We start from the raw sequence: 72,089 nt of genomic DNA on the forward strand, positions 1-72,089 counted from the left end.
TGGAAGATTAAGCAACTATGGCATAGCTCTGTTGATCACAAGATCACCAGAGAGCAACAGAGCATGAGGAGGAAGAAGAACAGTAGCAAGGGAGGCGCACAGACAAGGAGAAGAGAAGGAGGAAGTGAAGTACTTACACGCGCCTGGAAGCAGAAGCTAGGGCATGGCGAGGTAGTCCTCGCGCGGCCATAGCAGCTGCAAATCCAGGGAAGGCGCCGACGTTACGCCTGCGAACACGAACACCACCGTAGCAGAGCACCTGAGGTGACGGCACGAGTAATGCGAGCAGCACCCGCGCCAGGTCAACCTCAGGGGCGCACCCATCGTCGGCGAGGACGAGAGCTCGCCGGAGTTCATCAATCGCCAGAGGCGATTCTTCACGAGATCCAGAACGGAGGCGATTCGCCAGGAGAGGAAGAGAAGGGGAAAACCACGCGGACAGATCGGTAAATCTGCACGCGGCGGTTCCGATTTGGTAGGTGGCTATGGCGGGGGAGCACGGAGCTGGCCGGAGCGCGGCGGCGGCCATGGCGGCGACGCCATCACCACGGGCGTCGCAGGAGGATTAGGGTTAGAGACGAACGAGTGAGAGAGGGCCGAGTGAGTGAGTGAGGTGGTCCGTTCGGCGCCACCGACCCATAAAGGACAAGCCTTAATGGGTTGTCCCTGGGCTTTAGGTAAATGGGCTGGCCCAATAGGGGCCAGGGGGCATTTTTGTCTTTTAACAATTAAGAAAAGGCCAGAACTTTACCAATTTTTAGTAAATCAAATACAACTCTAAAAATCCATTAAAAATTAGATTAATGAATGAAAAATAAATCTTAACAAGAATAAAATATAAAATAGAATTTATGAAACAAATTCAAAATTATGAATTTTAAGAATTTAAATAATAACTTGGAATTTTAAACTATTATTTCCTTGTATTTAAAATTCAAGGAAAAATCTCAAATAAGTTCAAATACTTATTTTCAAACATTTCAAAATGAAATTTTATTATTCCAAGTCATTTCTATTGAAAAAGGGTATTTTTCCAAGAAAACTATATTCCTTTTATTCCAAAAACTATAGAGATAACTCTATGATTTCAAAGTATTTTTGGAATGATTAAGGGAATCACCAAGTAAAGTAGTTTTACTTTGAAATATGTTACTTTATGTGAATTAAAATGATTTATACTTTTAAATCAATTGCAAGTTACTGTCAAAGACATAAATCTTAAACGCAACCCTAAATTGCTATAACTCAGCGGGGTAAAGGGATTCAACATAAAATAATACATCCATGATTGCATTATTTGGATTTTATAACATTGTCCTTACCGGACAATGATGCTTCTTACAGAACCCGAGGTCCAGGTTCCATCAACTGCATTGAACTGCACTATCTCGCAGTCCACAGGCAAGTTCACCCTTGCTCATGTCAACTTGATTATTTTCTATTACTTTAATGCAAAGCTATATACTTATCATTCCTGCATCGCAAATAAAATGTTACTTTCCAACTATGAATATGACTATGTGGTTGGCAATGGAACCATGGTATGTGTTGATATGGTGGAGGTTCCATTACATGGGTTATATCACCCTAGGATTAATTACCAATGCCGTCCAGTGATTCTAGCGCCGTACAAACCGCGTTGACCATGAGATCTATAATGGCTCTGGGGAAGCCAGCCGTATCTTTTCCCTTCTGCACGCCAACGGATTGGTAGAGCCGGCGGGGTGTTGGAGGCACTGCCGTAGGTTGGGATAGCCTTTTAAATCCCCATCCATTAGTGATGATGGCTCTACGATCTATGAAGGATTGTCCGGAGTACACCGTGAGTAAAGCCGTATTATCGGGGGAAGTCTACTGGGGGTGTACGGTTGGACAAAAGGGTGGGTTTGCAGTCGCGGAGAAGGCGGTGTGGGCTTGGATCTTTATACCTGGCCTCACACCAAAGGAAGTGTGAACGGGGGCAAGTCCCTGCGGATGGCAAAAAGGGTGAGATCTCTTGTGGGAAAAGTAACGCACCTCTGCAGAGTGTATCAAATTGTGGCTGTCACTCCTTGTTCCGGGAAGGGAACTGCGAACGCGGCAGGAAAGGAACTCCACGAAGTTCTAATCAACCTGTGAAGACTGACGGGCATAGTTTTCATAATAAAAGCAACCTTTTAAAGAAATGATTTCAAAACATGCATTGACCTGCGATTTCCTGATCAATGGTCGTAGCTAGTGCATCAAACACCTTTTTACTCTTTTAGAACTTGCTGAGTACCCCTGTACTCACTTTCTTTCGACACCCTTGCTAGACTGTGATCCAGAAGTGGAGGCCATCAACGATGGAGCACCAGAAGGAAGTTACGAGCTGGTCTACGAAGAACCTGATCTTACCGGCGGAGTGGAAGGAGTAGACTATGGGATAGTCTACGGACCAGATGACACGGAGGTGGAGGAGTAGTGACATACCCTAGCATCATAGAGCCGAGCAACGTAGAACTTACCCAAAATAAGTTGTTGAGCTCTTTATATTTGGTTATGAGTTGTAATCGTACTTAAGTAGTATCTTAGGGTGTTCTCATAGGACCTGTGAGAATACTAACTTGTTAAGACAATGTTTGTAATAATGTATGGAGTGTTATGACCTGCAATGTTTCTGTTGTACCACTCTGAGGGATATGGCAATTTGTGAAGAAGTCCCTTCACAAAGATCATATCAACGACTTGTATACTACAACATGCAGTGGTATGCTGGGTCACCGCAATACACGTCCCAACAAAATGGTCACGCCGAGCGTATCCTCCGCACCCTCAACGACTGCCTCCGCACACTCCTATTCCACAGCCATGTTCCCCCCACCTTTTGGCCTGACGCCTTAGCCACCGCCACCCTCTTTGTCAACCTTCGTCCGTGTCGTCCCCGCTGGAACTATGCACCTCATCACCTCCTTTACGGTTCCCCTCCATCCTACGGCGGTCTTCGGATTTTCGGTTGTCGTTGTTATCCTAGTATCGCTGCCACCACTCCTCATAAACTCGCCCCTCGTTCCGTTCCTCGTGTTTTCCTCGTTTACCCGGCTAACACCAAAGGCTACCGCTGCTATGACGGGTTTCTCACCGCGTCATCACTTCCCGGCAGTGTACTTTGATGAGCATTGCTTTCCTTTTGCACAGAGACAGGTGGTCGCCACTCCTCCTTCGACTACTGATGGTCCCCGTGTCGACCCCCTGCAGGTCCGCCGGCTGCAGTGCCCTCGAGCTCGGACTCGGGCACTGCCTCGTCGTTCTCCGCCGCGCCCTTGAGCTCTGGCTCGGGCGCTGCCTCGCCACCCTCTGGGTCACCCTCGAGCCATGTCTCAGGTGAACCCACGCCGACACCCGTGCCGACACCTGCGCCGATGCCCGCCTCGACGCCGCCTACATCGCCCTCGAGCCTCAGGTCGGGCGCCGCGCCATCTTCGCCGGGCGACGCCCCCTCGCCGGGTTCATCTGCCTCGACGCCGCTTGCGTCGCCCTCGAGCCTCAGCTCGGGCGCCGCGCCATCTTCGCCGAGCGACGCCTCGCCTCCGGCTTCACCTCCGGCTCCGTCTCCGCCTCCTCCGCCGCCGGCCACAGGGGCCCTCACGCGCGCCCGTGCAGGGATTCGCGTCCCGAGCACGCGGTACCCCTCGGATGAGTACGTCTGCACCGCGTCAACTTCCGCGCCTTCACCATCCACGCCATCGCCCCTGCCTGCCTCTGCCCCGGTGCCCTCCGCGACCCACAGTGGCTTGCGGCCATGCAGGACGAGTTCGACGCCCTGCAGCGGAACTAGACATGGATGCTTGTTCCCCGACCCCCTCACGCCAACATCATCACCGAGAAGTGAGTCTTCAAGCACAAGTTCCATCCAGACGGTACTCTCGACCGTCACAAGGTGCAGTGGGTGGTTTGTGGCTTTCGCCAGCGTGCCGGCGTCGACTTCACCGACACCTTCACCCCGGTTGTCAAGCCCGGGACGATCTGCACCGTCCTTCAGCTCGCGGTCTCCCGTGCGTGGCTCGTGCACCAGATGGACGTCTCCAACGCCTTCCTTTACGGCCATCTCGAGGAGCAGGTCTTCTGCTAGCAGCCCACGGGTTTCATCGACAGCGCCCACCCCGACCTTGTGTGCCTGCTCTCGCGCTCGTTATACGGGCTCAAGCAGGCCCCACGCGCCTGGTACCAACGCATCGCAACGTTTCTTCACCAACTCGGCTTCCGCTCCACCCGCTCCGATGCCTCGCTGTTTGTGTATAACAATGGTGCCACCACCGCGTACCTGCTGCTCTACGTCGACGACATCATCTTGATGGCCAGCTCGATGGACCTCCTGCGATAGATCACCTAGCGTCTTCGCGCTGAGTTTGCCCTCAAGGACTTGGGGCCCCTGCACTACTTCCTCGGCATCGAGGTCGTACGTCGCACCGACGGCTTCTTCCTTCATCAGCGCAAGTACACCCACGAGCTCCTGGACCGCGCCAGTATGCTTAATTACAAACCCGCGGCCACGTCTGTCGACATGGAGTCCAAGCTCTCCGCCACGGATGGTTCGTTGGCCACGGAAGCGTCATTTTATCGCTCCATCGTCGGTGCCCTGCAGTACCTCACCTTGACCCGCCCCGAGCCGCAGTATGCTATCCAGCAGGTGTGCCTTCACATGCATGCTCCACGGGATACTCATTGGGCTGCGGTCAAGCGGATCCTCCACTACATTCATGGCACCATGGACTTCGGCCTCTCCCTCCACGCCTCCACCGCCACGGACATCGTCGCCTACTCGGACGCCGATTGGGCAGGCTGCCCCGACACGCGTCGCTCCACGTCTGGCTACTGCGTCTACTTCGGACCTTCGCTCATCTCCTGGTCGTCTAAGCGACAACCCATGGTCTCTCGCTCCAGTGCCGAAGCGGAGTACCGGGCTGTTGCTAACGCGGTTGCCGAGGTCTATTGGCTGCGGCAACTCCTCATTGAGCTCTCATGTCCTATTGCCAAAGCCATTGTGGTCTATTGCGACAACGTCTCACTACAAGAAATGTGTTAACTTGTGACATTTTCTCAATGACCCTCAGCAAAATCGTCAAAAATCTATGACAATTTCACAGTGATTGGTCGTAAGCTGTTTAGGGAGGCAAAACTCTAAAAGAATCATGATGATTTGAGGAGAGAACGTCATTATTTCTTGACCTGAAATCGTCATATTCCAAACAACGGTGGGCTAGGACCTTATTTGTAGAAAATTATGACCAATTTAGATCGTCGTAGGTATATGAAGCAATCAACTCATCATTTTTTGCTTACATGGCATGTCCATGTGTCACATCCAACTCATCATTTTTTGCCTATGTGGCATGTCTACGTGTCAATTATACTTACATGTTAAAATAGAATGATATATTCAAAAAATCACTGTAATATGGAAACTCAAAACTTTATACCGGTGGCAGCTTGTTTTTTTTTAAAACCCGGTGGCAACTTGTCGAATAAGCTGAGAGTTACTGCATATGGAAGAAAATCGTCCAAAAATTATACCGCGCCAGCCACTCTCTTTCCCCGCTCAAGAAACGAAATTTTTTGCAAAGTCCCGCCAAGGCCGCATCCGCGAGCCAACCAAATTTTTGTTTAAGTCCGGTCCACCCACCCTTGATGAACGAAACCCTACCTCTCCCACATACACCGCCGCCGCCGCCGCCGCTCCTCGCCCCCCATGAGGAGAGAACCTCGATCGCAGCCGTCCCCGTTGGATTCACCTCGTGAGCCAGGTCCCCTTCTATCCTCCAGCTCCATATCGCTGCGCGCTCACCGTCACTCCCATCGTTGCCCGCGGTGGCGGATCCACCGTGCCCATGCCGAGATGGACGGCCTCGGCGGTGGCGGCGCGCGTCCTGGGGCACATCTATCTTCTCCAGACGGCACCAGATCCCGCATCGCCCTGGCTCCCTGAACTGGTGACTTCACCGAGTCCGCGCGGCCCGAGTCATACGGCATCAGATCGAGGTACCACCGGCTCCACTCGCTTACCCCTCTCCCTCCATCCCCATTTGCTTGGTTTCTCTCAATCTCTCTACAACCCCCATTCAGGTGTGTAGCCCGAGCCAACACTGGAGCATGATCTGGACGGGTCGGAGGTGGATCACAGCATCGATCTGTCGCCTCTGAATTCGCTTACGGCGGGCGGCTACAAAGCCACGACGAAATCGCTTATGCATTCTCCTCTCAGATCCCATCGAACCTCTTTCCCTCGATTTCTCTCTCGTGGATCCCAGCAGATGACGACGTCGACGGTACGTCGCCTCCGTAGAGGAGGACCTGCCGATTGCCTTTCGAGTCTTCGGCTGGACCTTCCTCACCGACGCCGGTGTAGGCACCGACCGGACTTCACCGACAAGTACAACTCTACGCGGACAAGGTACCCTCCTTACTTTGCTGCTTCTTTCTCTCTCGATCCAGCGATCCCCTGTCGACTTTCCCCTGTGGGTTCTCGAATCTGACGGTTGCGAGAGCTCTGAGTGAATTGGGATTTGATTGGGTTTGCAGAAGAACCCCAAGGAGAATCTCTGGGATGTGATATAGCGCCCGGTGGAGGTTGTCATGGCGGACCAGAGGCTGGCCAGTAGCGGCGTGCTTGACGAGGAGTGTTGGTGCATCAGGGTCGTCTCCAAGGGCAGAGGCAAGGCCTCCAACCGGGTCAGTCACTGCTCCACCTCTTCCTTGCTAACTGACTGCAATTTGCTACTCCTTGCTTGTGACGTGAAATTAAATTATGTTGACTATGTTCTGTCTACTGGAATATGCATCTGATTATTATAGTTCTGCTAAAATTAGCATTCTTTTTGTTGCAAAGAAAATGTAAATTAAGACCAATTATTTGATGCATCGTGTTTTTGCATACCTCTTTTTGAGTACCATGCGAACTGTTTTATTTGCACTACTGAGAATATTTCCACTGGTATTGATCAGAACATCTCTAGTCACAGTAAGAAGTAGCAGAATTTGGTTACAGTAAGTGATGTTTTTAATTTGGTTATTATACTAGAATAATGCAGTGACATTAGATGAGATGTTTGAAAACCTTGAAACTTGCTGTTGCAGGATCTATGCCTGTTGTTTGTGGTACATTATTATTCTCCTGAAAACTTGTAGGGCTGTAGCATCTCCTCACTAATACTAGTTTCATGCACAAGCAGTTCTAGCTAGACTTGTGCTGTGACAACGGATTGCGCAAATGATGTTCAGTCTTAACTTCCTCTCTGGTCTTCCTTTTTCATAATTGATGGTTGCATGTATGCATCAGATATCTCTGTTACTGCCATGGTGAACTGCATGTGACATATTATATAATTCTCTAGCGTTAGCATAATTCAGATACTCTTTTCTGGCCTGCTTCTGCTTGCAATATTTCAACTCATGTCAAAGTTTTCAGGGCTATTTTTTCTATTTCTTCTCAGTTTGATAATAAGAGTGTTATTATGCAATTCTAGTTTCCGGCAAGTTTTCTTAAAAATAAAATCCTTACTTGCTTATCAGGCGATTTTGTTTTGCCAAGTTGACAAAGCAAAGGAAGATATGCTGAACCAGCTATACAGCTCAATAAGGTGAATATCCTGTCCAGAAACTGTTCAATCTTCTTTTGGATATTCATTCATAGTATTTCAGGTTAAACTATTCGTGCCATCCAAGAGGAAAATGTAAATACAAACTTTGAGATGCATGAGCATGCTACCTTTCCCTACTTTCTAGACTGACCAAATGGATTGGAAGCAAAAAAAGACTCCTCAACATTTATCCACACCATCTAATAAGTTAAACATAGTTCTTTGGTCTTATGAAAGAGATATATTTATGAGTGAAGAATGTTTTACCACACACCCAACTTGTGATATTTTGAATATATTTGTCAATTCAATATTTGATTGATCCCTGAAAATATAATTCCCTGTGGGACATGTGATGTGATCTATTTGTATGTCAAAATCCTGTTTTAGGGTTTGAATATGCATTATTTCCAATCTGTGTATTCTCTTCATATGTATCATAATTCATACATCTGCTTGCATGGCAAACCGTAGATGGAGATTCAATGCTTTAATTTGAATTTCACATATCTCTGCACTTGATCACTACACTCTTTTTTCACGTGAATCTTGTTTGATCCTGGCTAAAAGTGTGTGGTGGTAATTTTTATGATCTTTAATGTTCAGAGGCTTGCATCTTTTAAGTTCTACTATATGTACACTGTAAGCTGTTCAATGAACATTCTATAAGTATAAGGATTACAATGGTATTGTCTGGCTAAAAAAATTAATGGTTCCAATATTAGAAGTTTTGTAGATCGTCCACATTTTGACTTGATTTTCATGTGTTTGCAGGATAGCTTCGCTGCCTTCCTCAAAGTTGTGTACAGAACCAAGTTGAGTACTCCTGACCAGGTCCAGATGCGCTTCTAGAACTGTCCAGTTAACCTTGCAATGACGGTGGACAATAAATGGCTGAGAAGAGTCCTTGTTATTTCTGCAAGCAATGCATTTTTTGGTTGCTGGTTCTTATGAAATATTGTTTTGTATAGTGAAATGAAGTATTGTTTGAGTGTACATGCTGTTTTGACTACAAAATTGTAGAGTAATCAAATCCATTGATGGATTGAATGTCAGTATGTTTCGATTTGCTTTATTGTATTTGTTACAAGGGCTGAAATTACAAGGCCAAAAATTGAAGTGGACCATAAAGAGGCCTAGGCCCAAAAAATGAAATGGATCATAAAAGGTGCAGACCCAGGAAGGAAATGGTCTAGAAAAAGGCCAAGCCCAGAAAATAAAAAGGCTTTGGAAAGGCTATGACCCAAAACGTAAATGAATCAAAATAGGTGGCCTTAGAAAAAATCTTGGAAGTTTTGGGCTTGGCCCATGTAGGACACTGAAGTGGATTGGGCTGATTTCGGATTATGATGATTTCATTTCGTCACAATTTTGCCACGTCAGATTGGCCACGTAGGATCTGATGTGGCATGGTTAGAACGCCAACGACAATATTGGATCGTCATAGATGTTACGACGATGCAATATCGTCATAGATTATCATGACGATTTAAAATGAAAGGTCATTTTGGTTGATTCCTGACGCTCCGTTTTTGACGATTTATTTTTTGTCATAGAAACGTCGTAGATTAAATGTAGTGACGATTCAGTGACAAAAATAGAGGGTCGTAAGTCAACATATTTGTTGTAGTGTCTCCGCCGTCAACCTCTCCGCCTACCCGGTCCACCATCGCTGCACCAAGCATATTGAGCTGGACATCCACTTTGTTCGGGAACAGGTGGCCCTTGGACACATTCGAGTACTTCATGTGCCCACCTCCCAACAATTTGCGGATATCATGACCAAGGGTCTCCCTACGGCATCATTTGAGGAGTTCCGGTTCAGTCTATGCGTTCGACCAGGTGACGCGTCGACTGCGGAGGGTGTTGAGATACATATCCTTGTATATCCGGATGTGTATCTTCTGTAGTTATGTATAGCGATACATATCTTTGTATTTATTATTGGCATGCCTCCTTATAGTCGAGGACGTGGTCTATATATATAACGGTATATGCACCCAATCAATACATTATGAGTTGCATCCCTTTCTATAAGATGCACCAATATACATCCCAGCTTCATCCCTGCAGATCGCCGCAGCTCCGTGACTTCTCTAGCGAGACAACCCACCATCAACAACAACTTTTACAGATGTTGGAGATGTCCATGCTTCCTTGTTTGCTTCCCTAGGAACGTGACCAGCTAACGCTGAGGGTTTCTTCAAAGCAACATCTAGCTCCTCGAGGTACTTGTTAACAAATCATAAAGTTGAGATGGGCCTTTGGAATTGATGATCATGAATTGCCTTTCGTCTTGCCCACCATATTTCCCATAGCATAACAAGCATACTTGCCAGATCAGTTTAAAGTTTCAAACAACCAGAACATCCATACCTTTGCATCATCATTTTTTTTTTTGAAACGGAGGCAAAAGCTTTGCCTCATCCATTAATTAAGCAGAAGGTGCCCGATTTTTAGGAGAAAACCGGGCAAAAACCTACAATGACGGGCCAAGCCCACACCCACCCACACGACGCCGCGAAGGCACACCGAGCCACCCTGGCTACCCACATAAGATACACTAACGCGAAGCTCGAGTTGGCCTATGCCAAACAGATGGCTCCCCAAGAAAAGGGTGGTAGCTCTGATTCTGACGACGAGCCGCGGAGAGGAGATGCACAAGACCTGCGCCAAAAAGGACCTTCACCGTCGGACCACCCTCGAAGGTCATCGTACATCACCCAAAGGAAGCTTCGACTTCACAACAAGAGGAGGCCAACCTGAAGACATTCGGACACGCCGGGACGGAGCCGACTAACACGGTCTTGCGGCAACCAAACCATGCTCAGCATCATTGTCGTTGCCGCCCAAGCCCACCGTCGAGAGTCACCTTATCGCCCAAGCGACCCAAGGTCGAGCACCCTCGAAGATGAAGAACATTCGGAGCCGCCGCTCCGACATACCGCTGCTCCATCGCGCCCTGCGCGTCCACAAAGACCACCACCTTCCGGGGCCGCCGCCCCGACGTACCACCGCTCGCTGTCGAGCTGCAACGCCGCACGAACCGTTCACCCGCAACCCAAGCTGCACAGGGCAAAGGCCGCAGACCACGGGCATCACACCATCTCATCCGGGGCCGCCGCCCCAACATAACGTCCGACCGTCCCCACCAGGACGCGTCCGACCGAGCCGACTGCCCTACCGCCCACACGGCCAGGGTCGCCACCCAAGCCATGACAAGCCGCATCCCTGCACCATAGAGATGCTGCCGCACCGCCTTCCGGGGCCGCCGCCCCGGCTCACAGCCACCTACCCGAGGCCGCCGCCTCGGCATCCTCCAACGGAGACGGTAAGGCAACGCAGCCCGGCAAACACCGCCCTAGCCGAGTGAAGCTCATGCCCTCCAAAGACGACGCCTCCAAGAAGGGAAGCAACGAGACCGCCGCCGTCGCCCGTGATGTCTACTCACGCTTCTTTTCCTGTAGACAGTGTTGGGCCTCCAAGAGCAGAGGTTTGTGGAACAGCAGCAAGTTTTCCCTTAAGTGGATCACCCAAGGTTTATCGAACTCAGGGAGGAAGAGGTCAAAGATATCCCTCTCAAGCAACCCTGCGATCACAATGCAAGAAGTCTCTTGTGTCCCCAACACACCTAATACACTTGTCAGATGTATAGGTGCACTAGTTCGGCGAAGAGATAGTGAAATACAAGTGGTATGAATGAATATGAGTGGTAATAGCAATCTGAATAAAATATGGCAGCGAGTAAACATGCAACAGAACAGTAAACAAACGGAGATTCGATGTTTGGAAACAAGGCCTAGGGATCCTACTTTCACTAGTGGACACTCTCAACAATGATCACATAATAAAACCACTCTACACTCTCTTGTTGGATGACAAACATCATTAATTGTGTAGGGCTACAAGAGCACCTCAATGCCGGAGTTAACAAGCTCCACAACATTCGATGTTCATATTTAAATAACCTTAGAGTGCATGATAGACCAACGCAATTATACCAAGTACTAACATAGCATGCACACCGTCACCGACAGACTATGAAAGGGGGAATAGATTGCATCAATACCATCATAGTAATAGTTAACTTCATAATCTACAAGAGATCACAATCATAGCTTATACCAAGTACTACATGATGCACACACTGTCAACATTACATCATGGAGGAGGAATAGTCTACTTTAATAACATCACTAGAGTAGCACATAGATGATATTCAACTAGATCACAAAGAGAGAGATGAACCACATAGCTACAGCAGAGCCCTCGGCCTCGGGGGTGAATTACTCCCTCCTCATCATGGAGACAGCGATGGCGGTGAAGATGGCGGTGGAGATGGCGGTGGAGATGCCTTCCGGGGGCAATTCCCCGTCCCGGCAGGGTGCCGGAACAGAGACTTCTGTCCCCCGAATTGGAGTTTCACGATGGCGGCGGCTCTGGAAGGTTTTCTGGTGTTTCGTCAATCCGTGTCGATGTTTTAGGTCAGGGAGGCCTAAAGAGGCGAAGAGGCGGAGTCGGAGGGGCTGCAGGGCAGCCACACAGTAGGGGGCGCGCCCCCCCTTAGGTCGCGCCGCCCACACGTGTGGTGGCCCTGGGCCTCTCCTCTGGTGTCTCTCCAGTGTTCTGGAAGCTTCGTGGAATTATAAGATGTTGGGCGTTGATTTCGTCCGATTCCGAGAATATTTCCTTACTAGGATTTCTGAAACCAAAAACAGCAGAAAACAGGAACTGGCACTTCGGCATCTCGTCAATAGGTTAGTTCCGGAAAATGCATAAAAACGATATAAAGTGTGAACAAAACATGTAGGTATTGTCATAAAACAAGCATGAAACATCAGAAATTATAGATACGTTGGAGACGTATCAGCATCCCCAATCTTAGTTCCTACTCGTCCTCGAGTAGGTAAACGATAAAAGAATAATTTCTGAAGTGGCATGCTACTTACATAATCTTGATCATACTAATGTAAAGCATATGAGATGAATGAAGTGATTCAAAGCAATGGTAAAGACAATGACTAAACAACTGAATCATATAGCAAAGACTTTTCATGAATAGTACTTTCAAGACAAGCATCAATAAATCTTGCATAAGAGTTAACTCATAAAGCAATAAATGCAAAGTAAAGGCATTGGAGCAACACAAAGGAACATTTAAGTTTCAGCGGTTGCATTCAACTTTCAACATGCATATCTCATGGATAATTGTCAACACAAAGTAATATAATAAGTGCAATAAGCAAGTATGTAGGAATCAATGCACAGTTAACACAAGTGTTTGCTTCTAAGACAGAAAGAAGTAGGTGAACTGACTCAACATAAAAGTAAAAGAATGGCCCTTTGAAGAGGGAAGCATGGATTGCTATGTTTGTGCTAGAGCTTTTATTTTTAAAACAAGAAACAATTTTGTCAACGGTAGCAATAAAGCATATGCATTATGTAAATTATATCCTACAAGTTGCAAGCCTCATGCATAGATTACCAATAGTGCCCGCACCTTGTCCTAATTAGCTCGGATTTACATGGATTATCATCGCAATACATATGTTTTAACCAAGTATCACAAAGGGGTACCTCTATGCCGCCTGTACAAAGGTCTAAGGAGAAAGCTCGCATTGGATTTCTCGCTTTTGACTATTCTCAACTTAGACATCCATACCGGGACAACATAGACAACATATAATGGACTCCTCTTTAATGCATAAGCATTCAACCACAAATAATATTCTCATAAGAGATTGAGGATTGTTCTCCAAAACTGAAACTTCCACCATGGATCATGGCTTTAGTTAGCGGCCCAATGTTCTTCTCTAACAATATGCATACTCAAACCATTCAACTCATGATAAATCACCCTTACTTCAGACAAGATGAACATGCATAGCAACTCACATGATTCTCAACAAAGTGTTGATGGCGTCCCCAGGAACATGGTTATCGCTCAACAAGCAACTTATTAGGAAATAAGATACATAAGTACATATTCAATACCACAATAGTTTTTAAGCTATTTTTCCCATGAGCTATATATTGCAAAGACAAAGAATGGAATTTTAAAGGTAGCACTCAAGCAATTTACTTTGGAATGGCAGAAAAATACCATGTAGTAGGTAGGTATGGTGGACACAAATGGCATAGTTTTTGGCTCAAGGATTTTGGATGCATGAGAAGTAATCCCTCTCAATACAAGGCTTAGGCTAGCAAGGTTGTTTGAAGCAAACACAAGTATGAACTAGTACAACAAAACTTACATAAGAACATATTGCAAGCATTATAAGACTCTACATTGTCTTCCTTGTTGTTCAAACACTTTACTAGAAAATATCTAGACCTTAGAGAGACCAATCATGCAAACCAAATTTTAGCAAGCTCTATGTATTTCTTCACTAATAGGTGCAAGGTATATGATGCAAGAGCTTAAACATAATCTATATGAGCACAACAATTGCCAAGTATCAAGTTATTCAAGACATCATACCAATTACCACATGTAGCATTTTCTGTTTCCAACCATATAACAATTAACGAAGCAGTTTCAACCTTCGCCATGAACATTAAAAGCTAAGAACACATGTGTTCATATGAACCAGCGGAGCATGTCTCTCTCCCACACAAGCATTTATTCAGAGAATGAAGATAACAAAAACAAAAATAAAAGCACACAGATGCTCCAAGTAAAGTACATAAGATGTGACGGAATAAAAATATAGTTTCAATAGAAGAAACCTGATAAATTGTTGATGAAGAAGGGGATGCCTTGGGCATCCCCAAGCTTAGACGCTTGAGTCTTCTTGAAATATGCAGGGATGAACCACGGGGGCATCCCCAAGCTTAGACTTTTCCACTCTTCTTGACATATATCATCCTCCTCTCTTGACCCTTGAAAACTTCCTCCACACCAAACTCAAAGCAAACTCATTAGAGGGTTAGTGCATAATAAAAAATTCACATGTTCAGAGGTGACACAATCATTCTTAATACTTCTGGACATTGCCCAAAGCTACTGAAAGTTAATGGAATAAAGAAATCCATCAAACATAGCAAAACATGCAATGCGAAATAAAAGGCAGAATCTGTCAAAACAGAACAGTCCGTAAAGACGAATTTTTTAGAGGCACTGGACTTGCTCAGATGAAAATGCTCAAATTGAACGAAAGTTGCGTACATATCTGAGGATCACGTACGTAAATTCGCAGATTTTTCTGAGTTACCTACAGAGAACCCTGCCCAAATTCGTGACAGACAGAAATCTGTTTCTGCGCAGTAATCCAAATCTAGTATCAACCTTACTATCAAAGACTTTACTTGGCACAACAATGCAATAAAATAAAGATAAGGAGAGGTTGCTATAGTAGTAACAACTTCCAAGACACAAATATAAAACAAAATTACTGTAGTAAAATAAAAACATGGGTTATCTCCCAAGAAGTGCTTTCTTTATAGTCATTAAGATGGGCTCAGTGATTTTAATGATGCACTCCCAAGAAATAAGAGTTGAAGCAAAAGAGAGCATCAAAAAAGCAAATTCAAAACAAATTTAAGCCTAACCCACTTCCTATGAAAAGGAATCTTGTAAATAAACAAGTTCATGAAGCATAATGCAACAAGCATAGAAAGATAAAACAAGTGTAACTTTAAAAATTTCAGCATATAGAGAGGTGTTTTAGTAACATGAAAATTTCTACAACCATATTTTCCTATCTCATAAAGATTTTCAGTAGCATCATGAACAAATTCAACAATATAACTATCACATGAAACATTCTTATCATGAGCTATATGCATAAAATTATTACTCTCCACATAAGCATAATCAATTTTATTAGTTGTAGTGGGAGCAAATTCAACAAATTAGCTATCATTATTATTCTCATCAAGTGTAGGAGGCATAGTATAATCATAATAAAATTTACTCTCCATAGTAGGCGGCACCAAAAGACTACTATCATTATAATCATCATAAATAGGAGGCAAAGTATCATCAAAGAAAATTTTCTCCTCAATGCTTGGGGGACTAAAAATATCATGCTCATCAAAACCAGCTTCCCCAAGCTTAGAATTTTCCATATCATTAGCAACAATGGTCTTCAAAGCGTTCATACTAATATGTTCCATAGGTTTTTTAATTTTCGCATCAAACCATCCATGTCTTAACTCAGGAAAAAGATTAAAAAGCTCCATGTTGCTTTCCATTATGCCTAACTAGTGAAATAAAAACAAGAAACAAAAAGATGGAATTGCAGGATCTAAAGGAAATAGCTTCGAGCACTTACAACGGTACCAGAAAATAACTTAGTTACCTGGGACCAGAGTGTGAGTGCCTTTTACCTTTCCTCCCCGGCAACGGCGCCAGAAAATAGCTTGATGTCTACTCACGCTTCTTTTCCTGTAGACAGTGTTGGGCCTCCAAGAGCAGAGGTTTGTAGAACAGCAGCAAGTTTTCCCTTAAGTGGATCACCCAAGGTTTATCGAACTCAGGGAGGAAGAGGTCAAAGATATCCCTCTCAAGCAACCCTGCGATCACAATGCAAGAAGTCTCTTGTGCCCCCAACATACCTAATACACTTGTCAGATGTATAGGTGCACTAGTTCGGCGAAGAGATAGTGAAATACAAGTGGTATGAATGAATATGAGTGGTAATAGCAATCTGAATAAAATATGGCAGCGAGTAAACATGCAACAGAACAGTAAACAAACGGAGATTCGATGTTTGGAAACAAGGCCTAGGGATCCTACTTTCACTAGTGGACACTCTCAACAATGATCACATAATAAAACCACTCTACACTCTCTTGTTGGATGACAAACATCATTAATTGTGTAGGGCTACAAGAGCACCTCAATGCCGGAGTTAACAAGCTCCACAACATTCGATGTTCATATTTAAATAACCTTAGAGTGCATGATAGACCAACGCAATTATACCGAGTACTAACATAGCATGCACACCGTCACCGACAGACTATGAAAGGGGGAATAGATTGCATCAATACCATCATAGTAATAGTTAACTTCATAATCTACAAGAGATCACAATCATAGCTTATACCAAGTACTACATGATGCACACACTGTCAACATTACATCATGGAGGAGGAATAGTCTACTTTAATAACATCACTAGCGTAGCGCATAGATGATATTCAACTAGATCACAAAGAGAGAGATGAACCACATAGCTACAGCAGAGCCCTCAGCCTCGGGGGTGAATTACTCCCTCCTCATCATGGAGACAGCGATGGCGGTGAAGATGGCGGTGGAGATGGCGGTGGAGATGCCTTCCGGGGGCAATTCCCCGTCCCGGCAGGGTGCCGGAACAGAGACTTCTATCCCCCGAATTGGAGTTTCGCGATGGCGGCGGCTCTGGAAGGTTTTCTGGTGTTTCGTCAATCTGTGTCGATATTTTAGGTCAGGGAGGCCTAAATAGGCGAAGAGGCGGAGTCGGAGGGGCTGCGGGGCAGCCACACAGTAGGGGGGCGCGCGCCCCCCTTGGGCCGCGCCGCCCACACGTGTGGTGGCCCTGGGCCTCTCCTCTGGTGTCTCTCCGGTGTTCTAAGCTTCGTGGAATTATAAGATGTTGGGCGTTGATTTTGTCCGATTCCGAGAATATTTCCTTACGAGGATTTCTGAAACCAAAAACAGCAGAAAACAGGAACTGGCACTTCGGCATCTCGTCAATAGGTTAGTTCCGGAAAATGCATAAAAACGATATAAAGTGTGAACAAAACATGTAGGTATTGTCATAATAGAAGCATGGAACATCAGAAATTATAGATACGTTGGAGACGTATCAGCCCGCTCCGGCCGAGGCCAGAGCTTGGGTTTTCACCCGGAGGGCACGAATTCTCGAAGGCAGTGCTCCACGACGATGCCTCCAAGAAGGGGAACGGCGCCCTGAGGCGTCGCCATCGCCGGCACCGACCAAGTCGGGCAGAGCTTTCACCCGGAGCAAGCACACCCTGCGACCGAGTCTTCCTTCACCGGCAGGGAAGCCGAAGCACGCCATCTTGCGCGCCAGCACTGTCGACCACCTCGCCCACCATGACGCTGCCGCTGCCCGGGGTCTCCGCCCCGGCACACCACCACCACCCAGCAGCCTATGCCAACCTCCACGGCCAGAGGCCCCGCGCTGGCCTTCCTGCAGCGCCGTCGCGATGCCCCGTCCGCCCGCGCCCCGAGCCGGCCCGCTCGGCCCAGATCCGGCCCGGCCGCGCCCGACCGTCGCAGCTGCGCCCTCAAGACACCGCCGCGCCCGCCGCACTCCGCCACGCCCGCAGCACGCCGCCGCGCCCGCAGAACGCCGTCGCGCCCGCAACACGCCGCCTCACCCCCCGCCCGAGCGAGCTCCTTCTCGCTGGAGGATGCGGGAGGGGAAGAAGCGCCCCGCCGCCACCTTCCTGGGGCGCGCGCGGCTTTGCCGGGGCCCCTCCGGCGGCGGCGAGGCAAGAGAGGGAGGAGGTGGGGATCTAGAGGCGGCGGCGCTAGGGTTCCCCTGGTCGCCAGAGGAGGGCGATGCGGGGGGGGGGGGGGGGGGGGGGGGTGAGGACCGTTTTGGTGATACACAAGATTTTGAAGTTACATCATCATTTTGGTTCGATATCAGGTGTTCAGTTAGATCATCATCAAACAGGGCCCATACACTTCGCGCCATGTTGCCATTCAATAGAGAAAATGTCTCCACGAATCTTTGGCCGTATTGCAAATCGCGCATATGTTAGTCTCCGCCATATTTCTTCGCATATTACTGTTAAACACTTAAACTAAACTGTGCAGTCTGCAGAGTCTAGTCGGGTCGTCGCTCCGATCCGTGCATGATTCAGGGTTTCCTATTTTAACCTGGTTCGGACGCTGAAAGAGAGGGAACTGCCGCCTAGCTGCTTCAGGACCCATTGGGCCTTATACTTGGTGCAATTGGGTTGATTTTTCGAGTGGAATGGGCTTTACTCGCGGTCCTAACATCGCTGGCACATAGCTGAATGCATCTAGATTTCCTGCGCTGTAGATGGGCGCGCTAGGAAAATAGACGGAAAGCCTGCGAGGCTCTAAGCAACTTTGAACTGGGATTGGAAAAGGTGATAGTGTGAATATGGAATGATACATTGATACGCCAGAGAAGTGTGGTGTATACCAAGGTTGACGAGTTCATTAACACAAACACATAACAATTGGATGAGGAACTTGTGCGCAGCATCTTCAGTTCAGTCGATGCAAATCGTATACTCCAAATATCATTAACCGTAGGAACTTTTGATGATTTTGTAGCGTGGAATTACACTAAAACTGGAATGTTTACGGTTAAGTCAGCCTACCATGTAGAGTGGAAGCACCAGTTCGGGCCTCGTACTAGTTCGGAACGAAATGGCTCACCGTCAACTATAAATCTTGTGTGGAGAATTATGTGGAGGTTACAAATTCTGAGCGAAGTAAAAATATTCCTTTGGAATTCCTTACGTGGATCGGTTCCTCTAAAATCGGTTTTGGTGAATAGGCACATTGGTGATTCTGGAAAATGCCCAGTATGTAGTTTAGCTGCCTAGAATGTGCACCATCTCCTGTTTTTTACCCAGCGGCCGTAGATATTTGGGAAGAACTGAGACTTGCCTCCATTATTAATGAAGCAATTAGAGTTGTCGATTGGGTTCTGTAGTATTGGAATTTTTATTGCAACGGCCAACACAGACTATGGTGAATCAGCCCCAAATTGGAATACATGAAGTAATTGGAGTTACATGTTGGTATCCTTGGTGGTTTAGGCACCAGAATGTAAATGGTGATCCCGTTGCACCGGTGAAAGTCTGTGTGGCCTCAATTCTTGGTCTTGTTGTAAACTAAGATTATATTAAATCTCATAGGAGTACTACTGGCCCAAGACCAGTGAAGTGGACTCGCCCTCTTTCTAAATACGCGAAGTTGAATGTGGATGCGGCCTTTCGGGCTGATATACAAGCTGGGGCGGCTGCAGAGGTGATACGGGACTCTCGAGGTAAATTTATTGCAGGCTCATGTGTCTATATCCAACATGTTGATTTGGTGGCTTCATCGAAAGCGTTACCGATGCACAACGGACTTGCACTCACATAAGGTATTGGATGCAATGCAGTTCGGGCTCAATTAGACGCAATGGAGGTGGTGAATGCATGCAATGGCAAGGAAATGTGGTGGAGTTCATCGGCAGGAATTTATGCAAATTGTATGGCATCGGTACCAGTAATAGGGAAGGTCTACTTTAAACTCCCCCCCCCCCCCCCCCACCCCCACCCCAAAAAAACGAATGTAGTTTCTCATACTTTGGGTAGGTTTTGTTTTGATCCAAAAATACTTGTAATTGGGCAGATGAGACCCCTAGTTATGTTCTGAGTAAACTTATGAAGGATGTAATTGTTATCTAATATCAATAAATTTGCCGTGGTGACCTTTCATCAAAAAAAAATGTAAGGAACTTTAAACTGTTCAAGATTTGCTTCCTTTCTTACATCATTGGTATTTATTTATTTTAGGACACAACATACTCCGGGGTGTACGTCTTTTGTTCATGAAACAAGTCATAGTTCTTTAAATATTTTAACATATGTCTTTTATATTTGCTATTTTTCCATGAGTATATGCTCTCATGGACCAAAACATCGTCCTAAGCTACCTCGAACCTAATGCCTAAACCAACGACCCAATTGTTTGCATGGGCTTTACCGGGAGAGTGAGTGGTTCTTTTCCGTTGTCGGAACAGGTCTTTTCCAAACCTTTTTTACCATATCCTGAAAGCTCTCACGATGTAGCCATCTGATTTTAAACTTGAAACTGCGGTTACATAGTGGTCTAGGCAATCCGGTGGACAACAAAATTGGACAATGGTCATATTCACAATACGTTCAAGAGCACGTACCGACACCATAGAGAATATTCATTCCCAATCAGTATTCATTGATACACGATCTAGCTTCTCGTATGTATGTTCAGGAAAACTATTTGCCCAAATAAACTGTCTTTCAATCATTGAAACCTCTCTTAAATCCAAACTGTTAATGGTTGCTACCAATAGAGGTTGTGTGTTGATCTAGATATGTAGGCCTTGATCTGACCCCGGTCGCGGCGGGTCTGCTCTTTCCTGGTGGGAACAAGAAGAACCATGCACTCTCCTTGATCAAGATCCGGAGGCCTAGTTTAAAGGCTCATTTGATTCATATGATAGGAAAACCATAGGAATATGAAAAACATAGGATTGAGATGTCATGGCTAGTTAAATTCTGTAGGAAGATGAGTTGGGTTTGATTGTGCCAAAAGAAAATTTTCATGAGGTATGACCTAATATTTTGTTCCTACAGATTTGCACTATAAGATTCCTATAGGATTAGTTTTTTTGGGATATGTTTCTATGAATCAAACAACTAGTGTAGGAAAAATTCCGATACAATCCAAATCCTACATAATTCCTATATGAACCCTATGAATCAAAGAAACCCTAAGTAGGAACCCAGGCAACCCACAACTACGAGGGCCAAAATGAGAACCATACACGATGCTAGCCTTCTGGAACCGCTGGCTTGAGGTTTTTGTTAGTTTGAATATTTTTTACCTACCTATTAAGAAAAATTAACTCCTCCAACATTTGCCTTCAAGAAAATCACAGCTTATAGTTATAGTAATCCCTCCATCCAAAAAAAGATGTCTAGTAGGGATCTCTGTAACATGTATACCAGACACGATACTCGAGTTAAGTTCAGCTTGGTCCGGATTCGCTTGGTTCCAGTGCGCAGTGCTGGATACTGGTAGCAGCTTGCTTTTGGGGTGGAATCAGGGGCTTCAGCTGAACGCGCATGATCGCCTGAGCGGATTCGGTAAGCGATTGCATCGGGCTCTCGAGTGATCTACTTACTAAAGAGACTGCGATACCAGGGGAGGGGACAAAGACGACGGCGGGGAAGCGTTCCAAAAATAATGGGTGTACGGACAGGGGTAGGCGTTTTGAATGGCGATGGCGGGGCGACGGCGGCCCGCTCGCCCCCGCCGGCGACCAGGGCCGGGTCTTTCTGCTCTGTTCCGTCCCCCGGCGAGGGCATGGGGCGGAGCTTTGGCCGCTTCTGGGTGCTGTCGGAGGTCGGCGATGAGGACGATGGGGTTGGCCAGAACCTCGAGGACTTGGAGGTGGGATCTGGGGACTCCTCCTCGTCGGAGGGGCGTCGGGGGACGACGACCCCGGTCACCTTAGCTGGTTTTATCCAGCGGGCGGAGGAGCTCGGGGGCTCCCTCCGCCACCGTCGACGGCGGGCCTTTGCGCCCGGCGGCAAGGGTTCGCGTTTCGCGTCGGTCCAGGGCTCCAGATTCGGTAGACTGGGCGACGTCTCCTGGCGGCGGGGTCGTAGGTTCTTGCGGCCGCTGTCTTCTCCGTCGAGCTCCGCGGCAGTCTTGGGGGACAGTCGGCAGGGGCGGGCGGATGTTGCGGCGGCGGCGCTGGCGCCGTCAGGGGCGCGCCGGTGGTGCGGGTGGTGAACGCGCAGGGGACGGTGCCCCCGCGCCCGTCTGGTGGGCTGGACGTGGGCCGGCCTGCTGGGGAGGCCGTGCTGGGCTCGGAAGACTTTCCTGCTCTGCCAGGATCGTCTGTGGGCCGTGGGCCGTCGACGGCCTCTGGGCCTCTTCTGCTCTCTTGCCCTACGGGCCTGGAAGGGGCTTCCATCGGGCTTAAACGCTGGCTGTGGATGCCAAAGGGCGTTTCTGATCCGAGTTTAGGGTTTCTAGCCAGAGGAGAAGAGGTGCGGCGGCGCTTCTCTCGACAATCCAAGTTCGTCATCCGCCCATCTAATCCACCTGCACTTCTCCGTTCCTTTGCGGAGGTGACGGCGATGGGCGAGGACGGCCGCAACAAACGCCGGCTCGACGCCGAGGGTGGTGAGGGGCGGCGTCAGGAGGGGGGTGGCGGCGGATTTGGTGGCGGAAGTTTACGCGAGAAGGTGGGAGCTCGGCGGTGGCGGGAGCTACAGGAAGGAGCAGAGCGGCGGGCGTTGGGGCGCAGCAGCGGCAAGGTCACGGCCATGGCCGGCGGGCCGAAGGGGGTCGGCGGCAGGAAGGCGGCGGCGGCCCCTTTCGCCAGGAGAGCAGCAACAACTTCGGCCCCTACCGCCAGGAGGGTGGCAACGGCGGCGGCGGCTCCTTCCGTCAGGAAGGGGGCAGCGGCGGTGGTGGCCCCTTCCGGCAGGAGGGGGGCGGCGGTGGTGGCCCCTTCCGCCAGGAGGGGGGCGGCGGCGGCGGTGGCTCTTACCGTCAGGAGGGCTTCGGTGGCGGCGGCGGTGGTGCCTATCGGCAGGATGGCGGAGGCGGTGGCTCGGGTCAGTCCAGGGCGGATGGCTCGGGCGGCTCGGGTGGCTACTTCCAGGGAGGAAGCGGCCATTCGGCGCAGCGCTTCGATGGCCAGGGTTTCGGTTTCGGTGGCGGAGGCAGTGGAGGCTCTCAGCAGCAGGAGGGCTGGGTCCAGCCCCCGGCCTGGTGGCAAGCTCAGCAGCGACGTGAGGAGAGGGCGCAGCGACGTCCGACGGACGACGGCAGGGCCAAGAATCCTGCCAGGCAGGGGCCGGCAGCTGGGAAGGTTGGCACTAGCAAGCTCAAGGGGAAGGCAGGGACGGCCTTACCGGCGGGAGCCGCGTCGGGTGCTGAATGTTTCAAATGTGGGCGCCCGGGGCACTTTCAATCTACGTGCACATTCGAGCCAATTTGCGTGATCTGTGGCGGGGAGGGGCATGCGTCGGCGAACTGCACGTCCCGCGGCAAGTTCCTACGCTTGCAGACCATGGGGCATGCCATTGCCGGGGCTGGTTTCTTTGCGATTGAGGTGGATCCGATCAAGGGGAAGAGCAATGGGGAGACTTTCTCCGCAGTCATCAAGTTCAAGGGCACCCCTCTCTCGCCGGTTCAGCTCTCGGATGAGCTCAAGGACTTGGTGGACGAGTTGTGGGACTGGCAGGTCTGCCGCCTCTCGGAGACGGAGTTCTCCGTGTGCTTCCCGTCTCAGGCCACGCTTCGTATGGGAACGAGGCATGGCAAGCTGTTCCTACCTATCAACAAGGTGGAGGTGGCCATAAGGGAGGCTTTCCTTAGCCCCAAACCATCGCTGAGCCTGCCATCTGTTTGGGTACAGCTGTCCGGCGTTCCGGAGGACTTGATGGAGGTGGACCGTCTGATGGCGGCGATGGTGCTGATCGGCCGCCCCTTGGAGGTGGACGAGCTGTCACTCCGCAAGTTCCGCACGGAGCCCATCCGCATGCGGTTCCAGTGCAGGTTCCCAGAGAGGGTCAAGGGCACTGTGCAGCTCGTGGTGAATGGGGAAGGCTACGACATCTCGGTGCGGGCTGAGCTGGGCGGTCGGAGTGGAGGCAACTCTTCGGGGCCGGCCCCCGCTCCGTCGCCACCGGGGGACGATGACCAAGACGATGAGGACTATGACGACCTCTCTCCCTCCGAGGAAGAATGGAATGATCTTGGGAAGAAGGATACGGAGAAGAGGAACAAGGCGGTGGCAGAGAAGTCGCAGGATGCTTCCAAGGGAAAGGAGCACGCGCAGGAAGTGCGCGGAGGTGGGCAGGGTGCTGGGGGGTACCACAGCGCTCCTCCGCTGGGAGGGACGGAGTCACGCCTCAGGTTCCTTGATGAGTATGGGTCGAACTTGGGGACCGGCGATGTGCTGGCGTCCTTCCGCCAGCCTCGCTCGCTCATGGTGCCCGCTGCGTCCCCCCCCCGGCCTGCGGAGCTGTCGACGGACTCCCAAGTCTCGGACCCGGCTCCGGAAGGAAGTGTGGACATGGGGCTGGACCCTGGGCCGGCTGCGGCTTCGGTGGGGGAGCCGGGGCAGCTCTCGGGTGACGGTGTTGGCGACGCTGACTTGACCGTGGGTGCGGGTGGCGGTGACGGGGAGCTGCCGGCCTCGCCGAACCACATGGTGCTGTCGCCACCTGTCGGCGGCGTGGTGCCGGCGGGGGCAGCGGAGTCGGAGAAGGCGATGGGGAAGCTGGCGGCGACGTACTCCAGGGCGCTCAAGAAGAAGAAGGACAACCCGCTGTCCGTGAGGAAGAGCTCAAGACACTCCAAGGCGGCGGCCAACCTTTCGGTGCTCGAGAAGGCCAAGAAGCTCGCCGCCGACAAGAACCTGGACTCAGGTACGCCTCCTCCCACCTCTCTGGTCTCTCTCCCCAATGATAAGCTTGCTCATGTCTTAGTGGATAGCTGCATTATTTTCAACCCGAGCCGGGGCTCGCCGAGTGAGATTTTGGACTTGGTGCGAGCTAGGGAGCTGGCCCAGGCCTCTATTGCGGAAGCTGCTCTTAAGAGGGAGAAGGAAGTACAGCTTGCGGCTGCCAGGGAGGCAGCGGCGCAAGAGGCGCCATTGTTGGTTGAGGATCCTGGGCTGGGGAGCCCGTGCGGAGTAGCTCCCGGTGTTCGAAGCAAGCCCAAGCATGCGAGCGCGAAGCGGCCAATGCTGTCGACCCGAAAGGGACGGGGGAAACGGGCAGGTTTGCAATGAAAGGCCTCATATATAACATCCGCGGTTTTGGGGCTAGCGGCCGCCGGACCCAAATGTTAGATTATCTGCGATCTGAAAAGGTAGATGTCGTGGGTCTCCAAGAGACTATTCGTCAGGATTTCTCGGCTTCTGAGCTCAGGAGGCTAGAAGTCGGCGGCCAATTCAACTGGAATTGGTTGCCAGCGATAGGACACTCGGGAGGCCTATTGCTGGGTTTCCGGGATGAGACTTTTGAGGTTGGGGTTTGGAGGAAGGGCACCTTCTACCTTAGTGCCCATCTTCTTCAAAGAAGAACCAATCAGAAGTGGTGGTTTATGCTGGTCTATGGACCTGCAGATCATCAGCGTACTGAGGAGTTTCTGAATGAGCTGGTTAGGGAGGTCAGCTCGTATCAGGACCCGGTGGTGTTGGGTGGGGATTTCAATTTGATCCGGCGGGCCGGGGATAAGAATAATGCCAATATCAATTGGCCTCGGGTTCATAGGTTTAATGACGCGATAGCCAACCTGTCTCTAAGGGAGGTGGCAAGGGCTGGGGCGCGCTATACTTGGACTAACAAACAGTTGTCTCCGGTGAGATGTGTGTTGGATAGAGTTTTTGTGTCCCCGGCCTGGGAGGCCTGGTTCCCGCTCTGCTCACTCACCGCGATCACTCGGATTGGCTCGGATCACACTCCGCTGCTACTTAAGAGCGGAGAGGATGAGCGGTGTCGACCCTCCAGGTTCATCTTTCAAACTTGGTGGTTCGGTGTTCCGGGTTTTTTGGACCTAGTTCAGGGGAAACTAGGCTCTTTCCTGTCAGACTTTGGGCCGCATAGGGGTTCGATTGAACTCTGGATGTGTGTGGCCAGACTGACGCGTCAATTCCTCAAGGGATGGGGAACGAACCTAGGGAAGGAAAAGAGAGACCGCAGAGCTGGGCTGCTGGCTCAGGTTGCGGCGCTCGATGTTGTCGCGGACTCATCAGGTTTAGATGAGGAAGGATGGGCCTTTCGCTACCATCTTGAAGATCAGGTGGTTTTGCTGGACTCTTTAGAGGAAGAGTACTGGCGACAGCGCAGTCGCGTGCAGTGGCTCCTTAAAGGGGACGCTTGCACGGCCTATTTCCACGCGATTGCCAACGGGCGTCGGCGGAAATGTGGGATTCCTCGTCTGATTTCGGACCGGGGGGAACTTACGGATCAGACGGCTATTATGGGACACGTCTACGACTTCTACCGCCAACTGATGGGGTCAGCTGGTGAAGCTAGGGCCTTCACCCTAGCGCAAAATTTGTGGCCGGATGACAAACGTATTTCCGACGAGGAGAACTATGACCTAGAAAGGTCGTTTACGCTCGAGGAGCTTGATGGGATTCTTCATGACATGAAAGTGGACTCGGCACCGGGGCCGGACGGCCTGCCAGTTGCGTTTTTTCAAAGGTTTTGGGGAACCTTGAGACCCCTTGTTTTTCAGATTCTTAACGATTTCGCCCTAGGGAGGGTGGATATTTCTCGGCTGAATTTCGGGATCCTTACTTTGATTCCTAAAGTTAAAGGTGCAGATTCTATCAAGCAGTACCGTCCTATTGCTCTTATCAATGTGATTTTTAAATTTGTGTCGAAGGCGTACGCGACTCGTCTTGCACCGTTAGCTCATAGAACGATAGATCGCTCCCAAACGGCTTTTATTAAAGGTAGGGCCCTTCACGAGGGCGTGTTGGCCTTACATGAGATTGCACATGAGCTCCGTGCTAAAAGGCTAGGGGGCCTCTTTCTCAAACTGGATTTTGAAAAGGCCTATGATCGGGTCGACTGGGATTTTCTGCGTGAAGTCCTTCTTCGGAAAGGCTTTTCGTCCACTATGGTTCATCGCCTTATGCAATTGGTCTCGGGTGGCCAAACGGCGGTAAATGTTAACGGGGAGATCGGCCCCTTCTTCCGGAACGCGAGGGGGGTCAGACAGGGAGACCCGTTGTCTCCCATTCTCTTTGACTTCATGGTCGACGCCTTGGCGGCCATGCTGGCAAGAGCTAAGGAGGCTGGGCATATCCGGGGTTTAGTGAGCCACCTGATTCCAGGGGGAGTCACTCACTTGCGATATGCGGATGATACTATGGTGATGATCGAGCCGATGCACGAAGGGATTGCCAACCTGAAGCTCGTTCTACTTAGCTTCGAGCTGATGTCCGGTCTGAAGCTTAATCTAGCCAAAAGTGAGGTTGTGGTGGTTGGGACCACCTCCTTGGAGCAGGAGCGGGTAGCTCGGCTCCTTAACTGCCGGTTGGGAAAATTCCCCATTAAGTACCTGGGTCTGCCTCTGAGTGATAAGACGCTTCGAGCCTCGGACTGGGAGTTTCTTACAACCAAAGTTGCCAAACGGGTCGACCCATGGCAGGGGACCTTTTTGGCTTCAGCAGGGCGCTTGGAGTTGACTAACTCCTGCCTGTCGAGTCTACCGCTGTTTGCTATGAGCTTGTTTATGCTCTTCGATTCAACGCATGCGGTTTTCGACAAGGTCCGCTCCCGCTTCTTTTGGGAAGGAGTGGGAGAGAAACGTAAGTACCACATGGTTGACTGGGCAACGGTATGTCGTCCTAAGGCTGTTGGGGGTCTGGGGATCCTCAATACCAGGCATATGAACATCGCTCTTATGCTTAGATGGGTGTGGAAGCTTTATCATAATGCCGAAGGTCTCTGGGCGGACTTGATTAGGGCGAAATACCTCCGGGACCATGATCTCTTCTCACCTCTAGTACCGACTAAGGGATCGCAATTCTGGAACTCTATCCAGAAAGTCAAATGGTACTTCAAGCTTGGTGCGAAGCACAGTGTCCAGAATGGGAGACGGACTTTCTTTTGGCTGGATTGGTGGCTGGGCACCTCTCCCCTGAGGGATAGATACCCGGTGCTTTTCAGCTGCTGTGATTCTCCTTTTATTACAGTATCCGGGGCCAGGGATGGTTTGGGGTGGCGCTTGAGGTTTTGCCGACCCTTTTCTCTAGCAGAGGCGGTTGAATGGGAGAACCTGACTAGGGAGCTGGACTTTACTCAGGCAAGTGAAGGGGACGATTTGATATCTTGGCACTTGGAACCATCAGCGGAGTTCTCCACCAAGTCCATCTACTGTAGGCTGTCGCAGGGAGCTGCAGTCACACATTTTAGGGAAGTCTGGAGGACGAGGGTGCCTCCCAGGATTAGAGTGTTCCTGTGGCAGCTCCTCTGGGGCAAACTACCGTGCTCGCTGCAGGTGGCCAAACGGAGAGGTCCGTCCAATGGGCTTTGCTCCTTATGTGGCGAGCCTGAGGACTGTGATCATATTGTTTTCAAGTGTTCCTTGGCGCGTTTTCTGTGGGCGGGAGTTAGGGAACTCCTGCATTGCTCGTGGAACCCTGCCGGGGTAGGGGATTTCCTTGCTATATCGCATGGCTTATCCGGGGCGTATAGGAGGATCGTTTGGTTTTCCTTCGCGGCGTTAGCTTGGACGTTATGGAATATTCGTAATAAGCTTACTATGGAGGGTGTTCTTATTGGCAAACCGGCTGATGCCTTGTACAAAATGATCATTTACATGCAGCAATGGCGGATGCTGGTGAAGTGGAAGGATAGAGGGCTGCTGGACGCGGCGATGGAGACCCTGCGGAGGCTTCATGCGGAGTTGGCGGCGCCGGCGGTGATATGACATCGCCATGTACCTGGGCAGAGTGTGTGTGTTCGTGTGCTCTCTGGATATGTTATGTTGTACTCTATCCTGTGGTGTGTGGCTCGGTCTGGGGACCTGGTAGGCTTTGTGTCGTGGTTGAGCGGGTACTCGCTGTTCTGGTCGATGGTGTGGTTTTGGGAGCGGTGGCTCAGTGTGTTGCATAACTCATAACTCTGTATGTGTTGTTGCTTTATTAATTTAAAGCAGGGCTAAGGCCTTAAGTTTAAAAAGTTAAGTTCATAAGGGGGTCTTGCCTTGTTACTGAATTAAGAAAGTTAATATTTATCCAGTGCGCAAAAGTGGAAAGTTGAGCTCATGTAGTCATGTACGCCACTCACATGCCACACCTGGACACCTCTTGGTGTAAGATAGGTTTATACGCACGTACATGGCAGCACATCTAATCACACCACAAGGCCACTCTGGTCTGACAATGTCATTGTCAAGTGTCAACCGCTCCATCCATGATCCATCCATATACCATGACCGGCCTTTGTTTCCTCTCCACTTCTTTTCTCCTTCACGTCTTTAGACGTGATAACCGTAGATTATCGTGGTCTGCTTTTGTTTACTTTTAGTGTTGTGTAATAAGACGCACACATCACACATTCATGCTTTCCATTGAACCTGTGGACGCCACCACAATATACGGCCAAGATGCTGACACGGCAATCAAAAACTTCGTTTAGAGCAAATTAATATAAGGCTGACGGTTTGTCCCGTACAATATTTTCCAGTCTAGTAATTGCTAATCGCTTTCAACATTGCGGATGAAGCAGCTCCGATATCCAGTAGAAAAATGGTATACTTGAAACTCTTTGCAGATGGGCAAAAGCTAGATTACACAGCGTAGTGAAGAGTGACAAATCTATACTGTTTCCCTCTCTTTCAGTGTGGGTTTTTTGTCCGTAAACAAGAACTTAGGTAGCAATATTGTTTCGCTCTCTTTCTGTGTGGGTGTTTTTTTTGTCCTTAAACAACCCAACTTAGTGAGCAATATAATTAGACTGTCGGGGTCAGACGTTAGCGGCCTGATATTTCTTTTTCGTTTTTTGGAGGCGAATTGTCTTCTTTTGTGCGTGTCGCATGGAGCATCCGACTTGAGTGCCGAAAGAAAATCCAGGATAATACAGTACCATCTTTCTTTTTTGTAAAGGACCTTGACGTACCACATAGATAACACTGAGCCACAACAATATTCAGCACTAGACTCCCCCGGTGCACTCCTGATGGCGATGGATCACTTTTCGGCGATCATTGTGGAAGGAATTTCAGTGTAGAATTTGCATTGACGTGCACCAAGCTGCTCTGCCGAGAACTAACAAACTCAAAAGATTCAGACACCAGAAAAGGAGTCTTCATGCGCAGACAATTCAAGCATACCTGAATCTACATAGATCAGCCGAGAATCTCCACCTTAATAAAGCTGTCCGCTCAGCATTGTACATGTATGGATGCATTTTCCTTGGTGATTAAGAAACACCAACCATTCTTTCCGGTGATTCAGTGCCAAATTGCCAATGATCCTATTCCATTCCGTCGGCTTTTCGCCCCCACTAACTAGCTTCACCGGTTCATCAAGAACATGATGCCCCCTCACCTTTACTTCAAGTGCCTCCATCCCCCCGTCCCCACGCAAGATGTGCGGCCCTTTCTGCATTTGCAAAGGGAGCTTCGAACTATACAGAATTCATGCTACCATCAGCGTTGTTATTTTTGAGGTAACATCAACATTTCTTGTGAGTGTTACTGCTGGCGCTCCAATGCCTGATCGATGCATAGTAATAAACGCTAATTTACAGCGAGCTCCTAGCTAAATCCCCTCTCGCAGACAAAACAGGATCGTTACTTATTTGAAGACAACTCGTGTGAACTGAGAAGCGTGGTAACTGAGATATGCCGTATGCGCACATTGCGCTAGACAATGTACAAGAAACACGAGGCCCGGCCGTCCTGGGTGCAGCACGGGCGGCGACCACAGGGATTATTGTCCTGACACGTGTAGATGAAAACAGCAGGCTGCTGCCATTCCGGCGCCAGCCATCACAAGTATACTCGGTCCTTGCAGGCTGGGTACAGCGCAGAAACGCGAGGCCCGGCGGCCTTGGTTGTGGAAAATGTCAAGCCGTGTTTAACCAACAGATCATCCGCGTTAATGAGCTGTATCATGGTGTTTGTGTGGTGAGGTCGATCATTGTACGCTTAGGATGTTAAAGAGGGACTTGTCACTCTTAATAACTCTACTAGTGGAATACGTAAGTCAACACAATCACATATGGAGTACTTTTTTGCCATATGGAGTACTTTTTAGCAAAACGGGCAACATTGCCTCACTTTATCTGAAAAGGCAAGAGATAATTGACCCTTCTCGTACAAGACTAGACTCGGAACTTTAATTTAACAAGCAACTATTAAAGATTCAGATATCGCCTAAAGGTAAGGTAAATAGGTAATTTAAAACTTCAACATTATATCCTTGAACAAATATATATCAAACTAGCGATTATTTTGTTAGATGTAAAGCCTATATATGCCATACTCATCTATGTGTAGCAACAACTTATGATAAATAAGACATGCACCAAGCTGATAGCAAGGTAGAAAATTCAAGCACGAATGCTATCATCACAAGGTAAAGCGCACAATGGCTCACCGTATTCTCCTAGAGACTTTCCATCAAAAGGGAAATCTTTGATCCACTATGGGGCCTTGATTGAAGATGGTCACCAAACCCGTACAATCTTGAAGAAATCCCCACAACTTAATTGAATGTTCTCAAGTAATATGCCGCAAAACGTCTCAAGTTAGGCCAATCTCAACAGCTCAATTGGAGGCTCCCAAGTAATCACCACCAAGATCACAAAGCATCTAGAATACTCAACCCGATGGAAAAAAACTCCGGGTACAAACACCCAAGCGTAATAAGCTAGCTCACCAACTTTCACTTCTATGAATCCTCATGGAGAACTCAACCTGATGCACAAAATGCAATGGTAAGAACAAAAGTGTTCGAGTCCTCCACTCCCAAAATTCACCAAAGCTAAAAGAAGATGTGGGGAATAAGAGAAAAATAAAAAGGAGGAGAAAACCAAATTTCCTCAAAGATCTAGATCAATGGATTTCATCACTAATAAGAGAAGATATAGATTGGTAAAAATGTAGATCTAGATCTCCGCTCTCTTTTTCTTCAAGAAGATGCAAGAAATATGGGAGAGATGAACAGAAAGAGCAAGCTACTCACGGTCGACAATAGAGGAGGGATAAACAAAGCAACTAACATGCCCTTGGGGGAGAAGGGGGATTTTATAGCCTCTCCACAACATATAACCATTGCACACTCGCGAGACTGAAGATTCTGGTGTAACTTAAGCCAGAAATTCTGACAAGGTCAGAATCTCCACCCCCCAACGGAAGTTTCAGTGAATCCATGTCATCTAAGTGACCCTAGTGCGACCCACTGGTCGAGGACGGAGGTAGACCCAAGAGTTTGTGGAACTTGCACACCGGAAATTCTGACCAGGCCCAAGATTCTGGAGGTTCCAGGGCTAGAGATTTTGGCCTCTCAAAAACTGACTGAATCGTCCACACGAAAATGATCGTAACTTGAACATCTAGACTACGGTTTCAATGAACTTGAGCTTGTTTTGAAGAGAACAACAAGCTCTGGAAGATCGTGCAGATAAGAAAGTCATTGTCTGACAAAGGAGGATAAGTCTAGGAGATGAATAGGTTTTCCTCTATAAAAGAGATGAACCATCGGTAAAACCACAAAAACCAAAAACCCAATAAATTCTTCATCTGAAATGCGGTTTGGTAAACATGAGCTTGTCTTGTCTTGAAGACAACCAAAAGATATAAAAACCTCACGTTGATAAAAAAACCAAATAACGACCAAGAAATATGATGTCAGGGATGTAAAGGTTTGAATTCTCTTCTAATGATATGATCAAGTTACTGACTCGAGAGACCCCCTTGATAGAACAATCATCGATCCTTAACCCGGTCTCCCAACTACCAGCATGAGATTGGAAAAATAGGTAACCTATCAAGGACAAACCTTTGCCCTTGCGCATATTCCAATTGAGATATATAGATGAAGAAGATCTTGACTGCTTCAAGTTGGCCCATCTTCTTGATTACGCTTGCTTGGTGAAGTCTTACAAATTTCTCCCCATACTCCATTATGAGAGATCCTCTTCTTAGGGCATGTCTTCACATATTCATGATCACAATAAGGAAGACAAGCTTCAAGCATATGATATCTTCAAGATGGATCATCTTGAGCTTGCACTTCCTTTCTTCTTTTTTCTTCATTGTATATGTTGATGTCTTGAAGGTACACATGAGAGCTCACTTCATCTTCTTCTTCAAGACATAATTTCCGTAGTCCCAACTCTCTCATGAGCAATCTTTGGATCTGACGAGGGGCTTAGAGTTAACGGAATCCTGCAGGTTAGCACGAGACATCAGATACCAAACAAACAGTAGGCGAGATTTACCCAGGTTCGGGGCCCTCGATGAGGTAAAACCCTTACTCCTACTTGTCCGATCTTGATTATTGATGAAAAAGGTTACAATGGGGTAGCCGATAGACCGCATGGTGGTGATCTCGCCGGGAGGCAAGGTTTCTAAGGTTTGGTGTATACGGGATTGTGTAGGTTCGATCCGACAGGCCCTCTTCTGGCCTTTATATAGGATGCCAGGTCCCGAGAGTCCTGCACAGATTCGACTAGGTTACATGTGAGATCTAATCTATACTTCCTTTAATTGTCGTCTCCTTGTCTTATCTGTCGAGTTGCCTCCTTCCATCTTCCCACCGTCGTAACTGACGTGCTGATCCATCTTGGTCTGCGGTGACTCTCATGGGCCCTCTGTTGGGTCAAGGGATGTAGGATAATGTCGGGTACCTGAAGGATAATGCCCACATCAGTAGCCCCCAAGTGGTTGGTCGAAGCATAGCTTCGGGCAGGGACTAAAGTTGTCATTATCTGAATATCTTGATCATCTGAGGAATGTTGAACCTTGTGCTTCATGTAGAATCGAAGTTGTTTTTATCGGGTGCGCGACCAGCGCTCTCGATGGGAGTAGCCCCCGAGTCTATGGGTGGATGCTTGCAACTGTACGTAGACTCAAGTTGTACTACACGAAGGTCTTGCTGTTGATGTCGATGTTTTTGAATCCTTTTCATCATCCGCTGTCTTTAAATTTATCGGGTCTTCAAAGAGTATGGGGTCGAGAGAAGCCGAAGAATTTAATGTGCGTAAGGGATAAAGTTACGAGCCCAGGTTTACTCGATGAAACCGGTTAACTGTCAGAGCAAAACAATGTTGCCCTACATAGATTCGAGTCCCCGGGCTCGAACCTGGATTGCTAGAACCTTCCGGCCCATTCCTTTTATCGACGAGGCTTCCATTTTTTTATCGGGTGTGCGGTCGGCGCTCCCGATGGGAGTAGCCTCCGAGCCTGTGGATGACTATAAAGTAGTCATGTATAGTTTGTAAATCTTCTGAGCCGAGTATCATAGGTTTCTTCGAGTTCTGATAACATTCGGATGCTCCATTATGGAGGAGCCGACGATTTGGGTGACATCACCAGCGGCGTGGCAACCGTTGCAGCGCGTTTTATGGGACGTGATATAGTGGGCCCCTCTCATGCATGCATGGTCAGTTAGGAAATGACCGGACCTTGCGCGTTGATCGAAGTGTTTCCTTGATCCTCGTGTGTAGTGAAGGCAGTGGGCTGCCGGTTTCTCTCCCCTTGTGACACGTGCAAGATTAGATCTCCATCCATTTTTAGCGGCGTCGATCTGATGGCCCAATCCAAAGGAATTGTCCTTTATAAAGGAATCAAGGGTTAATTCGTTTCACCCCTGCTCCATTGTCATCTTCTTCCTTTATTTCTATTGTGCCCAACTTCTGACACCTCCAAGAAGAGTTCCCGAGCGCCATGGGCAAGAAGAAGACCACCGCATCCTCTGGTGTCGCCGCGTGCGCCACCAGCCTGAAGGCAACCAGTACCGCTCAGAAGCCCACCGCCGCCGCAAAGGACGCCCAATGCGACTGGACGACATCCACCATCACTAAGCGCGATGATAAAAAGATGAGGAGGCTAGGACTGATCTCTGACGACGAGAAAGACGTCCGCTTTCCAGGTTTAGATTCCCGTCCTAATATTCCTTCCAGATTCACCGTTATGTTTTCCGCCTTTCTGTCCCGTGGGTTGTCTCTTCCGACTCACGAGTTCCTTCGATGCCTCTTTTTTTCGTACGACATTCAGCTTTGGCAGCTGACGCCGAATTCCATTCTGCATCTCGCAATTTTTATCACCGTCTGCGAGGCCTTCCTTGGTATCGACCTTCACTGGGGCCTATGGAAGAAGATTTTTTTCGTCAAGCGCCACAGCGGGGGCAGCAGACCCTACGTCGTAGAAGGGGTCGGCTTCGTCGTTCGAAAGGAAGTTAACTACTTCAACTTCCCGATGAAAGATTCCATCCAGAGTTGGATGTCGAAGTGGTTTTATCTTAGAGATCGGCCAGCTTCAGGACATTGCTCCGACCTGCCGAAGTTCACGGACGTCCTAGAAGCGACGCCGAAGAAGTCTTCGAAGAACATCCTGACTGCCAAAGAAAAACCGGTAGCCGATGATTTATATGAGAAGGTCATGGATATGAAAAATGTTGGTGGCCAACAATGATCAGCAACGAGATTGCTGCTCTGTTCTTGAAGCGCCGCATCCAGCTAATAGTTTCCAGAACACACCAGATGTGGTTGTACACCGGCGCTAAAGATGTGATCCGAATCAACGCGACAAAACTGTCAGAGAAAGAGCTTCTAGACGAAGTTAGGCGCTTGACGTACTTAGTCAAGAATACTCCATTCCCCTGGTGGACCTTCAAGACCCATACTAGCTTCATCATCTTCCGGCCGAGGTGATTTTATTGTCTTGGCGTTCCATACTCGATACAATGCATGTACCCGATAATTTTATTTTAGCTCCTAATTTTCCTTTCTCTTGTCAGGCCTCCACTATCGCAAGGTGTTATCCTTCTGCACCCGAGACTGGGGAAGAACCCGAGGATGATGAATCCGCTGGCAATGCTGAAGTAAACGTCGAGGTGGTCGAAGATAGCGACGCCACCAAAGGCAAAGAAGAGAAAGAAAAAAGAAGAAGATGAAATTGATGGTGCCGGAACCCTCGCTGCTAAACGTCGGAGGGAACTCATTGATGAATTGGCCGATACAGCGGAGTCGAGTCCTAGTGGCCAATGACGATGATGTTGCTCGTGCTATTTTTGTTGGTGCAGCTCCCGAAGTGTCGACTGCTCCTCCACCCAAGAAGCCATTAGGCGTCTTCGCCGACGAGGATGACCTGTTGTTCGAGTCGTAAGCATCTTTACTTGTCAGTGCCCCTATATTACTTAGTGATTTTCATCTATGTTGTTGATGTGGTCGAATTCGTTCATATTGACGAAGGGGAGGTAGCTCCTCCACCTTTGAAGAAGGCGAAGACCGGCTCTAAGAAGGAGGTGACGACCGAAGTCGAAGGGCGAACTCTGCCAGAAGGGGCGCCAGTTGCTCCTCCGCTGCCGAAGATGCAGAGGAAGAGGAAGGAGGCTCCTTCGACAGCTTCTTCCCCGCATTCGACTCCTGGAGGACACGTAAGTGTCGTTGCATTCTTCTTTCTTTTTACGATGGTCCTCACCCGAGTAGCCCCCGAGCCTACATTTGGCTGCTCGCAGCCGATTGTCGGCTTGATGGACGTTCGAGTGTCTAACTGCTGTCTTTGTTCTTTGCCATAGCCTATCCAAGCCACGGTGGCTATGGTGAGGGACTTCGCCTGAACAGCAATAAAAAAAGTCCAAAAGGAGGCCAAGGTGTTGGGCGCATGGCGATGGCGATCAGGCGTCTCACGCGTGGATTTCGGCACGCCTCTTCATGAACCATGCCCTGGTGTCATCCTCGACGCCGCTCAAGTCGGCAAGCATGATGCTTGTTTCTTCTGCACGCAATTTGGCATCGGCGTCTGCCTTTTTGGCCTCGACGTCCAGCCTTTGGACCTCAATGACCTCCTTCACGAGGTTGTGGTAGATGGCAGCTGCGACCTCTTTTTCCAGATGCCTCTTCTCGTCCCTAGCAGCCAAGGCGGCAAGATTCCCGGCCATTATCTTCTCCATGCTCTGGGTGAACGCAATGGCCTGCGCCTCCCGGACTAGATCGGCCTTGGTAGCCTTATGGCCTCGGGGAAAGGTGGAAGGGCTGGACGGCCTTGATCGTCGTCTTCGCCGTCGAGGTTGATCGCTGTCCCATTCCTCACAGCTTCGTTGTACAACGCAAAGCTTGTCATCCACTTGTTGGCGTCCTTGAGCACGTCCCAGCAATGGACCATATGGAAGCCCTTCTTATGCGTCGCCCTAAATATCTCGAAGGCGCGGGATACCTGTAATCATAGCTGCCAATGATGTACATACAATGATGCAAATAGTGTAGAATGATGATGGTTGTATCGTGTTTACCACTGTCTTGACGCCAGCGCTTCTTACAGGGTTGTTAATAGCATGTTCAACTGCCGAGCAGAACTTGCTTGTCTCTTGTTTGATGTAGTTCCATCTTTTTCGGAGGGACTCTTCCGTTCGAGGGCTTGTGATATGGTAGGGCGGCTGCGGCAGTCTTGATCTTCTGGTTCTCGCGGCCTCGATGATTTTCTCCTCCGGGGAGAGCACCTTCTTTGCCGCCTTCGGCTTTGCCTCCCGGCCGCCGTCGGTGGTGGCCCGCTTTGCTTCTGCCGGAGCTGCAGCGTCCATTGTGGCTATGGTCGTGGCTACGGGGGAGTGTGGGGCGGCGGCGGGTGCGAGGGTTTGCGCCGCATCCATGGCGGTGGCTGCGGCGGCGAGGACGTCCATTGCTTCTGGACTGCTCGCGGCGGTCTAGTTTGGTATTTCACGCGGAGAATGGCCAGTGGCGGGAATAATATTGGCCTCCCTATCACTGACGTGTGGGTCCTACGTCTTTTTCGGCGGACACTCGGCGTGACCGCAAAGCGTCCGCGGAGACGCAAACCTGGCGCATATTTGGGCCAGCTTTGCGTCTCCGCGGACGGCCCGGTCACTTTGCGTCGCCCCGCTGGAGCAGGCCCTAGACACATTTCCGATCACGGCGGACACAAACGGTTGCTCAGCATCCGTTTGCATCGCGCAGGGCATCTCCAGCGGCACGACGCATTTCAGACACCCAAAATGTCCGCGGGTGTCCGTTTGCGTCGCCTGGCGGACGCGAAAATGGTCGCGCGTTCGTTTACGTCTGGGGCTGGCTCCAGCAGGGCAATGCATATTCGGCGCAGGATAGAATTCAAACAAGAGGACTGAAACAAGTTTGCACGAAATTTTACAGCCGCTAATTGAGGGCTGAAACTAGTTCATCACACTTTGCACATGTCATGGCGCAAAGTGGAGTCCAAAAGGGGCACAACAAGGCCTGAAGAGCAAGAAAAAAGTCCAAAAGGAGGCCAAGGTGTTGGGCGCATGGCGCCGGCGATCAGGCGTCTCGCGCGCGGATTTCGGCACGCCTCTTCATGAACCATGCCCTGGTGTCGTCGTCGACACCGGTCAAGTCGGCAAGCATGATCCTTGTGTCTTCTGAACGCAATTTAGCCTCGGCGTCTGCTTTTTTGGCCTCGATGTCCAGCCTTTGGACCTCAATGACCTCCTTCACGAGGTTCTGGTAGATGGCAGCTGCAGCCTCTTTTTCCAGATGCCTCTTCTCGTCCCTAGCAGCGTTGGCGACACGGTTGTCGGCCATTATCTTCTCCATGCTCAGGTGAACGCAATGGCCTGCGCCTCCCGGACAAGATCGGCTTTGGTAGCCTTATGGCCTCGTGGACGAGGTGGAAGGGCTGGACGGCCTTGATCGTCGTCTTCGCCATCGAGGTTGATCGCTGTCCCATTCCTCACAGCTTCGTTGTAGGCCGCAAAGCTTGTCATCCACTTGTTGTTGTTCTTGAGCAGGTCCCAGCAATGGACCATATGGTAGCACTTCTTATGCGTCGCCCTGAACTTCTCCAAGGCGCGGGATACCTGCAATCATAGCCGCCAATGATGTACATACAATGATGCAAATAGTGTAGAATGATGTTGGTTGTATCGTGTTTACCACTGTCATGACGCCAGCGCCGCTTACGGGGTTGTTAATAGCATGTTCGACCGCCGAGCAGAACTTGCTTGTCTCTTGTTTGATGTAGTTCCATCTTTTTCGGAGGGACTCTTCCGTCCGAGGGATTGTGATATGGTAGGGCGGGTGCATTCTGGTCTCGTTGTACTGCTGCAAGACCTTGGCCCAATAGACCTTGCCCTTTTGATGCACGCCATTAATACAATCATGGGTCGTTGCCAGCCACGCTTCACACAAACACTTATCCTCTTCGTTGACGAAGCCTTGTGTCCTACGGCTCTCCCCCTTCTTCTTCGTAGCAATGTCAGGTTGTGTTGGCGCGTCATCGAAGTCGTCGACGGACACGGCTGTTGGCTGCGTTTGCTGGGTGGCGAACAACTGTGCGGTTTCGATGTCGTCCACATCTTGCGTTGCTGCCCAGCCATCTTGCGTCCCGGTCCGATCATCGCGAACGAAGCCGCCACCGAAGATAATTTCCTGGATGTCTTAATCATGTCGGTCCTTCCAATAGTCCTACGAACGACCGGACATCAGACACATGATACACGGCACTCGCACACATTGATAGAGCTCACGTACCGGGTCGTCCATCGTCGGGGCAGGCGGCGCCATTTCGTCGAACAGGATGCGGGTGTAAGAGCAAGATCCATATCCCGTGTTTTGTATGTTTGATAACAACACTCGAACAATTCTAACCGTGCACAAAGTTTGTCATTGATAGGTTTGCAGGTTGCACGGTACCCTCGCCGAACACATTACAATCAGAAGACCGAAGCGTAGTTCTTAGGCTTTCTGGTTTTGTGTGTGTGTCGCGAGGTAACAAGGTAGGAGAGGAAAAGAGGAAAAAGGTGTTTTAGCCATAGCGGTACTACCGGTACCAGGAACGGTAGTACCGCTACCCCTACTGGTACCGCCCGAGATACCGCTCTGAGGATTGCACACGAAAATGTCTCACAGAACACGTTGCGGTACCTTTACGGTACCATGAGCGGTAGTACCGCTTGAGAGCGGTCACTACAAGAAAAGTTGCCATGGCCGACGAAGTTGAAGTCGCGCCGTGGTTGCTGGTGTACCATGGCCGACGATTTTGGGTCTGACCGTTGTGCATGTCAAAACGTTTTTTTTCTCGTTTTTGAGGCCACCTAGCCCGACGAAACCGGCCAAAACGTTGCGTATGGTGGTCCGGGACGTGGTGCATCTCGAATTCTCGGGTTCGCCGGCCGAGTCAACGCAAATCCGCACCGCCGAGGGATGTAAGGCCCAGATGGCAGCCTCTCTAGCATTGATTTTTTTTCTCGATCGCGCCATCTCGTTCAACGCTCTCCGATCGAGCCGTTTACGATGCAGGATCATGGGTCCCGCATGTCATCCTCTATGAACCAAAATTCTTTCTATTCTTGGATTTTTTTGACACCCTGATTTCTGGCTACTTCCTTTTTCTTTTGATCCTTTGCCGCCTTGGAAACGTTGAGACCGCTGCTGCTAATTGGGAACCGCATGTCATCCTCTATGAGCAATCAACTTTCTTTTCTTGGAGTTTTTTTTGGCACCTCAAATTTGGTCACTTGCCTTTTTCTTTTGATCCCCTGCCGTCTCTCAAACGGTGATACCGCTGCTGCTAAATGGGACCCGCATGTCATCCTCTATGTACTATAAAACTTTCTTTTCTTGGATTTTTTTGGCACCTCATATTTGGTCACTTACCTTTTTCTTTCGATCCCCTGCCGCCTCTCAAATGGTGAGACCGCTGCTGCTAAATGGGACCTGCATGTCATCCTCTATGTACTATAAAACTTTCTTTTCTAGGATTTTTTTTGGAACCTCATATTTGGTCACTTGCCTTTTTCTTTCGATCCCGTGCAGTCTCTCAAATGGTGATACCGCTGCTGCTAAATGGGACCCGCATGTCATCCTCTATGTACAATCAAGTTTCTTTTCTTGAATTATTTTTGGCTCCTGATATTTGGTCACTTGCATTTTTCTTTCGATCTCATGCCACGTTGAGGACCCTGCAGGCTCATGGGACCCGCATGTCATCCTCTATGTACTATAAAACTTTCTTTTCTTGAATTCTTTTTGGCTCCTGATATTTGGTCACTTGCCTTTTTCTTTCGATCCCGTGCAGCCTCTCAAACGGTGATACCGCTGCTGCTAAATGGGACCCGCATGTCATCCTCTATGTACACTCAAGTTTCTTTTCTTGAATTATTTTTGGCTCCTGATATTTGGTCACTTGCCTTTTTCTTTCGATCTCATGCCACGTTTGAAACGTTGAGGAACCCTTGGCTCATGGGACCCGCATGTCATCCTCTATGTGCTATAAAAGTTTATTTTCTTGGGTTTTTTTTCACCCTCTGATTTTTGGCTATTTCCTTTTCCTTTTGATCCCCTGCCGCCTTGGAAACGTTGAATAAGCTGCTGACTCATGGGACCCGCATGTCATCCTCTATGTACAATAAAGTTTCTTTTCTTGGATTATCTTTGGCTCCTGATATTTTGCCACTTGCCTTTTTCTTTCGATCTCATGCCGCCTTTGAAACGTTGAGTAAGCTGCTGGCTCATGGGTCCCGCATGTCATCCTCTACAAACAATAAAAGTTTCCTTTCTTGGAGTTATTTTTGACCCCTAATTTCTGGCTATTTGCCTTTTTCTTTTGATCTCCTGCCCCCTTTGAAACGATGAGGACGTTTGTTGGCAGCACGGTCCCACATGTCATCCTCTCAGAACTATAAAAGATTGCTTTGATGGATTTATTTTGAACCCCTAATTAATTTCGGGATATTTCCTTTTTTTCTTTGATCCTCGCCGCCTTGGAATCGTTGAGGATGCTGCTGCCTCATGGGTCCCGCATGTCATCCTCTCAGAACGGTAAATGTTTCTTTTCTTGGATTTTGTTTACCAAATGATTTTTGGCTAATTTTTTCTTTCGATCTCCTGCCGCCATTAAAACGTTGAGGACGCTGCTGGCTCACGGGTCCCACATGTCAGCCTCTATGAACAATAAACGCTGAGGATGCTGCTGCCTCATGGGTCCCGCATGTCATCCTCTTAGAACGAAAATGTTTCTTTTCTTGGATTTTGTACCAATATATTTTTGGTTTATTTTTTTCTTTCCATCCCCTGCCGCCTTTAAAACGTTGACGACGCTGCTGGTGACATAGGCATCCCAAATGGGCCTGCCGAAGATAGTACCCGGGGTTTACTGAAGGCCCATTACCCGAAGAATAAGAAGATTCGGGAGCCCAAGATATTATTAAGGAAGACTAGAGTTGTAATAGGAAGTGTTATTTGTAATCTTACGGGATGAGTTAGAAACCTTCCCGGACTCTGTAACTTGTACGGCACGAATCCCTCGGCTCCGCCTCCTATATAAGGGGGAGTCGAGGGACGTAGAAATCATCGAATCATTGTTTACAAACCCTAGTTTCATAATCGTCGAGTACTTTTCGGCTGAAACCTTCGAGATCTACTTGCCCTCTACTTCCAACTAAACCCTAGCCTACAATCCGTAGGCATTGACAAGTTAATACCTTGTCAATTGGCGCCGTCTGTGGGAACTAGAGGCGTCAAGGATCTGGTCTCGATGGCACGTTCAAGATCATCGACTTCATCAACCACAAAATCATCGACTTCATCAATCGCAAGCAACGCAATGGATCGAGGTAAACAGATCGCTACTGGTCCTGTTGATTTTGTTCCTCACCCGCCCTCCCGTTTGGATGCATATGCGTATCTGGAGGAGCCTATGGAGATGACGTTCGGAAGGTTTCACTTTCGCGTCGAGAAGGAAGGATCGTATCGTGTCGAAATTCCGATTTCGTCGGGATCGTCGGCGGTCGATTCCGATTTTTCAAGCTATACATCATCAACCGAATCAGGAGAAGAAGAAACTTCGTCGTCACGCTTCATCAGCACCAGGGCAAGAGATAAACTCGCCAAGATCTTCAGCGACATGTCGTTTGAGTCATCTGCGGACTCATATATAAGCGATGGCTCAGGCAGTGTCGACAGTTACGACTTCATCGACAAATCTACTACAGTGGGCAAGGTCTTCACCAATCTCAACGATGGTGTCACCAAACCCAACATAGATCTGAATACAAAATATCATCAGATTTATGTCATTGGGGAGCCAAGCCATGACCAGGAGGAAACATTTGAGGCTTTCGGCGATTTGGGAAATCCATACGTCGATCCCTCCGATCTGCGGCGAGGCCTAGGAAATAAATATGTCGAGCCACAGCCGCGAGACAGAGTTCGACTCCCGCAAGCAGCATGGGATAGAGCCGCGAGAGCTATGGATGGCTCAGAACCAATGGCCACCACAGCCACGCCAGAGGAGTTACAAGCATATCAATATAGGCTCGCACGAGCTGCAAGGGAATTGGAAAAACAGATAGCTGAGTTAAACAGAAGAAAGGAGGCAGCTTCTGCATCCAGCAGGAGAAGGGCAGAGCTGAGTCGACAATCTAGAACTTCGGGTGATAGCCACAGGGAGGCTCGGAATAGAGCAAGATCGAGGTTACAACACATACCCGAAGGAGAAAGAGAGCACTTAGTTCAAAACCTCGACATGTCTTTTATGTCGATAGACACGAGAGGAAACATCATCCCTAAGACACCAGAGGCTGGGTATATGGCGACACAAGCTTTTATCCTCGCATCTAAACCACCTCCAGGAGATCCAAGGGAAACACTGTACAACATGGCGATAGCAGGAGTTGGAGCCATGGGGACGGCGTTTGTATCAACACCTCCCGAAGGAACAGCAAGGCAAAATAGTCCACGACCTGCGGCAGCAGCAGCAGCAGCTCCCGAAGGACCAAGTGGAGCAAGGGATACGGCAGCACAAGCAAGAGTCGACAGAGCACGACAAAGCAGAAGGGAACATCGGCAGTCCCCAGAATTAAACGAAGAGGATATGTGTGGCTTGCCGTGCTTCACGAGGAGAGTTCGAAAAACTCGAGTCCCTTCAGGATTCAAGTTACCCGATAACTTCAAAAAATTCGACGGTCTTCAAGATCCAGAGGATTGGCTAGTGGACTATCTCGAGACAGTGAAGCTTACAGGAGGAACCAGAGCAACAGCTATGCAAAGCATCCAAGTGCATTTGAGCGGAGCCGCACGGTCTTGGATAAAGAAACTCCCTCCAGGATCTATCGACAGCTGGGAAAGCTTCGAGGACGTGTTCGTCAAGAACTTCAGGTCCACGTGCAAGAAACCTGCATCGTTAGAGGAGTTGAGAGCATGCCGACAAAAGCCAGACGAGCCAATGAGAAAATATATCTAAAGGTGGAACATCATCAAAAACTCGGCAGAAAATATATCTGATGAGAGAGCGATAGATGCGTTTGTCGCAGGAATCAGGCATGGAGATTTTGTCGAGGACTTGGGGAGGACCAACCCAAAGACAGTATCTGCGCTAATGGAAATAGCAAACAGATGGGCAGATGGAGAAGATGCTGTTCACAACAAACGGCACAGGTCGCCAGAGGAAGACCACGGTCGAAATTATCAGCCAAGGCCACGATTCCCTCGGCAGTACCCAAGCTATGACGCTCCAGGTCAAATCTCGGCCGGCTTCCGAGCAAACACAGGAGGAAACAACAGAGACAATTATCAGAGAAGCAATGAGCAGCGAGGCGACAATAGAGATGATTCTCGAAATAATAGGCAAAATAGTGGGCCGAGATTCCCGAGGCCTTTCGTGTCTCCCGAAGAAATGATGAATGGGCCGTGTCAGATGCATTTTTTCCTCGATAGCAACGGGAAAAGACAGTCAGGACATCTACAGAAAGATTGTCGCAATTTCCAGGCAATGTTAAGGTGGGCAGAGCATGCTAACGCTCGAGCAGCACAGAGAAATCCTCGGGAACCCAGGAGTGAGATTCACTTGCCACCTCCTCCCGCGATTACGGAAGACAATCGACATCAGCTCAGAATAGCGGCAGCACCTCCACCACCACCTTACGTGGATCCTAACTCCAACGGAGCGGTGTCGATGATTCAGAAGGGAAGGCCATCCAATAGAGCTCAAAAAGTAATCTCGCGACAGGTGTTCATGGCAGAAAAATGCCTCCACCAACAGTCGAGTATCTTAATTGGTCAGGGCAAGATATTGGCTTCACCATAGCAGATCATCCGCATCAAGTTCCTCGACCAGGGCAGTCAGCACTTATCCTACCAGCAGTCATTGCGGGATTTGATGTCTCTCGAGTGTTCATAGATGGCGGCAGCAGCTTAAACCTTATGTATGCAGATACATTGAGGAAGATGAACATATCCCTAGCAAACTTGAAGCCAACAGACACGAGGTTCCACGGTATCACACCGGAGAAACCAAGTTATCCACTGGGGAAGATTAATCTCGACGTTCAGTTTGGAACCCGAGAGAATTATAGAATCGAGAAGCTGGAGTTTGAAGTTGTGGATTTTCCGTCGCAGTATCACGCTTTGTTGGGACGACTAGCATATGCTAGATTTATGGCGGTACCACATTATACGTACCTGTTGTGGAGGATGCCTGGACCTAAGGGACCAATCACAGTTAAAGGAAGCTTCGCCTTAGCCGATAAGTGCGATAAAGATTTTCATCGGATATCAGAAACTTTCGGGATGCAAGCTGAGTATTTGGCGTCAAGGAGTATGACTGACTACGACGTGCTGCCAGACGTTGGAAGGCCAAATAAAGAATCAACATTCAATACTGAGAAAAATTCTAAGGAGGTGCAGATTCACCCGACAGACCCGAAAAAGACGACGTCCATCGCAAACGACATGGACCTCGCATAGGAAAGCGCGCTCGTCGAGTTCCTCCGTGAGAACTGGAAAATCTTCGCATGGTGTCCAGCTGACATGCCAGGAGTACCCAGGGAACTTGCCGAGCACCACCTAAACTTGGATCCACTAGCAAGACCAATCAAACAACCTTTGCGGCGTTTTTCGGAACCAAACCGCAAGGCTATGCTGTCAGAAATCGATCGACTACGAGAAGCTGGTTTTATCAAGGAGCTGCACACAGAGGCCACATGGGTAGCAAATCCTGTGTTGGTGCCGAAGAAAAACACTAAGGTCCTTCGCATGTGCGTCGACTTTACGTGCCTCAATAAACATTGTCCAAAGGATCACTTTCCCCTCCCGAGGATCGATCAAATTATCGACTCCACGGCTGGATGTGAACGTCTTTCCTTCCTGGACGCATATTCTGGTTATAACCAGATCAGGTTGAAAGAAGAAGATGAAGTAAAGACAGCGTTCATCACACCTTATGGCGTGTTTTGCTATAGAACAATGCCCTTTGGTCTGAAAAACGCGGGAGCAACATATCAGAGGATGATGCAGAAATGTTTGGCGACACAGATTGGAAAAAACGTGCAAGTATACATCGACGATGTCGTCATAACGTCACAAAAAGGGGCAACACTGATCGAGGATCTCAAGGAAACCTTTGACAACCTCGACAAATTCTGCCTCAAGCTGAACCCGACGAAGTGCTCTTTTGGCGTCCCAGCAGGAGAACTTCTGGGGTTTCTAGTTTCAGCAAGAGGGATTGAAGCAAATCCCGACAAAATACAAGCTATCGTAACAATGAGGAAGCCGACGAAGTTGAAAGAAATACAGCAACTAACTGGGCGAGTCGCAGCTTTGAGCAGATTCGTCGCCAGACTGGGAGAAAAAGCATTACCATTTTACGCTCTGATAAAGCAAGGGGAGAAATTCCAGTGGAACGAAGAGGCCGACAGAGCCTTTGAGGATCTGAAGCGCACAATCTCGACACCACCAATCTTGGTGGTGCCGAAGGAAAAGGAACCTCTCCTGCTGTACATTGCAGCCACGCCCCAAGTGGTTAGCACGGTGCTAGTTGTTGAAAGAGAAGAAGAAGGAAAACTCCATGGAGTGCAAAGGCCGGTATATTTCATCAGTGAAGTTTTATCGCCTTCCAAACAGCGGTACCCGCAGTACCAGAAACTAACATATGGAGTAATTGCAACGGCAAGGAAGTTGCGCCACTATTTTTCGGCACACCCGATAATAGTAGTCAACGAAGCACCTCTCTCAAATATACTGAACAATCAAGAAGCTACAGGGCGTGTCTCCCTTTGGGGAATAGAACTTTCCCCTCGGGACATCACGTATGAAAAAAGAAAGGCAATCAAGTCGCAAGTTCTACCAGATTTCATTGCAGAGTGGATGGAGTTACAAAACACGGGACCCCCAGATTTGTCGAGAACTTGGACCATGAACTTTGATGGGTCCAAGAGAGTAGAAGGAGCTGGCGCAGGAGTGGTACTTATATCACCTGAAGGCGACAAGTTAAAATACGTCCTCCGGATGACGTTCCCTAACACATCCAACAATGAAGCAGAATATGAAGCCCTCATACACGGGATGAAGATGGCGAAAGCTTGCGGTGCAACTCGATTAAAAATCTTTGGCGACTCACAATTGGTGGCTCAGCAAGTTATGAACCAATGTGACGCAGTCAATGATAGCATGATGGCATACAAGGAGGTGTACAATGAGCTCGAGAAGCTGTTTGATGGGTGCGAGGTAAATCACATCAGTAGATTGAGCAATGATGAAGCCGACGTTCTCGCAAACATCGGGTCGCAGTGCCTCCCAATCCCGCCAGGAGTATTTTGGGAAGAAATAGCGGAGAGATCCACGAAGCCGAAAAAGGTGCAGAAAAAAGCAAAGGAAGAAAAAAACTTCGGCTCCCCTCAAAGAAACCACGGAGGACGAAGAGGACCAAGAGCTTGTGATGATGGTAGAAGTTCCTTGGATGCAAGCATATATATCATATATCCTCAGAAAAGAAATACCCGACGATCCAGTTGAGGCAAGGCGAGTTATTCGATGATCCAAGGCTTTCACAGTGGTCAAAGGGGAGTTATACAAGCGAAGTATTTGAGGCGTCTTGCAAAGGTGTGTCACACCTGAAGAAGGAAGAATAATTCTGAAGGATGTACACGAAGGAATATGTGGCCACCACGCAAGTAGTCGAGCCATTGCAGCCAAGGTTTTTCGGGCAGGATTTTATTGGTTGACAGCAATCGAGGATGCCAAGGAAATAGTACGAACCTGCGATGCATGCCAAAGATTTACCGCAAAACCTCACTCTCCAGCGGCGGAATTAACACCAATACCATTGTCGTGGCCCTTTGCCCAATGGGGACTTGATATGGTGGGCAAGTTGCACAAAGCTTCGCCAGGAGGGTATGAGTACCTGCTGGTCGCTGTCGACAAATTCACCAAGTGGGTAGAAGCGAAGCCAATAAATTCACCAGATGCAGCGTCGGCAATAAAGTTTGTGAAAGGCCTCGTTTTTCGGTTTGGAGTGCCCCATAGCATTGTCACAGATAACGGTTCAAACTTTACGTCCAAGGAATTCAAGGAATACTGCGCAGAAGTAGGCATTAAATTGCACTTTGCGTCAGTTGGGCACCCGCAAACTAACGGCCAAGTCGAGAAAGCCAATGGTATCATCTGCAACGGCCTCAAGAAGCGCCTGCTAGGACCGCTTGAAAAAGCTCGACATACTTGGCCAGAAGAATTGCCAAGTGTTCCGTGGAGCATCCGAACAACACCAAATACGGCGACACAAGAAACTCCGTTTTTTCTCGTCCACGGAGCCGAAGCAGTATTACCAATTGAAATAGAGCATGATTCTCCAAGAGTAACAGAGTATGACGAAGAAACATCACAAAAAGCTCGGGAGGATGATATGGACGCACTCGACGAAGCTCGAGATGAAGTACTTTCACGAGTCACCAAATACCAGCAGGACCTCAAAAACTACCACAGTCGACGGCTAAGGCCCAGATCTTTCCAGGTCGGGGATTTGGTCTTGCGGTTAAATCAAAAAAGTACTGAAAAGCTCGAATCACCATGGCTAGGCCCTTACGTCGTCACGGAAGTCATCGACGGAGGAGCATACAGGATCAAGGACAAGAAGACAGGGGCTCCCGAGAAAAACCCCTGGAACGTGGCGCAGCTCAGGCGGTTCTACGCTTAGAGTCAAAATATAGTCCTCCTCTGTAAAAATATAATGTACTGAAACGCCCGCGAGTTTTCAGACGCACTCTTTTCCTTTTCGGGGCACCGAGTGGGGCCGGAAAGGTTTTTAATGAGGCGGGCTCGCGGTGCTGCAATATAATAAAGATAGTGGAGATATACTTCTTATTCTTCGACACGCTCGGGGGCTCAATGCCTCCAAGTCTCAAAATACGTACAATATAGACAAACTAGACTTACCGAAATATTTCGCCTTGGTACACCAATACCTCGCCAAATATAAACATCGGAAGCTAACACTTATAAATATAGTGTACTCGTCAAAATCTTATTGCTTTGGTCCAAGAACCTCGCAACAAAAAATATATAGAACTTCGACACCACGACACTCGGGGGCTTCTAACCCATCAATGAAAAAACAAAGATATCTTATTACGACAGGAGGGAAAATCTTCGAGATAGCAAAACAGTATAAATTCCAGCCAAAGGCTCGGGGGCTCGGTGATCAAAAATAGAAAAAATACAGAGTTGACAGCTTTACAATATAGGTTGTGTTTAAAAATACACAAAGATGTATCAATGATGGAAATACAGCAAGAAGAGGAAAAAGTTTTCAAGGGAAACCTAGCACATGGTCTATGGTTATTCGCTCAGTAGAAGGACGAGTACTATGCTCAGCATAGCTTCCCTTCACGAAGAACTCAGAATCCATCCGAAGAAGTTCATCCATCATATCTTCGGCAACAGGAGTCACCAAATCATCAATCTTGCCCATATTTCTCTTTTTCTTTGCCATCTTCGCCAGGCAAGTAGGAACAATTTGATCTATGGGCAATTTTGGATGGCAAATTTTTATCATCATCATGGCAAATCTTGCGCCAGCAGAAAGTTGAGCCCGCACAAAGCCATGGATTCGAGGAGCATCTCGAAATTTTTCCATTAAAGCTGGAAGGGTTTCTGGCATCTTGTTCTGAGGGAACATGGTGCCATAAACTAAGAATAAAGTCTTCGTACAGAAGTCAAGGAAGTCACGGACTTGAGCCGCGCGATCTTGAAATCTGACGATTTGGCGGGTGCGCTCAGGAGTAACCCAAAAGTTAGATCCATGTTGCGCAGCCAGTCTCAGCAAAACAGCGGTTCGAGCTTCAACACGTTGGTCTTCGGCAGCAGTATCCAGAAACGAGCCTGGCACAGTAAACAAAATATCAAGGAACGAATAACAAAGAACAACATCCAACACGATTATGAGCAGGAAACACACCTGTCATGTCCAAACTGGCGTCAGTCATTAGTTGAAGCATATAATTCTCGCGAGAAGAAGTTTCAGCAGCCTCAGCAACAGCAGCATCCTTCGCAGCGATGGCTTCTTTTGCCTGTTGAAGAGCAATTTTCTCTCTCTCGGACGCTTGTCGAGATTGTTCCATCATCGCAAGAGTTTGTTTCTTCATGGATTGAAGTTGTTGTCGAAGTTCTTGCAAATCTTCCGACAAATGTTTGCTTGAAGAACCTTCGAGGGGGTTATCATCGACTAGCATTTTCTTCGAGAAGGAAGAAGCAGGTGAAGCATCGGCAGAGCAAGGATTGGTCGAATAGTTATCAAATATTAACTGGAAAAGAGAAGTCCCAAGATCAATGATAGTGCCAGGAGGAATTTCATTGATTTCTAGAAAAATTACATGGACATTACAAAAGAAGTTCTCCAAAAGGACTACCAGGATAATTGTCGCCAAAGCTAAAGTGGCGACAAGGGCAAAAGAAACAGAGAAAGCCGAGAAAAGAAAAAAAAAAGAGGCATGCAACTAGACCTCCGGCCTTGATGAGCTAGGAGTTGCGGATGGCTTGATCCCGAGATAGGCCAGGATTTTCTTCGTGTTGGGCTTGGCTGCCTTGATCAACGACCGCCATTTTGTTTGTTCTATTTGCTCGGTGTCGCCAACCTTCATCCAGTCAACAGTTTGCTGACTGTCAGCGACCAAGGCGACAGTGCTCTCAACAGCGATCTTCATGTTCTCCTGGCGCATCTTTAGTCCAAGATCCTCCGGTGGATTGAAGTCCTTGGCAAGGGCAAGGAAAGTCTTGGGCTCCTCTTTCTTCGGGAAGAAGTAAGGGAATAGCTTCGACAATCCTGCGTCAGCATTCACCACGCCTTCGCGAACTTCTTGGCCATGAAATTCCAGATAAGAGAGTGCATCAAGGAGAGGATCATTGGTGGGATTCTCAAGATCAAACTCTTGGTTTGTTTGACCTGCCACAGAAAATATATGTTGGTCGACAGCAAGTAAAAAAAAAGCAAGTCTTGAGAAAAATATAAGGGATCGACAAAGTTACCGAGGAAGCGCCGATTTTGCGTGTTCAAGCGCTTAAGGATCCCCTTTTCACGAGTAGCCTGCGTGGCATTGTGCTCGTTTAAAGCAGTTTTGGCATCCTCAAGACTTTTTTGCAGATTTTCGACACTAGCAGCTTTTGCATTGGCTTCATCAGCCTCTGCTTTGGCTTGGCTAGCGTCAAGTTCAGCCTTCTTGCGAGCCGTTTCACTTTGCTCCAGTTTCTAAGCAAGAGTGTCGACAAGCCTGTTGGCCTCTGCAAGTTTTTCTGCCAAAATAGAAAAGAATCGTCAAAATAGCGACAAAAATAGGAGCAAGAAATTATAACCAAGGAGCAGCAAAAAAGTTATCACCTTCAGTCCTGCTGGCATACTCGCGGTACCCAATGAATTGGGATCCGATGCGAACAAGCTCTTTGATCATGGGCTGTCAAAGAAGAACAGAGAAAGAAAAAATCGGTACGAGAAAAATATGAAGGCATAAAGAAGCAAACAGAGGAAATATAGATACTGGCAAGAAAGTTAAAAACTTACATCATCTAAGAGCGGATTAGAAGAGCTACCCAACTGAGGGGTAGGCTCCACGATCGTTTCCACCCTTGTCCTTTTTGGTGAAGGAGCAAGAGGGCTTGAAGGAGGAGTGGTGGTGACGACGTTTTGTTGAGGAGGCGAGGATTCTTCTCCTTCAACTGGCGTCTCCGAAACAATTAAAGTATGTGACGTGCTCGTTCGAGGAGCCACGTCACGAGTTGGTACTTCTTCCTCATCATCACTGTGATTAAAGATCGACAGCATAAAAAGCGAGATAAGACAAAAAAAAATCGAGTACAGAAATGAGGGGAAATGAAAGTGACTTACGAGCTGATGAGGGATTCAAGATAGGGATCATAAGTTGCCTTCTGACGTGAAGGATCAACGTCTTCGGCTTTGGAGGTGCCGGAATCTTCGACATCATTCCTCTTCCTTTTGTTCCTTGGAGAAACAGCAGGAGGAGGAGATTGTGCTGATGCAGTACCTTCGGAAGCACCATCCTTCTCAGAAGATCCCGCAGATTTTAGAGAATCCACGGGTTCATTCACAAAAGAGGGGGCCTCTTGGTTGTTATCAGTGACAATGGCCCTTTCTTCGACTTCTCCACCTTCAGGAAGAGGAGGAAGCGAGACAAGGTCTGGATGGTTCCGTACAAAATAAAAATAAAACAGGGGAAGATATCAGAAAAGGAGTTATAACAAAGATAGCAAAGCAATAACAAGACAATCGACAAAGATTACCTTGGGAAGTGGATTGGCGGCGCTGAAAGGTTTTACACGACAAGAAGAAGGGACGGGATCTTTTTTGCTGAGAGACGAGATTTTTCGGACAAGTTTTTCTAAGTCCTTGGCCTCCAAATCCACCGACAGCCGATCTGCGTCCTTGTCGCCAGCATATTTCCAGAGAGGGTATTTGCGAGCCTGAAGCGGCTGCACTCTAGTCCTAAGAAAATAAGCCATGATTTGGATACCCGACAGCTCTTTGCTGCGAGTATTTTGCAACTCGTGGATGCGAGCCATCAAGGTTTCTGTCGACGCCTTTTCTTCTTTGGTAGCCTCTGCGTCCCAGGAGCGGCGGCGAAGGATTTTTTCGGCGCCATCAAAAGGAGGGATGTTGTCTTCAGCACATCCGTGGTTCTCCTCCTGAATATACAGCCACTTCTTGCGCCACCCTTGAACTGAGTCAGGGAGTTTGACATCGAAGTAGTCGACAGTGGGCCGAACAGAAATTACAACGCCACCTATATTATAGGCGACATTGGGCGAGCCATTACGGCGGCAGAAGAAAATGCGCTTCCATAGCGCCCAGTTAGGCTGGACGCCAAGGAAGGCCTCGCAAAGGGTTATGAAAATGGAGATATGGAGGATTGAATTTGGCGTGAGGTGGTGGAGTTGCAGACCGTAGATAAAGAGCAGTCCGCGGAGAAAAGGATGAATGGGGGCGGAAAGACCGCGGATGAGGTGGTCGACAAAACTTACCCGGTACCCCATTGGAGGGGTTGGGTAGCTCTCCTCACTGGGGAAGCACAGCGCTTTGGGCTTCTTGCTGATCCCCAGTTTCTTCAGCATGTTGATGTCCTGAGTGGAAATCTTCGATCTTTCCCACTCCGCCGCCCCCAGATCCACGGCAGCCATGGAGGATTCTGGTGTACTGTGCCTTGTCAACCGCCGCGGTGGCATCAACAATGGCGCAGGGTTTACATCTTGGAGGCGAGGAGCTTAGGAAGCTGTGGGTCGCAGGAGGAGAATTCGCAGATGAGAGCAGGAGAACGGCGCGAGCGGAAGTGCTCAAGGAGGAAGAAGGAGTGTTTATATAGAGGTGCGATGAAGCGGCGGACCGTTGGATGAGGAAAGTGTGCGGCAGATGATAGCCACGTGGAAACAAGGGTAAAAAAGTATTTTCACATTGGAGAAGTTACGGTGCGTGCGCCAGAAAAAGCGGAGGGCGTGTGTCCCCCACTCGTACGACGTGTCAAGATAGTGGATCAATTGGGCCCGCAAGGCAGCGGGAGAAGATTTGTCGCAAATTTTTGACTGGCAATCGTGGCTATCGTCAGCAACAACGTCACCTTGGCAGAATAAAAAATTCAACTCAACAGCTTCATAAAAGGCGACATGGGAAAATAATGCTGAGCCTTTGATCAAATACAAGTTTTTGATCAAATGCTCGGGGGCTACTATGGAAAAAAGAAAAAGATCCAGAAAGACAAAATAGAAATGGCGCGAGCCTATGATCAAATACAAATATTTGCTCATAGCCTCGGGGGCTACTCCCATCGGGAGCGCTGTTCGCGCACCCGAGAAATTATAAAACTTCGGGAGATAAAAAGAAAATATAGCGGCATAAGGCGTGGAGCCTACAACCACGTACAAGTCCTTGGCTGTAGCCTCGGGGGCTACTCCCATCGGGAACGCTGTTCGCGTGCCCGATGAAATCATAAAAAAAAAGAGAGAGAAAAGAATGAAAGAGGAAAAAGAAAGATAGCAGAGCAAAAAGAGTATATTTCGAGTTATAAATAACTCTGCATATACTCCCATCGGGAGATTGATATAAGTCATCTTCGACTCAATAAAATGTGTCATTCCAACAGCCGAATAAGCACTCGACAATATATTCTCAGAACGCCAAAGTTGCGATCAATTTTTGAATGCCGCAAATTTGCGAAGGTAAGACCCCAGATCCGTTCTGCTGGGCGTGGCATCGCCGAAGACTGCGCTCTGCTACTTTTATCCGTATCAACAGACAAGAAGAAAAATCCTAACGGACGCGTTAGGTACCCGATAAATTTTACTGGGACTCGACAGAATGGTAAGACCTTAAGCGGCACCTGTCGAAGTTTGCACCAGTATCCCGAGATCATGTCCAGGGACGTGGTTTTGAAGTAGGTTTTTGCGGATTGCCACTAGAGCAGTTAACTAGTACCTGATCCGTCAGATGAACTAGCCCCAACTACCATTATCCCTGTGCAATATAGAAGTTTATGAGAAGAAATATAGAAAAGTTGAAGTTGTCAAATAAAAATAAACAGTGGAGATTTTCCTTAACTCTGCGATTCAAGCAAAATCTCGGGGGCTACTGACATAGGCATCCCAAATGGGCCTGCCGAAGATAGTACCCGGGGTTTACTGAAGGCCCATTACCCGAAGAATAAGAAGATTCGGGAGCCCAAGATATTATTAAGGAAGACTAGAGTTGTAATAGGAAGTGTTATTTGTAATCTTACGGGATGAGTTAGAAACCTTCCCGGACTCTGTAACTTGTACGGCACGAATCCCTCGGCTCCGTCTCCTATATAAGGGGGAGTCGAGGGACGCAGAAATCATCGAATCATTGTTTACAAACCCTAGTTTCATAATCGTCGAGTACTTTTCGGCTGAAACCTTCGAGATCTACTTGCCCTCTACTTCCAACTAAACTCTAGCCTACAATCCGTAGGCATTGACAAGTTAATACCTTGTCAGCTGGCTCATGGGTCCCCGATGTTAGCCTCCCCGAACAAGAAACATATGATATCTTGATTATTTTGCAAACAATAAACAGTGTATTGCGCTCTGAGCTATATCAAACGGATAATTAAATCTTTATTTTTACATAAAAAAACTTGTATGTTGAATCTCCTTGTTTTTTTGTCTTTGCGAAGCATAGGACTTTCCTGTTTTTTTAGAAAATTCGGAACTTTCCTGTTTTGGAGTGGGCTGAAATTGTACGAGTCAAAAGGCCAAGCAGGATAGTTCGAAGGCCCAGATGTCCAGATGCAGCCCAATTGAAATCTTTCTTCTTGGATTTTTTTCACCCCCTGATTTCTGGCTACTTCAACGCTCTCCGATCGAGCCGTTTACGATGCAGGATCATGGGTCCCGCATGTCATCCTCTATGAACCAAAATTCTTTCTATTCTTGGATTTTTTTGACACCCTGATTTCTGGCTACTTCCTTTTTCTTTTGATCCCTTGCCGCCTTTGAAACGTTGACACCGCTGCTGCTAATTGGGACCCGCATGTCATCCTCTATGAGCAATCAACTTTCTTTTCTTGGAGTTTTTTTTGGCACCTCAAATTGGGTCACTTGCCTTTTTCTTTCGATCCCCTGCCGCCTCTCAAACGGTGATACCGCTGCTGCTAAATGGGACCCGCATGTCATCCTCTATGTACTATAAAACTTTCTTTTCTTGGATTTTTTTTGGCACCTCATATTTGGTCACTTACCTTTTTCTTTCGATCCCCTGCCGCCTCTCAAACGGTGAGACCGCTGCTGCTAAATGGGACCCGCATGTCATCCTCTATGTACTATAAAACTTTCTTTTCTAGGATTTTTTTTGGAACCTCATATTTGGTCACTTGCCTTTTTCTTTCGATCCCGTGCAGCCTCTCAAACGGTGATACCGCTGCTGCTAAATGGGACCCGCATGTCATCCTCTATGTACAATCAAGTTTCTTTTCTTGAATTATTTTTGGCTCCTGATATTTGGTCACTTGCATTTTTCTTTCGATCTCATGCCACGTTGAGGACCCTGCAGGCTCATGACCCGCATGTCATCCTCTATGTAATATAAAACTTTCTTTTCTTGGATTCTTTTTGGCACCTCATATTTGGTCACTTGCCTTTTTTCTTTCGATCCCCTGCCGCTTCTCAAACGGTGATACCGCTGCTGCTAATTGGGACCCGCATGTCATCCTCTATGTACAATCAAGTTTCTTTTCTTGAATTATTTTTGGCTCCTGATATTTGGTCACTTGCCTTTTTCTTTCGATCTCATGCCACGTTTGAAACATTGAGGAACCTTGCTGGCTCATGGGACCCGCATGTCATCATCTATGTGCTATAAAAGTTTATTTTCTTGGGTTTTTTCACCCTCTGATTTTTGGCTATTTCCTTTTTCTTTCGATCTCATGCCACGTTTGAAACGTTGACGACGCTGCTGGCTCATGGGTCCCCGATGTCAGCCTCCCCATACAGGAAACATGCTATATCTTGATTATTTTGCAGAACAAATAAACAGTGTACTTCGCTCTGAGCTATTGCAAACGGATAGATTAAATATTTATTTTTCATAAACAAACTTATATGTTGAATCTCCTTGTTTTTTGTTTTTTGCGAAGCATAGGACTTTCCTGTTTTTTTTTAGATAAATCTGACTTACCTGTTTTGGAGTGGGCTGAAATTGTACAAGACAAAAGGCCTAGCAGGATAGTTCGAAGGCCCAGATGTCCAGATGCAGCCCAATTGAAATCTTTCTTTTCTTGGATTTTTTTGCACCCCCTAATTTCTGGTTACTTCATTTTTCTTTTGGTCCTGTGCCGCCTTGGAAAATTTGAGACCGCTGCAAAATGGGACCCGCATGTCATCCTCTATGTACAATAAAGTTTCTTTTCTTGGATTATTTTTGGCTCCTGATATTTGGTCACTTGCCTTTTTCTTTCGATCTCATGCCGAGTTTGAAACGTTGAGGAACCTGCTGGCTCATGGGTCCCGCATGTCATCCTCTATGAAAAATAAAAGTTTCCTTTGTTGGATTTATTTTTTACCCCTAATTTCTGGCTATTTGCCTTTTTCTTTTGATCCCCTGCCTCCTTTGAAACGATGACGACGCAGCTGGCAGGTCGGTCCCACATGTCATCCTCTATGAACAATAAAAGTTTCCTTTGATGGATTTATTTTTAACCCTACATAATTTCTGGCTATTTCCTTTTTTCTTTTGATCCCCTGCCGCCTTGGAATAGTTGAGGATGCTGCCTCATGGGTCCCGCATGTCATCCTCTCAGAAAGGTTAATGTTTCTTTTCTTGGATTTTGTTTACCAACTGATTTTTGGCTTATTTTTTATTTCGATCTCCTGCCGCCTTTAAAACGTTCACGATGCTGCTGCCTCATGGGTCCCCGATGTCAGCCTCCCCGTACAAGAAACATGTGATATATTGATTATTTTGCAGACAATAGACAGTGTACTTCGCTCTGAGCTATTGCAAATGGATAAATTAAATATTTATTTTTCATAACCAAACTTATATGTTGAATCTCCTTGTTTTTTGTTTTTTGCGAAGCATGGGACTTTCCTGTTTTTTTTAGATAAATCCGACTTTCCTGTTTTGGAGTGGGCTGAAATTGTACGAGACAAAAGGCCAAGCAGGATAGTTCGAAGGCCCAGAATCCAGATGCAGCCCAATTGAAATCTTTCTTTTCTTGGATTTTTTTCACCCCCTAATTTCTGGTTACTTCATTTTTCTTTTGGTCCTGTGCCGCCTTGGAAAAGTTGAGACCGCTGCTGCAAAATGGGACCCGCATGTCATCCTCTATGTACAATAAAGTTTCTTTTCTTGGATTATTTTTGGCTCCTGATATTTGGTCACTTGCCTTTTTCTTTCGATCTCATGCCGAGTTTGAAACGTTGAGGAAGCTGCTGGCTCATGGGTCCCGCATGTCATCCTCTATGAACAATAAAAGTTTCCTTTGTTGGATTTATTTTTTACCCCTAATTTCTGGCTATTTGCCTTTTTCTTTTGATCCCCTGCCCCCTTTGAAACGATGACGACGCAGTTGGCAGGTCGGTCCCACATGTCATCCTCTATGAACAATAAAAGTTTCCTTTGATGGATTTATTTTTGACCCTACTTAATTTCTGGCTATTTCCTTTTTTTCTTTTGATCCCCTGCCGCCTTGGAATAGTTGAGGATGCTGCTGCCTCATGGGTCCCGCATGTCATCCTCTCAGAAAAGTAAATGTTTCTTTTCTTGGATTTTGTTTACCAACTGATTTATGGCTTATTTTTTCTTTCGATCTATTGCCGTCTTTAAAACGTTGACGACGCTGCTGGCTCATGGGTCCCTGATGTCAGCCTCCCCGTACAAGAAATATGTGATATTTCGATTATTTTGCAGACAATAAACAGTGTATTTCGCTATGAGCTTTGCAAACAGATAAATTAAATCTTTATTTTTACATAAACAAACTTATATGTTGAATCTCCTTGTTTTTTGTTTTTGCAAAACATAGGACTTTCATGTTTTTTATCGAAAAAAAGGACTTTCATGTTTTGGAGTGGGCTGAAATTGTACGAGACAAAAGGCCGAGCAGGATAGTTCGTAGGCCCAGATGGCCAGATCCAGCCCAACTGAAATCTTTCTTTTCTTGGATTATTTTGGCCAGATGCTACTTCCTTTTTCTTTTGATCCCGTGCCGCCTTTGGAAACGTTGAGACCGCTGCTGCAAAATGGGTCCCGCATGTAATCCTCTATGTACAATAAAAGTTTCTTTTCTTGGATTATTTTCGGGTCCTGATATTTGGTCACTTGCCTTTTTCTTTCGATCTCATGCCACCTTTGAAACGCTGAGGAACCTGCTGGCTCATGGGTCCCACATGTCAGCCTATAAACAACAAACCTTTCCTTTCTTGGAGTTATTTGACCCCTAATTTCTGGCTATTTCGCCTTTTTTTATCCCGTGCCGCCTTGAAAACGTTGAGGAAGCTGCTGCCTCAAGGGTCCCGCATGTCATCCTCTTAGAACGATAAATGCATATTCTCTTTGATTTTTTTACCAACTGATTTTTGGTTTATTTTTTCTTTCGATCCCCTGCCGCCTTTATAACGTTGACGACGCTGCTGGCTCATCGGGCCCCGATGTCAGCCTCCCCGTACAAAAAACATGTGATATCTTGATTATTTTGCAGACAATAAACAGTGTATTTCGCTCTGAGCTATTGCAAAGGGATAAATTAAATCTTTGTTTTTACGTAAACAAACTTATATGTTGAATCTCCTTGTTTTTTGTTTTTGCCAAGCATAGGACTTTCCTGTTTTGGAGTGGGCTTAAATTGTACGAGTCAAAAGGCTTCCAGCAGGGTAGTTCGAAGGCTCAGATGTCCAGATGCAGCCCAATTGAAATCTTTCCTGTTTTTGGCTACTTCCTTTTTATTTTGGTCCTGTGCCGACCGCTATTGCAAAATGGGGCCGACATGTCATCCTCTATGTATAATAAAAGTTTCTTTTCATGGATTATTTTTGGCTCCCTATATTTGGTCACTTGCCTTTTTCTTTCGATCTCATGTCAACTTTGAAACGTTGAGACCGCTGCTGCAAAATGGGACCCGCATGTCATCCTCTATGTACAATAAAAGTTTTTTTGGATTATTTTTGGCACCTGATATTTAGTCACTTGCCTTTTTCTTTCGATCTCATGCTGCATCTGAAACGTTGAGGAAGCTGCTGGCTTGTGGGTCCCGCAAGTCATCCTCTATGTAGAATAAAAGTTTCCTTTCTTGGATATATTATTTTTTACCCCTAATTTCTGGCTACTTCTTTTTCTTTTGATCCCGTGCCACCTTGGAAACGTTGAGACCGCTGCTGCAAAATGGGACCCGCATGTCATTCTCTATGTACAGTAAAGTTTCTTTTCTCGGAGTTATTTTTGGCTCGTGATATTTGGTCACTTGCCTTTTTCTTTCGATCCCGTGCCACCTTTGTAACGCTGAGACCGCTGCTGCAAAATGTGACCCGCATGTCGTCCTAAAAATACTTTCCTTTCTTGGAGTTATTTTTTACCCCTAATTTGTGGTTACTTCCTCTTTTTTTGATCCCCTGCCGCCTTTAAAACGTTGAGCACTCTTCTGGCTCATGGGTCCCGCATGTCAGCCTCTGTGAACAATAAACCTTTCCTTTCTTTGATTTATTTTTGACCCCTAATTTCTGACTAGTTGCCTTTTTTTGGATCCCATGTCGCCTTGGAAACGTTGAGGATGTTGCTGCCTCATGGTCCCGTATGTCATCCTCTCAGAACGATAAATGTGTTTTTTCTTGTTTTTTTACCAACTGAAGTTTGGCTTATTTTTTCTTTCGATCTCATTCCACCTTTAAAACGTCGAGGACACTGCTGGCTCATGTGTCCCACATGTCAGCCGCTTTGAACAATAAACCTTTCCTTTGTTGGATTTATTTTTGACCAATAATTTCAGGCTATTTGCCATTTTCTTTCGATCACATGGCGCCTTTGAAACCTTGAGACGCTGCTGGCTCATGGGTCCCACATGTCAGCCTCTATGAACAATAAAAGTTTCCTTTCTTGGGTTTATTTTTGACAGTAATTACTGGCTATTTGCATTTTTTCGATCCCCTGCCGCCTTTGAAACTAAGAGGACGCTGATGCACGTGAGGTGTGGTCTGAAGTTAATGGCTTCTATGTTATTCACCTAATCTGTAAGAATTTTGCCTCTCCCAAGATGTGGATCTTTGATTATCTTTGTTCAGTCGGTGTTCTGCGGCGGTTCTATTATCGCATTCGTCAAGCATACATGATATAGCATTGACGAACTGAATGTGAACATCCGTTACAGGCTTTTTTTAGTAGATTCTGTCAACCAATTGCTAGCTTCTATATATATATCACTAGTAGTACATACATCCCAAAAGCATTAGAATATTAGACCATGTTCACAAGAATAACATCAAGTCTGAAGTACATTAACCAAGTGATGAAGTATATTGTTCAGACCAGTACAAAATATAGGGAGTTAAAGTAACACTATGCAGAAATTGGCCCAAATCTTGCATATATCTCTCTAGCAAAGGGATCAGCCACTGACAAGTCATGTATCAAGCAGCTACGAACACCGTCCGAGCTGAACTTATCTAAGGATGGTAAATATCCAAACTGAAAATCAACATCTCTAGAAGCGGTGTTCTTCGGGTCTAGGCACTTGAACTGGGTATCCCACCAGATCTTATTGTGATAATTTGTTACACCAAATTTCATTACTTTGAGCATTCTAGTGTTCTGCATAAAGAACCTGGAGACAATAACATCATTTCTCCTTCCTCGGTAGTCAGAAATCGAAATTTCTTTGACATGGAGATCAAGGCATTCAATGGGACAGGCTGGCTCATTATGCAGCACATGAACCTTATCGCCGGTTCTATAAAACTGCAAAGAAGTCAAATTAAGTAGTCAGTACAATAACAAAGTACTTCATAGCTGTCAACTAATGAATATCTCAGGTGAGTTGAATCATGTGTTAACTGAGGACCGTGGAACAACATAATCCCCTGACACGTTCCAATTTGATAGATGCACTTTTTTACATCTGTTATTGTCATTGTAAAGTTGGGGAAAGGTTACCAACATGGGAAACTCCAATCCGCAACTAGTTGCGGGTGCACCCCATTTTTCTTTTGACACTTCCAAGTTTCCAAAAAAAAATGTAAACTAAAAGTCTGGACATACATTGTGTTCTATCATGTGCTTCTGTGAAGTTTCATCCAAAAATATGATAATATGTGATCTACACAAAAAAGAACAAATGATGTGTAAATAGTAAGTCACACTATTTACATATGTCTAATCTTTTTTACACAGATCACATATTATCATGTGTTTATATGAAACTTCACAGATGCACAAGATACAACACATTGTATGACAAGAAGTTTAGTTTTGAACCAACATAATATAACTCCATTGTGGATGTTCTTCTAGTACAAAATATTGTTCAACTGATCTAGGCTAATAACAGGTTAACTCCATGTAACTCTACACTTTTTGCTCATAGTGGTAAACAATTAACAACAACGAAATTACCTTGATATATAGCTTCTCCGTGCAGGGAAAGCATCTAAGAAATGCAAGTAGTTGATCCAGACTAGGGCCGTCAGATTTTAGAACCAAGTTCTTCACTGTGCACAGAGAATGTTCCAAGCTTATGGGCATCATCCTCTACAGGACAACGGTACATATGTCAAAAAAAATAACAAAAATGTGAGTTAATTCAACAAGAAGAAGGCTGTTCTACCAAAAAGTTTATGCGTCCAATAACAAGTTGGCAGCCAGGGTACGACGCAAAGCCCAACACCATCAACTTTGGTGCGTTGGCGACCTGGATTAGTAGTGGAACATCATGAACACATATGACCAATCTCTCGAGGCAAGATGCATCCATAATTTGCACCGTGTCTAACTGAATAAGTTCGGTGGTGTTGCGTTTCCAATAGCTAGCCACACTAATTGTACGAAGATTTGGCATGTGAATGTTGAGGTGGGTGAACCCGTGGACCCCCTCAAGGTGAAGTGCCTCGAGCACAATACAGCGGTTGAACAGGCGGTCGATGTTCGCCGCCTTACAGATGTAGACGTCATAGAGCATCAGCTTCTTGAGTTGGGGGAAAAGAAGCATGGAGTTGGCATAAATCTCGGACAAATAGCAAGTACAAATGCTGACAATGCGCAGCGTGGGCGCGTAGCGGAGCGCGGACAGCGGGAAGGAGCGCATCACTGTTCCACCATCGAATCTGAGGTAGTCGACGCAAGATAGGGTGGTGGACCAGAACCAGCTATCGAGCGTGGTGTCGACCTTGCAAGTGCTTCTGAAGGGGTCAATTGATACGCTTCTGGCGGGGCCAGGGTGAGCGGCGAGGATACTGGAGACCGCGGTGATGCGTTTGTGGTTTTGCTTGGCGAGTTGGTCGTCGATCTCGAGGTTAAGTGGGACGGAGTGCCAGAGGTGGCGCCACCGTTTGGAGACCAAGGTTGTGCTTACATCGGATATAGTGGGCAGGTGGGAGATGATGATGTGGAGAATCTGGTCGGGGAGGCGGCTGATGAGGTCGTTGTCGTCGGCGAGGAGGTTAAGTGGGACGGAGCGCCAGAGGTGGCGCCACCGTTTGGAGAGCAAGGTTGTCCTTACAGCGGATATCATGGGCAGGAGGGAGATGATGATGTGCAGGATCTCATCGGGGAGGCGGCTGACGAGGTCGAGGCTCGACGGAGGCTCTGCCTAATCTGGCTCGACCGGCCTTCGGGAGTTGAGCGGCTCCGCCTCCATCTGACACGGCGGCGACACACGCAACGCCGCAGTCGTCTGCTCGAAGTGTGTAGCAGGTAGCGGAGCGGATCTGCTGGACAGGGGAATAGGCGCAGCGGCGGTGGTGAGGACAGAAAGGTACTCGGCGGTGGATTTTGGTGGATGGCGGATGCAAGTGCGCTGGGGGGGTTTGGAGGAGACGGCAAGCGCTATGGAAGGAATGTTTGCATCGAGCGGCCAGCCGGGGCGAGGAGAGAAAGGTATACTGCTACTAATGATGCGGTGCGGCATTTGCGTCTCCCTTCCCCACGAGTTTTTGATAATCACTCTTGAAAACACCGAGAAGATGGAGGTGAAGAAGACGGAGAGGCAAGGAAAAAAAACATTGTGAATTGAAATCAAAAATACTACGGGCGTTCCTTCTCTCTCTGGTCTCTGCTGCACTTACTGCACCTGTGGTGCAGGCGTGTGACCCGAGAAGAAGCTAATGTACTGTATAGCTTTCCCGTGCACGCCGTGTAGCTGTATTTTGTCTCGTCAAATCAGCTCGGGACAGTTTCAGCAGAGAAAACATCATTTTTTTCTTGCCATCATCATAATAGGCGAACATTACCACAGGCCCACATGGGTTGTATTTCTGTAAACGGTTGGAGGCTACGGCGAGGGATACTTTTTCCCTACATGGGTGGCAGCATAGTCTACGGATTGAAGCCCCACCCGCATTTTAGGCGTTATATGATTCATCGTTTCGATATGTATTTCGCCTATTTTCTCCTTTAGTTTGACATTTTTGTGATCCTAAGACTATTAAGGGCTCCTTTGATTTAAAGGATAGGAAAAGTATAGGAATAGGAAAGGTATAGGATAGGAATGGCATGTCTACTTGAAACCTATAGGAAGATGAAGTTTGTTTGATTGTAGCAAAGGAATTTTTCATGAGGTATGAGCTAATGTTTTTTTCCTATAGGAATTACACTACAAGATTCCTATAGGAAATTTTCCTATAGGATATGTTCCTATGAATCAAACAACATGTATAGGAATTTTTCCCATAGGAACCAAATCCTACACAATTCCTATGCAAATCCTTTGAATCAAAGGAGCCCTAAAACGGCTGTGTGCACCCTGGTTGTGCAGAGGCTGGATGTAATTGCTTATCAAAAGTAATAAAGCAACCTTTATCGAAAAATTACCACAGGCCCACGGTAGTGCACATCCAACTTTTACTACTCAATCCTCCATATGCTGCACAAACCACCACTTTAACTTTTTCTTTGCAGTTTTCACTATTTTTAGCAGTTTCCACCATGTGGTGGTCTAATATGTTGCAAATTTCACCACTTGGTCATCTGATCAGTTATTTTGTCATATCGATAGTAAAATCAACAAGTGGATGCCAACTTTTTTGAAGGGCTTCTCTCTAAAACACAGTTTGCATTATGGCATGTTTGGTATTTTCCCTTAGTACATCAAAAAAAAGTTGACTCCATGCTTTTATTTTCCTATTTTAAGCACCTTTTACCATGATTTCAAATTTAGGTCAAACTCACGGGGGCCATAGGATGCACGGCATTTATTTGGCAATTGTTTCAGTATGGCCAAGTAGTTAGGTCTCCTTTGGTTCATAGGAAATGGAAAGTATAGGAAAAGGAAAATAATAGAATTGGGATGTCATGTCTACTTGAATCCTATGGGAATCGGGCTCATTTCATAGGATTGACATAGGAATTATGTTGGATTTGGTTCTTATGGGAAAATTTCTTATACAAGTCATTTGATTCATAGGAACTATTCCTATCGAAATCTTGTAGTGCAAATCCTATAGGAAAAACACATTAGCTAATACCTCATGGAAAAGTTCCTTTCCCACAATCAAAGACACATCATGTTCCTATAGGATTCAACTTGGCATAACATTCCAATCATGCACCTTTCATATTCCTACACCCTCCATATTCCTTTGAATCAAAGGAGCCCGAAGTTTATTTGATTGTAGCAAAGGAATTTTCCATGTATCAACAGTTTGACATGGTATTTCAATATCCAATCAATAAGGCATGCAAACATACTTAAAGACACACATGGTGCCAAAATCGGTGAAAGGGAATATTCTCAAGAACATAGGTGTGTCATGTTTGGCATTGTTCCTAGGTAGTTCATCACAAATGATGAGTCCATGCTAAATTGCTAACATTTGGAAGTTTGCCATGGTTCTAGCATTAACCAACTCACCTCTCACTTCAGAAGAGAGCCATGCGAACTCCAAGAAGGATTGTGTCAAAAAAAACTCCAACATGCATGGTGCCAAAATCTGGCAAGTGTTTTTAAAAAAATATTTTGGTGTGCCATGTTTGGTATTTTTTATATACATGTAGATTATATACATCACAAACAACTACTCAATGCTTTTGTTTGCCATATGGGTGTTACATACTTGGATGCAACGCATATGTTTGGTCATTTTTTTGGGGGGTACCACACCTTTAGTGCACATCATGTATATATAGTTTCCCCTTTTTAAATTGTACTTCGTGTACTTCGGTTGAAATTTCAGATTAAATGGAAATGAGCCCAAAACTAATTTAATATATGGTCACAAACCGAAATAATTCGTGAAATCTTGGAAATGTCCATCCTACCATATCAACCACGTGAAAAATTGCATTGGCGGCAATCTGCCACTACAAATTTTTACCATTTCACGGAAAACACTCATGTACTAATTTGTTCCCTTCTAGCACTTCATAAATCTCCTCGATCTAGTTCGAAAAGGAGACCCCGTCCAAAGAGTCCCTGTTTATAACTAAAACTAATTAATTCAGTACCGCATAAATCACAATTACCATTAGATAAACAAGATTAATATAGGAGCAGGTACCACCTGTCAATTACCGGTTCGCAATCTCCATATGCTCACAATGACCGGTTCCACATTATACTTGGTCGAATTCAATTAAACATACAAGTACATCATGCCGAAGTTTTGTTCTAGGACATGGACACGCTCAAACTAATGACGGTAATAGACGATACAACATCGCACACATAAATAGACGACATATCTAAAATGAGTACTCATTTTTGAACACAGAAAAGTCCCGAAGGACCTGGCGACACTGCTTTTATATTATGATGACGGTGGGATTACAGACTGCAAGGAGGACCCTCCAAGTAAAAGGAAACGACGGACAGGACATCTAAAAGTACAAAAAGAACTCTAGATCTAGAAAAGGAAACTCCATCCGGTCCTTCTCCACCGAGCTCAGATCTTAGCCTCGAAGCGCAATCATTTTCTCCATCGAGACCGGCAAGATCAACCACCTACCGTCTCGTTGGCGCATGCGGGCACGTCGCCTCGTGTTGCAAGTATTCGAGCAAGTCGCCGCTCATGTCCCAACCATCGTTGCTGCAATCCACCTTAAACAAGGAGACAAATCTAATTAAATCTACTTCCTCTTCGTAGATGCCGTCGCAGTTCGGGCACACGAGACTGGGCAGGTTTCTTAAGCAGCTTCCGCATGCAATATGCCCTCGCTCCCCCATGCGAATGCACTGCTTAATACAAGAAAATTAACATGACTGTTGGCCCAAAGAAAAAATATAGCTGGGTGCAACCTAGTGAAGAAAGTACTAACCCGGTATAGTGGACGTCGTGCGATTTGAGAGCACAAACCGCAGATGAACGTTCTTCTCACCCCATTCTTTTCCATAACACATTCACGGGAAAATTCCATACTTTCAAATGGAGGACTTTCACCTTGGAAGACGCCCTAGCATCCCGGGCACGCGCCACCGGGCAGGTTCCTAGCGCAGCTGTCGCATGCAAACTTCTTGCAAGAACAGCACTGCTTAATACAAGGAAATTAACACGACTGTTGGCCCAAATTAAAATACAACTCGATGAACCTAGTGAAGAAAGTACTAACCTGCCAAAATGGAGGTTGTGCGGATTGAGAGCACAAACCGCAGGTGAGCAGTCTTCTCAATTTAGCATCGTCAAAAAGAGCTCTAAAGCTACCAGGGGAACCTCCATGCCCAACGATTCTAAATGGAATATGAATTTAGAGCATGGGAAGGAGATGGGAATAGAGGGTCATAGTCTTTGACTTGTATATATATATAGGCGAGGGAATTGCAGATTCCACCACGGACAGAGATCCAGTGACTTCACTTGCGACTTGTACGTGAGTCATTCGATCAAGATCTAACGCACATTGTTGATCCAGATTTTGAACTTAAAATTAAACTCAATTTTGAAATGAAGTACTCCCTCCGTCCATAAATAGATGCAAAAAAATTATTCAAATTCTGATGTATCTGTACACTAAATCATGTCTAGATACATTCAAATTTAGATAAACTTTTGGCATCTATTTATGGACAGAGGTAGTATAACTTTACCAGAATACTTAAGGAAAGATATATATCTTACTGTAATGTTTTCGATTTTTTTCCGAGCAACTTAAATTGTGAGTTCAAATTCTGGATCAAATGTGTCCGTTGGATCTTGATCTGATGGCTCATGTACGTAAAGTTGCATTTTGGAGTAAGTAAAGTCACTGGCCTCAAGTTCCACCACCTCATACTTCGTATGTTGCACACAAAAAACATTTGGACGGATATTTTGCGGTTTCCACCATGTACTGCTCCCATCTGTTGTGATTTCACCACTTAATCATCTAATCAACCAATTATACTGGTAAATATTCTCTTACTTTGCATCTCAAACATTTCCCTAACTTTGAGTCCCTGAAATGCAGATCCCACAATTTGGGGGACCCGGCTGTCAATGACCCGAAGTCAGGAAAGGCCAAGCTAGAGAATCCCCTTCGGGTAGAGAGGGCTGCGGGTCTTCTCGCTGACCGTGAACATTTGATAGAGTGCAGTATGAACGCGCGTTAGTACACTCAGAAAAGACAGAGAGAGACGCTGAAGAGGACTTCGATTTCTGGTACTTCACCTGCCCGAAAAAAGTACGCTGGCAGCCTGACCTGCCCTAAGTACGTCCGGTCAAATTGATGCCTTGCCTTGCACGCCGCTTGCGCGCATCCATGTCTTCCCGATGAAATTGTCAGTCCAAAAAAAATTGGAAATTTAATTCGGCTCTTGGACGGATATGCTACCTCGACCCAAAAAAACATAGTATTTTTAATTTTCGAAAAATTCTAACAAAAAATTCGCATGTACTCCTCGATAATCTATGTGTGTTCGTGTAGTTTCGTGAAAAGCCGATACTTTTTGTGGTTTATGTAAGAAGACAAAAGCAAGTATTACAAACAGCTTTATTTTTAGCAATAAATTTTATCTTCTTTACACAGCCCAAATGACAATTTAGTTTTTTATGGAAAGACTTTATGCGCTCTTAGCATGTGAAGATGAAAAGATTAATTTTTTGTTTGGAAGTTTTTGACATTTCAAAATATATAGATGTTGCAGTTCAAACTAAAGGGAGCATACGCACCCAGGAGCCAAAACATCACTCCCCCAGAAAATACGATTTGTTTTCTATTTGCGACGCTTCCGCGATGCCTATCACATGTCTGTAGCTAGCACCATCGAGCACGCCCCAATGCTGTGTGTATTGTCTTGTCAATTCAATGGTCATGGTAATCTGACCAAAATATACGTCTTGGAGTACGCGTGCGCCTTATTCCTTGAAATGGACGTAGTACTTTATATTTGGCCCAAATGTGAAAAGTGTTACTCCTCCTATTCTAGTACTATACCATATTATGTTAGAAGTTTGGATCATGATGAACAAGTTAAATGTAATCTTCAAAACGTACAGCTATGTCAAGTTTTACTAGTGCAAATAAACCCTCTGACATTAAGAGAAACATCAAATAGTACAAAACACCTTAACAAAAACGAAATTACAACAAAATCCTTGAGATGCCCTTCGTCTTCAACCTCCAGACCGTGTCGACAGCACCATGGCCGACACTAATCCAACCCAGGAAGCCAGAATCCTAGGATAAGCAAGCTCGGAAGGTAGGTGGCCACGGCAGCTCTAGCACGTACCAATTCAGCACGCGCGAGGGCCCGCCCAGCATCTCAATCGGCACGGTGTGAAGCCAGTGCTTGTCTCGAGCTCTCTGGAAGCGTGAGAGCTCGCCGGATTCTCTGTCGAGAGCAAGAATGAAGTTTCCGAGCGCACCGAACACGTACCACTGGAAGAAACGGGCGTTGCACCCCACAAAGAGGATATCCGACAGGCCTGTGTGCGTGGCGTCGAGAGGCACGGTGGCGTCGGAGGAGGTCCAAGCGTGGCCACCAGGGCCAGGCGAGAACACGCAGGTCTTGCAGATGCCGTCATGATAGATCAGGCACGTTACCCTGTAATTTGACAGACTGAGGCGCGCCGCAGCGTCCTCGCCATGGAGGGCGGCGCCCACGAACAAGCTTACGAATGTTGTGTTTGAAACAGCAGGGGCTGGAGGGACCGTCACGTACTGACCTGCCAGGGGATCGCAGACGACGAGACGTGAAGGCTGCTCGAAAGGCTTCCCGTGTTCGGTGTGGTCAAAGTCCGCAAGGAGTAGGAGGCCGCCCCGAGAGTCGGCGAGCTCCAAGCTGAGGTCGCCGTTTGGCGCCCGTGGGAGGAAGTCGAGCGCGAGATTATTTGCGGCGACCCCGGCCCAACATGACGAGGAAGAGGGAACGAAGTGGGGCAGCAAGCCAGACGGACGATAGTGACAATGGGAGAAGCTGATGTGGTAGTGGCCGGCGACTATGGAGGATGGCGCGCCGTGGAGAGCGGAGACGACACGGAAGTTCTCCGACACGATGACCTTGCACCAGCTCCTGCAGGTGAACGCGGCGTGGACAAAATCCAGAGGTGAGGTGAGGCACAGGAACACCAGCCCGAGAAGTTCATCCGGGATGGCGTCACCCTTGTCCTCCTGCCCGGACTTCCTCTGAGCATTCTTCCAGCGGGGGCGGCTGTGCCCCATCTCCGGCTGGACCTAGCTCGCGTACGGGGGCGAGGTGTGCTGTAGGGAGGAAGCTAGGGAACTAGCGAGGCGGCCGGCTTGGTAGAGACTAGAGAGCGAAGAGGAGATTTTTTTCGCTGGGGGAGTTAAGTCGGCATGGGAATTAAGGAGGAGACTATGTACTGATCGAAAAAGTTCCGTGGAATCAGATTCCTATAGAGGGGGTACTATGTACAGTACTGAGTAGTAGTAATTTTGGGATGGAGGGAGTGCTCAGTATCTCAAGATATAAAAAAAGAAAAAGCAAACCAGGCACTTAGTAAGGGCCCGAGGAAATTGCACGACACACCACTTATTGCTGTGATTGTTGCACAAAACGGACACTTTACTTTTTTTGCACATATACATCACTAACTATGGATACAATTTGGAATAAAAACTAGTACTCCGTAGTTGGCGATCCCCGATCATCTGATTTTATCTTACATAGTTTAGTCCTACGTTTGAACCTCCACGCAACTATGTCTTATATATGAAGTCAATCATGAAGAGAAGTGGTTTTGGGTTTCAAACATGGAAATTTCAAGAACCTCCCAAAAGCTTTATTTTAGAGTGACTAAGAAGGATCCATGCTTACCTTTTCATTTTCATATTTTAAACTTGTTTAAATCTTTGTCAAACCTAGGATTTGACCAAAAGATTCAAATGGGCATAAAATTCATAAAAAACAGAAAAATGAAAACCAAATCATATAGTCTTCGTATGTCATATAGCAAGCATTCAAGTTGATAAATTAACAAGGTTTGGACATATTGAAACCATACAAATCATGTATCTACCCCTAACCATAAACTCGGTCGATCTTATGAAGTCTAGCATGAAGAGAAGTCGTTTTGGGTTTCAAACATGGAAATTTCAAGAACACATCCAAAAAGCTTCATTTTAGAGTGACTAAGAAGGATCCATGCTTACCTTTTCATTTCATGTTATAAACTTGTTTAAATCATGGTCAACCCTAGGATTTGACAAAGATTCAAATGGGCAGAAAATTAAAAAAATCAGAAAAATAAAAAACCAAAGTACATAGTCTTCTTATGTCATATAGTAAGCATATTCAAGTTGATAAACAAGGTTTGGACATATTCAAATCATACAAATCATGTATCTAACCCCTAACCCTAAACTCTGTCTTATGAAGTCAAGCATGAAGAGAAGTGGTTTTGGGTTTCAAACATGGAAATTTCAAAAACCTCCCAAAAGCTTCATTTTAGAGTGACTAAGAAGGATCCATGCTTAGCTTTGCATTTCATATTTTAAACTTGTTTAAATCATTATCAAATCTAGGATTTGACCTAGATACAAATGGGTGGGCACAAAATTAAAAAAAACAGAAAAATGAAAAACCAAATCACATAGTCTTCTTATGTCATATCGTAAGCATTCAAGTTGATAAACAAGGTCTAGATATATCCAAACCATACAAATAATTAATCTAGCCCATGTCGATCTTATGAAGTCTAGCATGAAGAGAAGTCGTTTTGGGTTTCAAACATGGAAATTTC

At 47.1% G+C, this 72,089-nt stretch overlaps 1 protein-coding gene and 1 long non-coding RNA gene across 2 annotated transcripts; both read left to right on the top strand.

Moving 5' to 3' along the window:
• The first annotated feature begins 5,639 nt into the window (after nt 1-5,639).
• On the top strand, nt 5,640-8,650 carry LOC127296005 (uncharacterized). Its single transcript, XR_007848218.2, has 5 exons — nt 5,640-5,997; nt 6,082-6,409; nt 6,538-6,687; nt 7,528-7,595; nt 8,370-8,650. It is a non-coding gene; the product is annotated as an uncharacterized lncRNA (long non-coding RNA).
• Nucleotides 8,651-21,651: 13,001 nt separating this feature from the next.
• Nucleotides 21,652-29,004, top strand: LOC127296006 (uncharacterized). Its single transcript, XM_051326022.2, has 4 exons — nt 21,652-21,900; nt 21,957-22,479; nt 22,542-24,737; nt 28,657-29,004. Exons 1-4 carry the CDS (start codon nt 21,652-21,654, stop codon nt 28,686-28,688), a joined length of 3,000 nt encoding a protein of 999 aa, XP_051181982.2. The 3' UTR covers nt 28,689-29,004.
• The last annotated feature ends 43,085 nt before the right edge of the window (nt 29,005-72,089 follow it).

Source organism: Lolium perenne, chromosome 4, assembly GCF_019359855.2.
Source record: "Lolium perenne isolate Kyuss_39 chromosome 4, Kyuss_2.0, whole genome shotgun sequence".
Taxonomy (NCBI): domain Eukaryota; kingdom Viridiplantae; phylum Streptophyta; class Magnoliopsida; order Poales; family Poaceae; genus Lolium; species Lolium perenne.

What these genes read in the sequence shown, in the direction of transcription:
- LOC127296006 (XM_051326022.2), top strand. Translation starts at nt 21,652, where the DNA reads ATGGGGCGGAGCTTTGGCCGCTTCTGGGTGCTGTCGGAGGTCGGCGAT. An exon ending in AGGGTTCGCGTTTCGCGTCG is followed by an intron (nt 21,901 to 21,956) that starts GTCCAGGGCTCC and finishes GCGGGGTCGTAG; the next exon opens with GTTCTTGCGGCCGCTGTCTT. An exon ending in CGACAAGAACCTGGACTCAG is followed by an intron (nt 24,738 to 28,656) that starts GTACGCCTCCTC and finishes ATTTACATGCAG; the next exon opens with CAATGGCGGATGCTGGTGAA.